The sequence below is a fragment of the Larus michahellis genome, chromosome 18, assembly GCF_964199755.1.
Source record: "Larus michahellis chromosome 18, bLarMic1.1, whole genome shotgun sequence".
In the NCBI taxonomy this organism is placed as follows: Eukaryota; Metazoa; Chordata; class Aves; order Charadriiformes; family Laridae; genus Larus; species Larus michahellis.
In genome coordinates, this window is record NC_133913.1 from 6,936,526 (window position 1) to 7,006,610 (window position 70,085).

General features: G+C 51.7%; 4 protein-coding genes, 1 pseudogene and 1 gene segment (V, D, J or C); 1 reads left to right on the forward strand and 5 right to left on the reverse strand.

The window, feature by feature from the left end:
* Positions 1–2,303: 2,303 nt before the first annotated feature.
* Positions 2,304–2,606, reverse strand: LOC141732600 (feather keratin Cos1-1/Cos1-3/Cos2-1-like). Its single transcript, XM_074561871.1, has one exon. It carries the CDS (start codon positions 2,604–2,606, stop codon positions 2,304–2,306), a length of 303 nt encoding a protein of 100 aa, XP_074417972.1.
* Positions 2,607–14,021: 11,415 nt separating this feature from the next.
* Positions 14,022–14,324, reverse strand: LOC141732601 (feather keratin Cos1-1/Cos1-3/Cos2-1-like). Its single transcript, XM_074561872.1, has one exon. The coding sequence runs from the start codon at positions 14,322–14,324 to the stop codon at positions 14,022–14,024; it is 303 nt and encodes a 100-aa protein (XP_074417973.1).
* Positions 14,325–27,982: 13,658 nt separating this feature from the next.
* Positions 27,983–28,963, reverse strand: LOC141732582 (olfactory receptor 6F1-like; annotated as a pseudogene).
* A 5,644-nt stretch (positions 28,964–34,607) lies between these two features.
* Positions 34,608–49,914, forward strand: LOC141732602 (T cell receptor alpha variable 26-2-like). The segment is given in 6 exon segments: positions 34,608–34,659; positions 35,097–35,384; positions 37,004–37,072; positions 47,798–47,903; positions 48,906–48,970; positions 49,901–49,914. Coding segments are annotated over 6 exon segments (594 nt in total).
* Positions 49,915–51,928: 2,014 nt separating this feature from the next.
* On the reverse strand, positions 51,929–52,234 carry LOC141732677 (feather keratin Cos2-3-like). The gene has a single exon (XM_074561965.1). The coding sequence runs from the start codon at positions 52,232–52,234 to the stop codon at positions 51,929–51,931; it is 306 nt and encodes a 101-aa protein (XP_074418066.1).
* Positions 52,235–63,661: 11,427 nt separating this feature from the next.
* On the reverse strand, positions 63,662–63,967 carry LOC141732858 (feather keratin Cos2-3-like). Its single transcript, XM_074562300.1, has one exon. It carries the CDS (start codon positions 63,965–63,967, stop codon positions 63,662–63,664), a length of 306 nt encoding a protein of 101 aa, XP_074418401.1.
* Positions 63,968–70,085: the final 6,118 nt, after the last annotated feature.

Genomic DNA, 70,085 nt, shown 5'->3' on the forward strand with positions numbered 1-70,085 from the left:
CAAGGAGGGGATTGGGAGCAGCTGACAAGGTTTTACTGGGGACAAATGATGCCTCACCAACCTCATTGCTTTCCATGAGGAGTTGACAGGCACTGTGGGAAGGGGAGGGGCACCGCGTGGGGTGTGCCGTGACTTTAGCAAGACCTTTGACATAGCCTCATGGGTGCACACACATGCACACCCATAGGCAGACGAAGCTATGCACACTCACAGGCATGGACACGCACAAATATGTGTGCCGTTGGGGAATTTTTATTGTACCATTTGAGGCAAGTTAAACACTTGCCTATGCTTAGAGTTAAAAAAAAAAAAAAAAAAGAAAAAAAACCCCCAACAAACGACCACCAAATGATCAGTCTATTGGCCAGAGTCCTATCACCATAAGCAGTTCTACAAGGAATCTGCAAAGATGAGTCAGAAGCCAATTCCTTATATACACTGGCAGAAGCACAGGTGCCAACTGTCATAAGTGATCTCCCTAAGGGTGCCGTGGGGGTGTGGGACCAGTCCCAGCTCTGTAAAGGGAATGGTGCCTCAGTGATCAGTATTCACAGGGCAGCAGAGTGTGGCACACCTGGGACAAGCCAGACTCCCCACAGGCTGCAAACACTGAGGCTGGAACACCTGAAATTATAATAACTGATCCCAGTAAGAAAGGCACTCTGCCTCTTCAAAGCATTCCTTAAAAATGTCATTTGTTAGTGCCAGGACTAGAAAGAAAGAGATGATAATATAGGTAACCTTACATCCCTCGAGATGCTGGGAACACTGAGCAGATCCCATTCACAGAAGCGTTGCTCCATTTTGGTCCGTTGAGTTTTAGAGCATTTTCTTCAAAGGAAACAGTTCCATTCATCATTTCAACTGTCAAATGCTACAACTCTGCCAGTTGTTTATTGCATGTGAAAAACTACGAGCAGCTTTCCCATCCTTGTTTCTTAGGGTGGAAACCAAGGGGTTGAGCAGGGGAGTAAGAATGATGCAAAGAAGAGCCACTGCTCTGCCTAGCGACCCTTTGAAGGGGGCTCCCATGTACGTGGAGACACACGTGCCATAGAAACTGGCCACAGCAGTGAAATGGGAAGCACGGGTTGAGTCAGCTCAGTGCCTGCCTTCTGCACAGCAGAGCCACAGGACGATTCTTGCTCTGCACCTGTAGAGAAGTGAGGATGAAGTGGAAGCAGCAGAGGGTCACATCACAAATACCAAACATGATGACATCCTTGTTGGCAGAAGTGCCAGCACAAGCCATGTCCAGGAGGAGGGGTGGCAGATGACTGAACTGGTGCATGTGCCTGGGTGCGCAGTAAACCAAGTGGGACGTGATCTTCTCATTCCCCTGCATGCTCTTTATGAGAGCAATTTGATCTCCCTCAGAAATACACCGTTTCACTGTCCTCATTTCTGTGCTGACTGCCCACAGTTCCCACAGGTTTAGCTTCAGTTTCCAGCCTCAATTCATTCAGCAGAATGAGTGACTTTTCCCTGCTGATGCCTCCAGGCCATGGCCCGAGATTTGGTGATGGAGGAAAGAGGTCACCCCAAAGCCTGTTCCCTGCATTACCACTCCTGCTATTCTGAGGAGCCAATCATCTTCTGGAACTCCACACCCACTACCCAAACACCCCAGCACAGCTCCGGCCATAGCAAGAGGAACACCCTTCCTCAAAAGCTCGTAGGGCTGCTGCCCCCTCAGGGCCTCCTGCCTTTCTGGGCATCCATGAGCAGAGGCAGAGCAGGGCAAGGCCTGATGCTCATTGGCAGCAGAACAGCCAGGGATGCCTTCCTCAGCTCCAAGGGATGGTTCCCAAAAGAGAAGCCCCTGCAAGCCGTCCCAACCTCCCACTCCTCTGAGAATGGAGACAGGTCTCCTTGTGCTCTCAGTCCCTTCCATCCCTTCTCCTTTGGAAGCCAGGCAGTGTCCCTAGAGGGAAGGACCACGTGGACGCCAGGCTTGAATGCAACAGAACTTTAATGATTCAAAAGAGGGAAACAAAGTCACTCCACATGGAGGCCACCAATGCGTGGGGCCCCAAGGGCAGCTGTGAGTCTGCTGTCCTTGGCTATGGAGAAGTTCCCACCTCATGTCTGTCATCCTGGCCCACAGAAGGAGATGAGACAGACAGTCCCTAGCAGTCTGGCATTAGGGGGACAAGGGGATCCAAAGCAAACAAGGAAAAGGGAGAGAAAGGCAAAGCCATTCCGCTGTGTTGAAAACAACACTCAAAAGATCAATCCGCTGCCCAGCACCGTGTTCTGAGTTCCTCAGGGAGCCTCTTCTTGGGGCTTTCCTATAATCTTTATCAGAGGAGGGACCTTCTTCCATAGTAGCGGCTGGAAATGCCAGAGAGGTCACAGCACCCAGAGGTGATGGGCACTCCATCACAGCTGAGGATGCTGCCAACGGCAGCGGAGGTGGAGGATCCCACAACGGTGTTCTGTGGGAAGGAGCTGAGGATGGGGCCAGGCAGGGTCACCACCACGGGAGAGGGCTCGATGACAACGGTGGAGTTCTGGCACTGCCTGACACAGGGCTCATTGCAGCTGTTGGCCAGAGGTGTTGGGCCACAGGGCCGGCAGGGCAGGCACTGGTTGTAGCAAGACATGTCTCTAAGGGTAGAGGTGCACCTGGGAGAGAAGCAGGGAGGAAAGAGAGCACAAGGGTGTGTGAGAAGCAGCCTGGTTACCCTGTCACAAAGGATCTAAGGCCACTACTGAGTGGAGAGATGGAAGCTGTGTTAAGGAGCCACATTGTTATCAATGGTCTACAAATTGGAGCCTGGCCCATGGAGGGTCTCGTAATTTGTAAACCAGGGCCACCACAGCTACATCCCAGCTACTCTCTTTGCAGAACTTCCCCACACTTCCCTCTAGCATGACAGGGAGCTCCAGGACACAGAAAAGAAGAGAGGCAATACCAGCTGAGAGGTCCATCGAGGAGACATATCACTTTGGAAGAGGAGGAGAAGGAGCTTCAGACTCACCTGGTTCCCAAGGAGAAGGAGGCCAGAGAAGTGCAGGAGAGAGCAGGGACTTGGGCTGGCTTTTATACCTGCCCTTCATTGCCGCAGCACCAGAGGCATCCTTTGCGGAGGTAACAATTTTTGCACAAGCTCATCTTGAATGCAAACCATCACAGCTAATGATATGGGCTGTGCTTTGGTCTCCTGCACTGCTGCCTTTTAATTTCCAGAGTTGTACCATACCCATTCCTCAATCAAAGTTTCCTGTGATCACTGGGATGAAAGGCCCCAGGATTTCCTGGGCAGGAACGCAGCAGTGTAGGCAGAAGACTCAGTTCAAGTGCTGAGTGGGTCCAGAGGAGGCAAGTGACACCAGACTGGGTCACTTCAGTGGGGCTGTTTGGTGTCGTTCTCTGGAAGAAGCTCCAGCCGTCCTCCGCTGGCAGCCCAAGTGCTCCCGCACATGAGGAAGTGACACTTCCATCTCTTTCGTTCCCTCCTCAGCTCACCCCGGTGGTCACTTGTTGTTGCCTCCCCAGGTGTGTGCGTTGTGCTGTTAGGTTTTTGACCCCATCCTGCCTAACACTGTCTTCAGGAAAAAACTGTGGCCTGTTTTGACTCGTCCCCACTCTGTGCAGTCTGTGAGTACACAAGTAAAGACATAGGAATGCCTGGGGCCTTGTCCTTTCCCAAATGCTCTAACCCTGCCACAGTTGTCCCCAGGTGTTGTCAGCAGGATCCGCACCTGGGTGTGTTCCTGCATCTGTTCTTCTCATCTGTGCTTTATGAGCAGCTGTGTTAGTGTGGATGAATGTGGAATCACAAATTAGTGTATAATTTCATGGTGGCCTGCATGAGACCGTGTGTGCATGTGTGTCCTTGTGTGTCCCTCCTCAAGAAGCAATATGCTGCTCATGACAGGGACATTCTCTGTTGCTCTCTCCATGAGCACCAGAGAGCAGCAGATTCCCAGATTCAGAAGGCACCTGAGTGCAGCTGAGTGGTGATGGCACCAGCCTGCTGGAGATGTGTCCAGGGAAGAGGCACTGAAATGCAGCCCCTGCCTCCTGACACCTCCTTCTCCTGCCCCTCCAAAGCTTCTGCCAATTTCAGGCCACAAGAACAGTTTCACTCCTGTTTGACTCCTTAGTTTAATTCATATTAGCAATATTGGGAGCTCCTCAGCAGGGTTGGCAGTCCCCGCTCCCTGCCTCTCCAGGCCAGGACACAGTTCCTTTCCCCAGTATTAGAGAGATCAAAAGGATGGGGATTGCTTTCTGGGCAAGGAGAAAGGATGAGGGATCTTGTCCACCATGTGCTGGCCATCCCTGAGTGGATCTGCTTCCAAAGCACTATTGACTGTGTCTGGGATGGGACATAGCCCTCTCTCATGCCCAAGCCAATGCCAAACGTACTTGTGCTCTTCACAGGCGTGGTGCTGTGCCCGGCAGGGGCTGAGACCTTTTCCCAAACAGGTCCTGAATGAAAGGAACACAGAGTCTGATATCACTGCGCTGTGATTGGAAGAACAGACTCTGTGGATTTCACAGGAGAAGCCAAAGAACTGATGACAGCTTTGATGTTCATGCCCATAATGAACACTAGTGTCGGTGGTGTCTGGGGTGGGACACGGTCTTCTCTCATGTCACATGTCTCATGTCACATTGACCTGATGCCATGTCAGGCAGGGGCTGAGACCTTGGATCAAACAGGTCCTGAATGAAAGGAACCTGAAGCCTGACATCGCTGTGCTGTGAGTGGAAGGACAGACCCTGTGGCTTGCACAGGGAAAGCCAAAGGGCTGACAACTGCTTTGGTCTTACAGCCTACAAGGACCTTCATGTCCCACACTGGAATCTCAGTCTGAGTGCCCAGCAACTGCCGCAGGAGGGTACAGACATTAGATTTGAGGCCACATCCACCGAAGCCTAGTGCTGTCCCACAGGCGTTTCCAAAAGGGACCCTCTTTCTGACAGGGTGTCAAGGGTGTATGGAGTTCCTGAGCCCATCTCCCCTCCTGAATGTTTGTCTTCCTGGACTCAGGCCCAACCAGGAGACAGTGCAGACAAGGCTTCCCCCTTCCCTTTCATGTACTTTGGTGAGCTCATTGCCAGGGAGCTCTGCTGGGACAGCTCAGCCAGGGATGACTTCCCTCTCTGTGGAGCTGCTTCTGAGTCGAGACTCTAGTGTAGTTGAGGGCAAAGCTCATTGCTTTCTCAGGAGGTGATGGGCACTGTGGACAAGAAAAGGCAGTGGAGATGAGTATCTAGAGTATAGCAGGACCTCTGACAGCCTCTCCTGTCCTTTTTATGACCTAACTGGAGGTAATTGGGCTCAATAAGAGGATGGTAAGGTAAGAGTGGAATGTCGGTCAGAAAGAGCTGTGAGCAGTGGTGCAAAGCCCAGCTGGCAGACACGACCTTGTGGGGTCCCGCAGGGATCAGCAGTAGCACCAACACTTCCTAATGTTTTCATGTACAGTAGTGGGAAGGTCAGCACTTCCTGCAAGTTTGGGGATGATGCCCAAGTACAGGGAAGAGGCAGGACACTGATCTCTGTAAGCCAAATTGTTCCCAGCAGGTCCATGAAGTACCTGTTTCAAGGAAACCGAGAAGGTGGCCTAGACTCTGGAAGCACCCAATGGCAGGAGTAGAGGCAATGGACAGCAGCTGGAGCATGTCGAGCTCAAATTCAGTAATGGGCTAAAAGAATTGAGGACAGGAATAGATTTCCCTGGGGGTTTCTGCAATCTCCATCCTGGAGTGGCCTGATATAATGGGAATCAATAATGGGAACTGTTCAATGCAGGTGTTGGTCTAGATGACCTCTGAAGATCTCTTCTCACCTACATTCTGACACTGGGATTCCCCACCACCCCTGCTCTCCCTGACCCCTGCCCACCCATGGAGGACAGGGAGAGTCCATTTCCCAGTTGGGCAAAGTGCTCCCCGTGCCGGGGAGAGCCCCTGAGCGCTCTGAGCCCAGGTGAGCCCCCGAGCGGCGCCGGCACAGAGCTGAGCTCCGGGGCGGAGCTGGCGGCGGCGGAGACGAGAGGAGGCGGTGGAGAGGAGGCGGAGCGGCCGGAGCAGAGAGCCGGGGCTGGCGGGGGGCAGCGAGGTGTGGGCGGCGGAGCGGCGGGATGCGGCGGTGCCGGGGCGCAGGGCTGTCGGGGCTGGCCGCGCTGCTGCTGGGTGCGTGGGGCTGGCGGTAGTGGATGGGTCCAGGGCTGTGCCCGGCGTGTTCCCCGGGGAGCCCAGCGCCAACTCTTCCCTCTCCTTCTTCAGCCTCTCTTTCCCGCTCCTGGCTCTCTGCCATCTTTTATGCCTCCGAGCCTCCTCTTGCTATTTTCCCCATGTCCTCACCGTTTCGATCGGTAGACCTGCTTTGCATTCACCTTTGCATGTCTATTTTTGCATGCACCCTCTCCTTCCCCTGTGCATTCTGCAGTTCTTATTGCCCTGAAGATTGTCCTCTATCCTTTGCTGTAACACACACTTCCCCTCCTGGTCCTCTCTCGCCATCCATCCACCCACCCACCCACCTGACTTTTATCTAATCTCCGCATGCATAAATTTCAACTTCACTCCCTGCCTTCTCTCATGCCTTCAGACACCCACACCCGGGTCACTCTCCATTTGTGTTGATAGGCCCATACTGCCATCTCTTCCTGTCCTGTGTCCCTGCCACTGTTCCTGACAATTCCTCTGCTAGAAGAGCCATCACAGCTGGACCACCTTTAACAGCTGTCGTCCTTTCCTTCTCCTTTCTCAGCAGCAGCTGCAGGAGGAGCCCAGGTACAGCAGCAGCAGACGGTAGAGACCCCCGAGGGCACTGGCATCAACATAAATTGCTCGCACCCCAATATAAACTCTTACGACTTCAAACACTGGTACACTCGGCTGCCAGGACGAGGCCCTGCATTGCTCATGCGCACACTTGAAGATTCGAAAGAGCTGCGGGACCCGCCGGGGCGGCTGTGGGTGTCGGCAGACCGCCGCTCCAGCGCCCTGTGGCTCGCCCGGCCCCGGCGCGGGGGCCGCGCTCGGGTATTACTGCGCCCTGGGAGACACGGGGAGAGGAGCCGGGGCTGCGGCCGGGCAGGAACCGGCGCGGGCGGGGCCGGGCGTGTGTGTCGGGGTCGGGAGGACAGCCCCGGGCGGGCCCGCCAGGGGGCGATGCCGCCTCGCCCCAACCGGCTCCAGCTGGCCCCGAGCCCCGGGCCGCTTCCCCCGCCCGACTGGGTCCGGCCCCGGCAGCGGCAACCCCGCACGCCCAGAGGGACGCACAGAGAAATCCCCCGCCACACTACCGCCGCCGCCAGGGCAGGAATGGCGCCCGGAGCGCTGGCCGTGTCCGGCGGGGACCGGCAAGGAGCGATGGCAGCCGCCGGCCCCACTGGCGCCCGGCCAGGAGCCGCGCCTTCCTGCACCGCACAGGGCGGCAGGCGGCAGAGATCCTCCTGCCCACGGGCAGCCGCCCAGCCCTCGCTGCTGCCGCACGGACCGCCCACTGCTGCTGCTCCATGGGCAGGTGCTGGGGATCTCTTTCCACCCCACTCAACGTTGCCAGGCACTCTTAGAAGAGAAAGACCCAACTGCTACAGTGCCCTCTCAAGCCCTTGCTCTGAAACCACAACCACAAGTGGTTTCTTGCTGGGAACTTTGTCAATCCGCTCAGCTACACAATTACATCCTGTACCCTCCAGCTTCACACTGCTTCTAGTGTTGCAAAGGCATCCTGTGGAGCTTGCAGTTCTACTCCGGCACCAACTTGAGAAAGAGATACTCATTGTCACAGACACCTTCAAGTGTCTCCTGCAGTGCCTGGTGATCGGAACATAGAGCTTGGGGCACCAGATTCCCCTTAACCTCAGATTGAGAGCCTTTGGTGTTGAAGGGAAGTCCAGGAGACAGGAGAGAAGCCAGAGCTGGGCACTAGCTGAAAGACACATCTGAGACTCAAGGTCAGACTCAGGAGGGAGCCCCAAAAGAGATGTGCTAAGTTACCCCATGGGGCTGAAGGTCTGTGGGGAGAGCTGAAAGGGGGCTTCTGGGCATGGGGTCCTGGGCCCAGCTAGTCCCCGGTGAGGCCTGTGTGGCTGTAGGAGCTGAGAGAGCTGGGACAATCCGTGTTCAGAGGCTTCAGGGGCAGAGAGGAAAGGCTCAGGTCTCTTCCCTGCCTCAGCTGGGGCCTGTAGTGGCAGCCATAATTGTATTCCAAGGGAACTCCTGGCAGTTTTGCAGTCATTGGAGAGAAGAGGGGAGCCCACTGTCCTTCTGAAATGGCCTCGACTGAACAACAGGACAGTAAAGGCCTTGTGGGAGCGTGGCTGTGAATGGGGGCTGGTGTGCGAATAACGTGCTTCCTGCAGTCCCTGCCAACTGTGTGAGAAAGGCCCTGGGTGAGAAGAGGCAGAGGAGCCCTGCTCCAGGCAGCAGACACCAGAAGACATGAAAATCAAGTAGGCCTTTTACTTGCCTGGGTATTGAGGTTCTGGGGCCCAGGGTGGGAGAAGCATGTGGAGGCTGTGTGTAATGTGGGTAAGTGAAGGGACACAGAAGGACTGCCTGCACAACAGAGAGCTGTGTTGCCATGCCAGAGTGAGGCAGTGTGTCTGTCCCTGTGCAGCTGGTTTCTGGAGCAGATGCTCTTCACAGAGATGTTTCTCTTCAGGTTCCTCCTCTATGGGCAGAGGAGAAGGGAAAGAGTGTGTGACACCTGGGTCCAAGGCACTTCAGTGTGTGCCTGGTCCTCTCTCCATCCAGACAGTCCAGGGACAGTAGTTGCAAGGATAGATGAGAAGATTAATAGGAAATGCCAGCTGTTCAATGCCTGGCTCAGAGACTGGTGTCATCGGCAGGACTTGGGGTTCTTTGATTATGGGCTGCTTTTCAGGATGCCAGGCCTGCTGGCAACAGACGGCAAAAGCCTGTCTCAGAGGGGGAAAAGGGTTTTAGGGCAAGAGTTGGCGGGGCTCATTGACAGGGCTTTAAACTAGATTTGAAGGGGGATGGGGATAGATCCATGCTTGCTAGCAAAAAGCCTGAAGGTGGCATGCTGGCACTAGACTTGGAAAAGATAGGGGGCATAACCAGGCTCCTTAGGAATAAGTCTGGGGGTGGCAGAATTTCGGCTCCCGCCAGTAAAAAGGAGAAAGGACCTGTAGCCCAGCTGAAGTGCTTATACACTAATGCATGTAGCATGGGTAACAAACAGGAGGAGCTGGAAGCCATTGTGCAGCAGGATAATTATGATGTAGTCGCCATCACAGAAACGTGGTGGGATGACTCACATAGCTATAGTGCTGCCATGGATGCCTATAGGCTCTTCAGGAAGGATAGGCAAGCAAGGAGAGGCGGGGGTGTGGCCCTGTATGTTAAGGAGTGTTACGAATGCTTTGAACTAAATGATGGTGATAATGAGACTGAATGTTTATGGGTAAGAATCAGGGGCAGGGCTAACAAGGCAGATATCGTAGTAGGAGTCTGTTATAGACCGCCCAATCAGGATGAGGAGGCAGATGAAATATTCTATAAACGGCTGGGAGAAGTCTCAAGATCGCGAGCTCTTGTCCTCGTGGGGGACTTCAATTTGCCGGACATCTGCTGGGAATACAATACAGCAGGGAGGGAACAGTCTAGAAGGTTCCTGGAATGTGCTGGGGATAACTTCCTGACACAGCTAGTGAGAGAGCCAACTAGGGAAGGTGCCCTGCTGGATCTGTTGTTTGTAAACAGGGAAGGTCTTGTGGGGGATGTGAAGGTTGGAGGCTGTCTTGGGAACAGTGACCATGAAATGATAGAGTTTTCAATTCTGCGAGAAGCAAGGAGAGGGGTCAGCAGAACTGCTACCTTGGACTTCCGGAGGGCGGACTTTGGGCTTTTCAGGAGCCTGTTTGACAAAGTCCCCTGGGAGGCAGTCCTCCAGAGCAAAGGAGCCCAGGAAGCCTGGATGATTTTCAAGAAGGAAGTCTTAAAGGCGCAGGAGCAGGCTGTCCCCATGTGCCAGAAGACAAGCCGTCGGGGAAAAAGGCCGGCCTGGCTAAACAGGGAGCTAGTGTTGCAACTTCGGGAAAAAAAGAGGATCTATGGCCTCTGGAAGGAAGGGCAGGCCACTCAAGACGACTACAAAGAGGTAGTTAAGCTATGTAGGGAAAAAATCAGGAGGGCCAAAGCCCAGCTGGAGCTAAACCTGGCTTCTGTTGTCAAGGACAACAAAAAAAGCTTCTATAAATATATTAGCAATAGGAAGAGGACTAAGGATTATCTCTGTCCTCTAGTAGATGGGGCCGGCAACATAGTGACCAAGGATGAGGAAAAGGCTGAGGTACTTAATGAAGTCTTTGCCTCAGTCTTCAGCAGTAGGACCAGTTGTTCCCTGAGCACCCAGACCCCTGAACTAGAAGACAGGGATGGGGAGCAGAATGAAGCCCCCGTAATCCAAAGGGAAACGGTGAGGGACCTGCTTCAGCACCTGGAGGTGCACAAATCTATGGGGCCGGATGGGATCCACCCAAGGGTATTGAAAGAGCTGGCGGAGGTGCTCGCCAGGCCACTTGGTATCATTTATGAGCAGTCCTGGACAACCGGGGAGGTCCCAGCTGACTGGAGGTTAGCAAATGTGACACCCATCCACAAGAAGGGCCGGAAGGAGGATCCGGGGAACTACAGGCCAGTCAGTCTGACCTCGGTGCCTGGGAAGGTCATGGAACAGATCCTCCTCAGTACCATTACACGGCACATGCAGGAGAACAGGGTGATCAGGCCCAGTCAGCATGGGTTTGTGAAGGGCAGGTCATGCCTATCAAACCTAATATCCTTCTATGATAAGGTGACCCACTTAGTGGATGAGGGAAAAGCTGTGGATGTTATCTACTTGGATTTTTGCAAAGCTTTTGACACTGTTTCCCACAGCATTCTCCTGGAGAAACTGGCTGCTCATGGCCTGGACAGGTGTACTCTTCGCTGGGTAAAAAACTGGCTGGATGGCCGTGCCCAGAGAGTGGTGGTAAATGGAGTTAAATCCAGTTGGTGTCCAGTCACAAGTGGTGTCCCCCAGGGTTCGGTGCTGGGGCCGGTTCTCTTTAATATCTTTATCAATGATCTGGATGAAGGGATCGAATGCACCCTCAGTAAGTTCGCAGATGACACTAAGCTGGGCAGGTGTGTTGATCTGCTTGAGGGTAGGTTGGCTCTGCAGAGGGATCTGGACAGGCTGGACCGATGGGCTGAGACCAATGGTATGAGGTTCAACAAGGCCAAATGCCGGGTCCTGCACTTGGGACACAACAACCCCATGCAGCGCTACAGGATTGGGGCAGAGTGGCTTGAAAGCAGCTCGACAGAAAAGGACTTGGGAGTGTTGGTTGACTGCCGGCTGAATATGAGCCAGCAGTGTGCCCAGGTGGCCAAGAAGGCCAACAGCATCCTAGCCTGTATCAGGAATAGTGTGGTGAGCCGGACTAGGGAAGTGATCATCCCCCTGTACTCGGCACTGGTGAGGCCCCACCTCGAGTACTGCATTCAGTTTTGGGCCCCTCGCTACAAGAGGGACATTGAGGTGTTGGAGCGTGTCCAGAGAAGGGCTACAAAGCTGGTGAGGGGTCTGGAGGACAAACCTTATGAAGAACGACTGAGGGAGCTGGGGTTGTTTAGCCTGGAGAAGAGGAGGCTGAGGGGAGACCTTAGCACCCTCTACAACTACCTGAAAGGAGGTTGTAGAGAGATGGGGGCTGACCTCTTCTCCCTGGTGACAAGTGATACGACAAGGGGAAACGGGTTCAAGTTATGTCAGGGGAGGTTTAGATTAGATATTAGGAGACATTTGTTCACTGAAAGGGTTATTAAACATTGGAATAGGCTGCCCAGGGAGGTGGTGGATTCACCATCCCTGGAGGTGTTTAAAAATAGGGTAGATGGGGCACTTAGGGACATGGTTTAGAAGTGGCTCTTGTCAGGGTAGGCTAAAGGTTGGACTCGATGATCTTAAAGGTCCCTTCCAACCTCAACAATTCTATGATTCTAAGTTAAACACTTGCCTATGCTTAGAGTTAAAAAAAAAAAACAAAACAAAACCAAAAAAAATCCCCAACAAACGACCACCAAATGATCAATCTATTGGCCAGAGTCCTATCACCATAAGCAGTTCTACAAGGAATCTGCAAAGATGAGTCAGAAGCTAATTCCTTATATACACTGGCAGAAGCACAGGTGCCAACTGTCATAAGTGATCTCCCTAAGGGTGCCGTGGGGGTGTGGGACCAGTCCCAGCTCTGTAAAGGGAATGGTGCCTCAGTGATCAGTATTCACAGGGCAGCAGAGTGTGGCACACCTGGGACAAGCCAGACTCCCCACAGGCTGCAAACACTGAGGCTGGAACACCTGAAATTATAATAACTGATCCCAGTAAGAAAGGCACTCTGCCTCTTCAAAGCATTCCTTAAAAATGTCATTTGTTAGTGCCAGGACTAGAAAGAAAGAGATGATAATATAGGTAACCTTACATCCCTCGAGACGCTGGGAACACTGAGCAGATCCCATTCACAGAAAAGTTGCTCCATTTTGGTCCGTTGAGTTTTAGAGCATTTTCTTCAAAGGAAACAGTTCCATTCATCATTTCAACTGTCAAACGCTACAACTCTGCCAGTTGTTTATTGCATGTGAAAAACTACGAGCAGCTTTCCCATCCTTGTTTCTTAGGGTGGAAACCAAGGGGTTGAGCAGGGGAGTAAGAATGATGCAAAGAAGAGCCACTGCTCTGCCTAGCGACCCTTTGGAGGGGGCTCCCATGTACGTGGAGACACACGTGCCATAGAAACTGGCCACAGCAGTGAAATGGGAAGCACGGGTTGAGTCAGCTCAGTGCCTGCCTTCTGCACAGCAGAGCCACAGGACGATTCTTGCTCTGCACCTGTAGAGAAGTGAGGATGAAGTGGAAGCAGCAGAGGGTCACATCACAAATACCAAACATGATGACATCCTTGTTGGCAGAAGTGCCAGCACAAGCCATGTCCAGGAGGAGGGGTGGCAGATGACTGAACTGGTGCATGTGCCTGGGTGCGCAGTAAACCAAGTGGGACGTGATCTTCTCATTCCCCTGCATGCTCTTTATGAGAGCAATTTGATCTCCCTCAGAAATACACCGTTTCACTGTCCTCATTTCTGTGCTGACTGCCCACAGTTCCCACAGGTTTAGCTTCAGTTTCCAGCCTCAATTCATTCAGCAGAATGAGTGACTTTTCCCTGCTGATGCCTCCAGGCCATGGCCCGAGATTTGGTGATGGAGGAAAGAGGTCACCCCAAAGCCTGTTCCCTGCATTACCACTCCTGCTATTCTGAGGAGCCAATCATCTTCTGGAACTCCACACCCACTACCCAAACACCCCAGCACAGCTCCGGCCATAGCAAGAGGAACACCCTTCCTCAAAAGCTCGTAGGGCTGCTGCCCCCTCAGGGCCTCCTGCCTCTCTGGGCATCCATGAGCAGAGACAGAGCAGGGCAAGGCCTGATGCTCATTGGCAGCAGAACAGCCAGGGATGCCTTCCTCAGCTCCAAGGGATGGTTCCCAAAAGAGAAGCCCCTGCAAGCCGTCCCAACCTCCCACTCCTCTGAGAATGGAGACGGGTCTCCTTGTGCTCTCAGTCCCTTCCATCCCTTCTCCTTTGGAAGCCAGGCAGTGTCCCTAGAGGGAAGGACCACGTGGACGCCAGGCTTGAATGCAACAGAACTTTAATGATTCAAAAGAGGGAAACAAAGTCACTCCACATGGAGGCCACCAATGCGTGGGGCCCCAAGGGCAGCTGTGAGTCTGCTGTCCTTGGCTATGGAGAAGTTCCCACCTCATGTCTGTCATCCTGGCCCACAGAAGGAGATGAGACAGACAGTCCCTAGCAGTCTGGCATTAGGGGGACAAGGGGATCCAAAGCAAACAAGGAAAAGGGAGAGAAAGGCAAAGCCATTCAGCTGTGTTGAAAACAACACTCAAAAGATCAATCCGCTGCCCAGCACCATGTTCTGAGTTCCTCAGGGAGCCTCTTCTTGGGGCTTTCCTATATTCTTATCAGAGGAGGGACCTTCTTCCACAGTAGCGGCTGGAAATGCCAGAGAGGTCACAGCACCCAGAGGTGATGGGCACTCCATCACAGCTGAGGATGCTGCCAACGGCAGCGGAGGTAGATGATCCCACAACGGTGTTCTGTGGGAAGGAGCTGAGGATGGGGCCAGGCAGGGTCACCACCACGGGAGAGGGCTCGATGACAACGGTGGAGTTCTGGCACTGCCTGACACAGGGCTCATTGCAGCTGTTGGCCAGAGGTGTTGGGCCACAGGGCCGGCAGGGCAGGCACTGGTTGTAGCAGGACATGTCTCTAAGGGTAGAGGTGCACCTGGGAGAGAAGCAGGGAGGAAAGAGAGCACAAGGGTGGGTGAGGAGCAGCCTGGTTACCCTGTCACAAAGGATCTAAGGCCACTACTGAGTGGAGAGATGGAAGCTGTGTTAAGGAGCCATATTGTTATCAATGGTCTACAAATTGGAGCCTGGCCCATGGAGTGTATCGTAATCTGTAAACCAGGGCCACCACAGCTACATCCCAGCTACTCTCTTTGCAGAACTTCCCCACACTTCCCTCTAGCATGACAGGGAGCTCCAGGACACAGAAAAGAAGAGAGGCAATACCAGCTGAGAGGTCCATCGAGGAGAGATCTCACTTTGGAAGAGGAGGAGAAGGAGCTGCAGACTCACCTGGTTCCCAAGGAGAAGGAGGCCAGAGAAGTGCAGGAGAGAGCAGGGACTTGGGCTGGCTTTTATACCTGCCCTTCATTGCCGCAGCACCAGAGGCATCCTTTGCGGAGGTAACAATTTTTGCACAAGCTCATCTTGAATGCAAACCATCACAGCTAATGATATGGGCTGTGCTTTGGTCTCCTGCACTGCTGCCTTTTAATTTCCAGAGTTGTACCATACCCATTCCTCAATCAAAGTTTCCTGTGATCACTGGGATGAAAGGCCCCAGGATTTCCTGGGCAGGAACGCAGCAGTGTAGGCAGAAGACTCAGTTCAAGTGCTGAGTGGGTCCAGAGGAGGCAAGTGACACCAGACTGGGTCACTTCAGTGGGGCTGTTTGGTGTCGTTCTCTGGAAGAAGCTCCAGCCGTCCTCCGCTGGCAGCCCAAGTGCTCCCGCACATGAGGAAGTGACACTTCCATCTCTTTCGTTCCCTCCTCAGCTCACCCCGGTGGTCACTTGTTGTTGCCTCCCCAGGTGTGTGCGTTGTGCTGTTAGGTTTTTGACCCCATCCTGCCTAACACTGTCTTCAGGAAAAAACTGTGGCCTGTTTTGACTCGTCCCCACTCTGTGCAGTCTGTGAGTACACAAGTAAAGACATAGGAATGCCTGGGGCCTTGTCCTTTCCCAAATGCTCTAACCCTGCCACAGTTGTCCCCAGGTGTTGTCAGCAGGATCCGCACCTGGGTGTGTTCCTGCATCTGTTCTTCTCATCTGTGCTTTATGAGCAGCTGTGTTAGTGTGGATGAATGTGGAATCACAAATTAGTGTATAATTTCATGGTGGCCTGCATGAGACCGTGTGTGCATGTGTGTCCTTGTGTGTCCCTCCTCAAGAAGCAATATGCTGCTCATGACAGGGACATTCTCTGTTGCTCTCTCCATGAGCACCAGAGAGCAGCAGATTCAGAAGGCACCTGAGTGCAGCTGAGTGGTGATGGCACCAGCCTGCTGGAGATGTGTCCAGGGAAGAGGCACTGAAATGCAGCCCCTGCCTCCTGACACCTCCTTCTCCTGCCCCTCCAAAGCTTCTGCCAATTTCAGGCCACAAGAACAGTTTCACTCCTGTTTGACTCCTTAGTTTAATTCATATTAGCAATATTGGGAGCTCCTCAGCAGGGTTGGCAGTCCCCGCTCCCTGCCTCTCCAGGCCAGGACACAGTTCCTTTCCCCAGTATTAGAGAGATCAAAAGGATGGGGATTGCTTTCTGGGCAAGGAGAAAGGATGAGGGATCTTGTCCACCATGTGCTGGCCATCCCTGAGTGGATCTGCTTCCAAAGCACTATTGACTGTGTCTGGGATGGGACATAGCCCTCTCTCATGCCCAAGCCAATGCCAAACGTACTTGTGCTCTTCACAGGCGTGGTGCTGTGCCCGGCAGGGGCTGAGACCTTTTCCCAAACAGGTCCTGAATGAAAGGAACACAGAGTCTGATATCACTGCACTGTGATTGGAAGAACAGACTCTGTGGATTTCATAGGAGAAGCCAAAGAACTGATGACAGCTTTGATGTTCATGCCCATAATGAACACTAGTGTCGGTGGTGTCTGGGGTGGGACACGGTCCTCTCTCATGTCCATGTCAATGCCAAATGGGCTTGTTCAGCACATTGACCTGATGCCATGTCAGGCAGGGGCTGAGACCTTGGATCAAACAGGTCCTGAATGAAAGGAACTTGAAGCCTGACATCGCTGTGCTGTGAGTGGAAGGACAGACCCTGTGGCTTGCACAGGGAAAGCCAAAGAGCTGACAACTGCTTTGGTCTTACAGCCTACAAGGACCTTCATGTCCCACACTGGAATCTCAGTCTGAGTGCCCAGCAACTGCCGCAGGAGGGTACAGACATTAGATTTGAGGCCACATCCACCAAAGCCTAGTGCTGTCCCACAGGCGTTTCCAAAAGGGACCCTCTTTCCAACACGGGGTGTCAAGGGTGTATGGAGTTCCTGAGCCCATCTCCCCTCCTGAATGTTTGTCTTCCTGGACTCAGGCCCAACCAGGAGACAGTGTAGCCAAGGCTTCCCCCTTCCCTTTCATGTACTTTGGTGAGCTCATTGCCAGGGAGCTCTGCTGGGACAGCTCAGCCAGGGATGACTTCCCTCTCTGTGGAGCTACTTTTGAGCCAAGTTTCTAGTGTAGTTGAGGGCAAAGCTCATTGCTTTCTTATTACTTTTTCAGGAGGTAACTGAGGCACTGTGGCCGAGAAAAGGCAGTGGAGATGAGTATCTAGAGTATAGCAGGACCTTTGACAGCCTCTCCTGTCCTTTTTATGACCTAATTGGAGGTAATTTGGCTCCATAAGAGGATGGTAAGGTGAGAGTGGAATGTTGTCGCGGGCGGAGTGAATAACTTCACTTGTAGGAGAGTAGTGAAATGTTTATTAACATAAACCCGTGATTTAACAAAGTTAGTAGTGAACGCGACAGTGTTTTACGAGATTCGATGCCAAGGTACACTTGATTATTTACTGCATAGAGGACAGGGTCAGACAAGCTGTCAGGGAGACCCTCCCATTGAGTCACGAGGTTCAGAAAGGACCCCCTTGCTTTCTAAACTCCTTCTCAGAGAGGAGTCTAGGTGCGGCTGGATCCAATCCTAGTCCCAGACTTGGTCAACGGTTTATGTCTAAAGGATTATATATGTTCAATCAATCCTTATATCACTTAGCTAAGATTTCAAAGTTTAGCATGCTATTAGTCACTTACTGAGAATCTGTTGCGGCAAGGAACCTCTCAGCCTCGAGGAGAAGAACCTTAAGCAAGCGTCCCCACTCAAGGGGAGGTCCTGTCGTGCAGCCCGCTGCCGTGCAGGAGAGCTCAAAGGGCTCTTGGCTGTCCACTATTCATGGAGTAAGATAATTGACCTATAGTCGTATTCTCATGGGAACAAGATATCTAGGTTCCCACTCCAGACAGTGTTTTGGTTATGTTGCCAGCCATCTCCCACAGTTTAAGTGCAACTCATAACAACTCCTGCTGATGGACATGGCTTGAGCAGGAGCTGGGGGGGGGGGAAGGGGAGAGCACACCGCCACACTCCAGCCCGTGACTATAGTCAATTCATCTTACCTTCACAGAGTGGTGGTGCTGTCACCTCTTGCCTCTGTGCCATAAATAGTATGCTAATAGGTTTTGCCTTTAGAGATTCATGGTAAGTAGACAGTGAAGCACTGCTATTTGTTATTTGTTAATTTGTATGTTTTGGGTGGTTGAAGTTGGGTATTTGTTTGGTCAAGTACCAAACTTTTATATACAACATAACTATAAGCAACAAACATATTAAAATTAGAACTAGCAAGATCACAACTGGGTGAAGCATACAATTAAAGAGTCCCATTGCTGTTGGTGACCATCCAAGGAGAATTTCCCACCAATAGTGTTCTCCCTCCTTTTTCACTCTTTCAAAGACACGGTGTATCTCCTCTGTATCATGCTGAACAGTGATTAAAGTTTTGTGTCCATTATTTCGAATTCGTTCTAGCAGCTGACACAGGTCATCATGCTGTAGCAGTTTCTTCACCAATGTAAGATTCATTCCGATAGGTGTAGTCAACAAATCTTGAATCAATGTATAATTAGATTGTAGCAACTGATAAGACATAACAGGAGCTAAATAATTGAAATCACATCCCATAATTTTAGTGAAATTACAAATACAAACATTTGAATGATTACTTGTATCTACAGTAACATTATCTACGAATATAGTATTACAAAGGGTTCTTATACAAACACATCCTTTTCTAACATATATAAGTACAGTTTCAGGATTTTCATCAAGGTGTATCTAAAAATGACAAACATTCTGTTCAGTGTCAAGACAAACATCTTGGGCTTTGATGGTGTTACTCTCACAAATAAATCCTTGTTGTTCTCATACAACGCAGACATTAACACCAACGGTCTGCCATTTGTTCCCATTCCATTGGGCCCACACTCTATGTTCTAATGGATAGAGTATAGTTCCATTGTGATTTAATCCTAGTGCAATGATTGGGTATATACCATACCACAGGTTAAAAGCAGCATTGCTGAGGTTTGGAATATTAACACAAACACAGCACTTCCTTTTGCCATCCTGCAAGCTGCTGTAAGAGAAAACAAAGACTTGTTTCGGTGGGGAGAGTCTGAACAGGTTACCCCATTAACAAGAAGGAAAAATCCACTGTGCACTAATTCTGTTTTACACCACTGCTATCGGTATCTTCCCAGGCACGTGGGCCACGAGGTTTAGTTAAGGTCATAGGCACAATACCTAAAATCCAGGCACATACTTCCTCCAATATCCTAAAGTTCCCATTAATTGTTGTAACTCCTTCCTTGCTTGGGGCATTTGCAGCTCTTCAATTTTTCTTAAGGTATCCGGAAGAATCATAGCACTGCCTGCTATCCAGCAAGTACCTAAAATTTTTACTTCTTTACTTGGTCCCTGACATCTTCCAGGTGGAACCTCAATTTCTGCTTTATTTAGTGCTTCCCCCACTGCTGCTGCTGCTTCCCCCACTGTCCTAGGAGAAGTTCCTCCAATCAGAATATTAACTATATATTGGGACAGTTTTACACCTTGGGGGAGTGAGACTGTCTGCAAAAGTTTGGCAAGCGCAGCATGAGCAATTGTGGGTGAATGTTTATACCCCTGTGGGAGTCTGTTAAAGGTATATTGTATTCCCTCCCAAGTGAAAGCAAACTTCCTTTTATCCTCCTCCTTCAAGGGAACCATAAAGAACATATCCTTTACATCTAATGCCGCCATCCATGGGTGGGCAGCTGCTTGCAGAGTAGCTGTTAAAGTTGCAATGTTCGGTACAGCAGCCGTTAGCGCGGCTGTATTAGCATTTAGACGGCGGTAATCGACTGTTAAATGCCACCTCCCATCAGGTTTCCGAACTGGCCAGACAGGTGAGTTATACGGGGAGTGGGTTCTGAAAATAATTTGTCTTTTCTCTAAATCAGCTATGACTTCAGAAGTGCCCTTTCGTGCCTCAGCAGAGATCGGGTACTGCGGTACATTTGTAATCTTTGACTCGGGGAGCGCAGGGGCTGAGCGGAGCACCCGCACTGCGGCTTCCTGGTTTCTGCACGAGTTAAGGTCAGTGCTTGAGCCGAAAGACCACACGCTGCCGTCCGGCAGACACCAGGTTCGGCCGTTTAAAATATCAAAACCTAAAATATTTTCATCATGAACTTTAATTGCAAAGCGAGTAGACGATATGCACTTCTCGCCTGGGAGCCATAAACTAACCTTCGCAGTTTGACATACATCAGCTCCCCCGTTCACATCTGTAATTGTAACTCTTTGCCGTCCGGATCGCACGCCCAGCTTCTCAGCATCTTGTTGTGTTAGTATCGAAATTTGTGCCCCTGTATCTCTTAAAAACTTTACTAATTGTCTTCGAGGACCAACTGGAATTAATATGTATGGGCCATCATCACTTATCCACTGATAAGCCTCCACTTTCCGGACAGGCAGGCACAATTGCCTTCGGGACATTACTCGTTTTTTGACTTGGTGTCCTGCAATTCCTCCTTAAAAGGGAGAAAGGGATTATCCTCCTTTAGAGAAGTTGAAATACAGTCTCTGTTTCCACCGCTATCTCGTTTCAGAAATGCTTCAATCAGACTCAAGATAATATCAGTAGGCTGACCTTGCATCGTGGCTCTGGGAATGCCTAGTGCTAATGCTTTCCTCCACAATTCATTCCTCTTTTCTCGAGACTCTGTTTGCAAGTTTTTATTTCCCTTTGATTTAATTCCTGTTCCCTGTTTCACGGGTCATATAGTCATATTCTCATGGGAACAAGATATCTAGGTTCCCACTCCAGACAGTGTTTTGGTTATGTTGCCAGCCACCTCCCACAGTTCAAGTGCAACTCATAACAACTCCTGCTGATGGCCATGGCTTGACCAGGAGCCGGGGGGGGGTGGGGGTGGGTGTGCCGGGAGGGGAGAGGACACCACCACAAATGCAAATGTCAGTTAGAAAGAGTTGTGAGCAGTGGTGCAAAGCCCAGCTGGCAGACACGACCTTGTGGGGCCCCTCAGGGATCAGCAGTAGCACCAACACTTCCTAATGTTTTCATGAACAGTAGTGGGAAGGTCAGCACTTCCTGCAAGTTTGGGGATGATGCCCAAGTACAGGGAAGAGGCAGGACACTGATCTCTGTAAGCCAAATTGTTCCCAGCAGGTCCATGAAGTACCTGTTTCAAGGAAACCGAGAAGGTGGCCTAGACTCTGGAAGCACCCAATGACAGGAGTAGAGGCAATGGACAGCAGCTGGAGCATGTCGAGCTCAAATTCAGTAATGGGCTAAAAGAATTGAGGACAGGAATAGATTTCCCTGGGGGTTTCTGCAATCTCCATCCTGGAGTGGCCTGATATAATGGGAATCAATAATGGGAACTGTTCAATGCAGGTGTTGGTCTAGATGACCTCTGAAGGTCCCTTCTCACCTACATTCTGACACTGGGATTCCCCACCACCCCTGCCCTCCCTGACCCCTGCCCACCCATGGGCACATTAGTCTTCACACTCCCTCTGCCCTAACACAACTCCTAGGCATTGTGCTGGGGCTGCAGAGCAGCAGCTGAAGGGAGGCTCTCAGCCTCCTCACTCCCAGCTGCAGGAAACGAGTGGCTGCTGGTTCCAGCCCCTGGGCTCAGAGAGAGCTCTGGGAAGCTGGTCCATGCGCTGGTCCAAGGCCCTGCTGCTGTGCCAGGCTGCAGCTGGCGCTGTGCAGGCTTCTTCTTGCTGGAGGACAGGGAGAGTCCATTTCCCAGTTGGGCAAAGTGCTCCCCGTGCCGGGGAGAGCCCCTGAGCGCTCTGAGCCCAGGTGAGCCCCCGAGCGGCGCCGGCACAGAGCTGAGCTCCGGGGCGGAGCTGGCGGCGGCGGAGACGAGAGGAGGCGGTGGAGAGGAGGCGGAGCGGCCGGAGCAGAGAGCCGGGGCTGGCGGGGGGCAGCGAGGTGTGGGCGGCGGAGCGGCGGGATGCGGCGGTGCCGGGGCGCAGGGCTGTCGGGGCTGGCCGCGCTGCTGCTGGGTGCGTGGGGCTGGCGGTAGTGGATGGGTCCAGGGCTGTGCCCGGCGTGTTCCCCGGGGAACCCAGCACCAATTCTTCCCTCTCCTTCTTCAACGTGTCTTTCCCCCTCCTGCCTCTCTGCCATCTTGTGTGCCTCCGAGTCTCCTCTTGCTGTTTTCCCGATGTCTTCACTATTTCTATCAGTAGACCTGCTTTGCATTCAGCTTTGCATGTCTATTTTTGCATGCACCCTCTCCTTCCCGTATGCATTCTGCAGTTCTTATTGCCCTGAAGATTGTCCTCTATCCTTTGCTGTAATACCCACTTCCCCTCCTGGTCCTCTCTTGCCATCCATCCACCCACCTGACTTCTATCTAATCTCTGCATGCATAAATTTCAACTTCACTCCCTGCCTTCTCTCATGCCTTCAGTCACCCACACCCGGGTCACTCTCCATTTGTGTTGATAGGCCCATACTGCCACCTCTTCCTGTCCTGTGTCACTACCATTGTTCCTGACAGCTCCTCTGCTAGAAGAGCCATCACAGCTGGACCACCTTTAACAGCTGTCGTCCTTTCCTTCTCCTTTCTCAGCAGCAGCTGCAGGAGGAGCCCAGGTACAGCAGCAGCAGACGGTAGAGACCCCCGAGGGCACTGGCATCAACATAAATTGCTCGCACCCCAATATAAACTCTTACGACTTCAAACACTGGTACACTCAGCTGCCAGGACGAGGCCCTGCATTGCTCATGCGCACACTTGAAGATTCGAAAGAGCTGTGGGACCCGCCGGGGCGGCTGTGGGTGTCGGCAGACCGCCGCTCCAGCGCCCTGTGGCTCGCCTGGCCCCAGCGCGGGGCCGCGCTCGGGTATTACTGCGCCCTGGGAGACACGGGGAGAGGAGCCGGGTCTGCGGCCGGGCAGGAACCGGCGCGGGCGGGGCCGGGCGTGTGTGTCGGGGCCGGGGGGACAGCCCCGCGCGGGCCCGCCAGGGGGCGCTGCCGCTCCGCCCGCCGGGGCCGCCTCGCCCCACCCGGCCCCAACCGGCCTCTCGCCCCGCGCCGCTTCGCCCGCCCGCCTGGTCCCGGCCCCGGCCGCGGCAACCAGCTGGACACACGCAGAAATCCCCCGCCACACTGCCGTCGCCGCCGGGGCAGGAATGGCGCCCGGAGCGCTGGCCGTGTCCGGCGGGGCCCGGCAAGGAGTGATGGCAGCCGCCGGCCCCGCTGGCTCCCGGCCAGGAGCCGCACCTTTCTACTCCGCAAAGGGCGGCGGGCGGCAGAGATCCTCCTGCCCACGGGCAGCCGCCCAGCCCTCGCTGCTGCCGCACGGACCGCCCACTGCTGCTGCTCCATGGGCAGGTGCTGGGGATCTCTTTCCACCCCACTCAACGTTGCCAGGCACTCTTAGAAGAGAAAGACCCAACTGCTACAGTGCCCTCTCAAGCCCTTGCTCTGAAACCACAACCACAAGTGGTTTCTTGCTGGGAACTTTGTCAATCCGCTCAGCTACACAATTACAACCTGTACCCTCCAGCTTCACACTGCTTCTAGTGTTGCAAAGGCATCCTGTGGAGTTTGCAGTTCTACTTTGGCACCAATTTAAGAAGGAGATACTCATTGTCACAGACACCTTCAAGTGTCTCCTGCAGTGCCTGGTGATCAGAACATATGGCTTGTGGCACCATATTCCCCTTAACCTCAGATTTGGTGTTGAAGGGAAGTCCAGGAGACAGGAGAGAAGCCAGAGCTGGGCACTAGCTGAAAGACACATCTGAGACTCAAGGTCAGACTCAGGAGGGAGCCCCAAAAGAGATGTGCTAAGTTACCCCATGGGGCTGAAGGTCTGTGGGGAGAGCTGAAAAGGGGCTTCTGGGCATGGGGTCCTGGGCCCAGCTAGTCCCCGGTGAGGCCTGTGTGGCTGTAGGAGCTGAGAGAGCTGGGACAATCCGTGTTCAGAGGCTTCAGGGGCAGAGAGGAAAGGCTCAGGTCTCTTCCCTGCCTCAGCTGGGGCCTGTTGTGGCAGCCATAATTGTATTCCAAGGGAACTCCTGGCAGTTTTGCAGTCATTGGAGAGCAGAGGGCAGCCCACTGTCCTTCTGCCATGGCCTCGACTGAACAACAGGACAGTAAAGGCCTTGTGGGAGCGTGGCTGTGAATGGGGGCTGGTGTGCCAATAACATGCTTCCTGCAGTCCCTGCCAACTGTGTGAGAAAGGCCCTGGGTGAGAAGAGGCAGAGGAGCCCTGCTCCAGGCAGCAGACACCAGAAGACATGAAAATCAAGTAGGCCTTTTGCTTGCCTGGGTATTGAGGTTCTGGGGCCCAGGGTGGGAGAAGCATGTGGAGGCTGTGGGTAATGTGGGTAAGTGAAGGGACACAGAAGGACTGCCTGCACAACAGAGAGCTGCGTTGCCATGTCCTCCCCCTGCCAGAGTGAGGCAGTGTGTCTGTCCCTGTGCAGCTGGTTTCTGGAGCAGATGCTCTTCACAGAGATGTTTCTCTTCAGGTTCCTCCTCTATGGGCAGAGGAGAAGGGAAAGAGTGTGTGACACCTGGGTCCAAGGCACTTCACTGTGTGCCTGGTCCTCTCTCCATCCAGACAGTCCCAGGGACAGGGTGGACATGGGTGGGTGCAGGGGTGCTTTCTCCCTCTCCTGCAGAGCTGGGTGCAGGCCTGTGCAGCTGGCTAGGTGGTGGGTGTCAGGAGAAGTTCTCAAGGGATCTTTGTTCTTTAGATGGCCACTACTTAAACCATGATTCTTTTATGTCTCTAGAGGGCTGCCTTGTGGTAGAGGTTGGGGGGACAGGCCCAAAGAGGCCTGGCTGGAGCAGCAGGGAGACAGTTTTGCTCCACCCTCTGGGCTGTGGTTTGGAGGCCTCTTTGATCAGGCAGAGGAGTAGAAGAGGTGAAGGTGCAAGCCTCAGGTCCCTCCTGCTCGTAGGTCCCTGGGCACCCCCTGAAGAGAGAGCGTGACATGATCCTGATTTTCCTGTCAGCCCTGGTGGGACTGGCTGACTTTGGTGAGATGTGACTTTCAGGCTGGGGAGATTGAGGCAAGAGTTTGTGCATCTGTTGGTGGAAGGGAGGAGATGTGAGTGCTGACTGCCGAGGACACCCGGGAGTGTATCCGTAGGGAGATCAGGGTCTGCATATGGGTACAGCAAATAATCTGGGAGATGTCAGGAGTAATGGGCGTCAAAGGAGGAATAAGACCTCACCTGAACTTTGCAGCTGCTCAGCATTCCTGAATGTGCTGCTAATACATATTAAGCCTGAGAAGAGGGAAAGGTGCTGGGGAATGGACCAACATGGCATAGAGCAGCTTCTCTGCTGTATGTATTGGATACAATGCTACCAATCTCTGTAGGAATGGTCATAAACAAGAAGCTGCAGAACAAACAAGGGCAAACAACTCGTCATTTCTGGGGCAAGGAAAAGTGAGATGGACAGTGGGGACAGTGAGCAAACTGATGAAGTGGTAGATGGACAGGTCCATTGGCAAGCAAAGCTGAAAGCTCTTCCTGGCTTTACAGGTCATGCCCAAAAGGACTCTGTGCTCCAGTTCCTAGCAGAAATGACCATCCAGGCGGGACACAAGGCAACGCGGCATTGCAATTTCTCCACCAGCGATTCCAATCCCTACATCTTCTGGTACCAGCAGCACCAGACCCAGTCCCTTCAGATGCTGCTACGAGTAAGCAAGTACAGAGCTCGCAAGGCATCAGGGAGGTTCTCCTCCACACTGTCTGCAAAGGACTCCCAGGTGCTTCTGCATGTGCGAGACACCGAGCTCCAGGACAGCGCTGCCTATTTCTGTGCACTGAGCCCACACTGGTGCCCACAGCTGGCAGCAGTGCACAGAAACGTGGGAGTGCTCTGAGGAGCAGTTCCCTCCCTGCCACTGCTTGCATGGAGCTCTGAGCTCAGCCTGCCCAGCAGTGGCACCTGGGGCTGTGGTGAAGGTGGGCTTCTGCCTCCCCAGCCTGTGCTGCTGTGAAGCACCTGCCAATGTGACTTTTACAGCTGTGTCTAGATCCAGGGTCTTTGCTGGTGAATAGAACCCAAGAAACCTGACTTGGGCAAGCCCATTGGAGGCTAAACCATAAAGAAGCCAAACCAGGCTTGTAAATGCCCTCTGCTTAAAATAGCTGGTATACTGGAGTGTAACTACCTCAGGACAAGTAACCTATCAGCTTGTGTGCTTCTTCCCTTTCCCTGTGGCTCCACTGATGGACACAGCTGGAGAATGAAGCTTGTGGTAGGAGGCACAACTGCTTTTATGGTTTTGCCACAAGGCCATAGGAGCTCCGGAAGGGAAGTAGCTCCTTGCCCCATATGTAGGTGTCATCAAGTGTAAAAGACCCATCAGCCAGATGCTGAACAAGATTCTCTGGTTAAACCCTTCCTGCACCCATCCACTGCCAGAGAGTGGTCCCACTCTTTTTCATGTCTCTTCTCCTTCTCAGGAAAACCACCAGTGCTCAACTGGGAGGAACCCCTATGTCCCTGAGTCCGTGCTGGTTTCTCTGTCCAACAACTGGTAACCACATCCCAGTGATCTCATTTGCTTCCATAGGGAACACAATGGTTGCTCATGAAGCATCATCCACTTCACCTGAGAAAGCCTAGGCTAGATTGTAGTTGTCCTAGTGCTGCTGCAGGATGGCCTGCCTCTCCCAAGTGATGTGGGTCTGCTCTGACAGCCCTGTTGCAGGCTTTGAATGCCCCTGTTTATCTCAGAGGGCTTTAGGAAGCGGTGATGGGAAATTGACAGCAGCCTTCAGTGTCTCGCACACTTTTGTGTCTCAGGTCCCTTGGACACTTCAGGTCCTGCTTTTGATTGCTCTCCAGGGCTGCAGAGTGCTTCAACACTCCACAGAGACAGTTCTCCCCCAAAAGCAAGGAATGACAAACAGTGATGGCTACTTGAGGACACATCCAGCCTCAGGTTCTTTCTCCAGCCTCAGTGGTCTGTCGCAGGGATTTTCCCAAGTGCCCCTGAGAAAGAGAGCACAGCTGACAAGGGCGGGCATCAGCCTGTCCTTGGCACTGGTGCCTGGGCCTGGCTGCAGGTCTAAGAGCCAAGTGCCCAAGACAGGTGGACACGGGAAAATCACCTCCAGAAACATCACTGCTTCCAGAAGGGAGGAGAGGATGTTCAGTATGGATTCAATCATCTCAATGGAGAGCTCTACACTCAGGTGAAATCAGTCCCACACTGATCTTAAAGGTGTGTCTGCCATCTTGATGCCTCCTCCTTCTTTAGTGGTCACATGGACGCCCTTCAGTGTCCTTGTGCAGAAAGAAGAGCTTTGAGAACATGATGCCTCAAATGAAAATTGGAAGGGGGAAAAGCAAGTGCCCTTTGGAAGTGCTGACGTCCTCCCAAGGAGTGAGAGGAGAGAGTTGCTGCCCAGCCAGCCTTTCACAGCTCTGCAGTTTGGGGACTTTGCCAATTGAAGTGTTTCCACAACAAAGCCCAAAATGACTGGCACGACGGACTGTTAAAAGCTGATGTGGAGTTTCAGATGTGGAAATGTCCTGACACATCTAGCATGAAGCATAGTGATTTGCATATTTTTAATTAGAAAGAACAAAGTACCTCCAGATACTGGATAGTGGGAAGGAAGAGGAGTGTGAATTTTGTTGACTGCCTTCTGTTAGAAGTAATGGCTTTTGAGATACCAGACATTGCCAAATTTTCTGTTGAACCAGAGCATGACTCTCTGAAACAGCCCCAAGAGTGGGACATAAATCCTTCCAGAAAATGTCAAACTAAACATAGAAATACATGCCCCTTTCCTAAAGCAGTGAGCCAGCTGCTAAAAATTATTTAGGGGGCACAGGTGAATCCCTGACAAAATGAGGCACTTGGCAACCTGGGATACAAACCTGTGGGAGGACCACTCCTCCAGTGTTCTGTTGGAGAGCTGCTTCTGGATGGTATTTGTGAGCCTTTCCAAGTGGTGGTCTTTAGAGCACTGGGAGGCATTCTGAGTTTACCCAGGAGGGAACAGAGGGAGGTGGGAGCATTAGAATTGAGGTGCAGCCCAGCCTAAGGTGGCTGTGAGGTGAATGAAATGGGCTCAGTGGGGAACTGGTGGCTTCTCACTACCTGTGATGCCCAGGTGCAGTTACACTTTGGTGAGGACCTTCTGCAGGGTGGAAACCATGGGAGGGAGGGGATGAACCTCTTTGGTCCCACTGAGACCCTTTGAAAAGCCACTTCACTTGTTCTGAAAGGCCCACCACAGAGCTTGCTTCACATCTTTGTTCCTGAGTGTGTAAATGAAGGGGTTCAACACAGGAGTTACAGCTGTGTGAAAGGTGTTCATGAGTTTGTTCAGATCCAGGGAGTTCTGGGCCGATGGCTTGACGCACAGGAACATGGTGGAGCCATACCAGATTGTGACAACACTGAGGTGGGCGGAGGAAGTGGAAAATGCCTTTTTTTGATAATGAGCTGACATGATTCTGAGCATGGAAGAGGTGATGTACACGTAGGAGAGCTGGGTAACCACATAGGGGGCCACCAGAACAGTTTAGGAGGCAAGGAATGTCACTAGCTCCATGGGCCACATGTCACTGCAGGAGAGGGCGAGGCAGGAATCTATATCACAGAGGAAATGATTGATGACATGTGGCCCACAGAACATCAGCCTGGATGTCAGAAAGGCCAGCAGCGAGACGGACAGAAAGCCTCCCAGCCAGGAGCTGAGCGCCAGCCGAGCAGAGAGGACACTGCTGATGAGGGAGCTGTATCTCAAGGGGTAGCGTGTGGCTAAGTAGCGGTCATAGGCCATGACAGACAGGAGAAAACACTGAGTGGAGCCTAGGGAGAGAAGAAAGAACAACTGGAGGATGCAGACGTTGAAGGAGATGGTCTGGCTACTCCCCAGCATGACTCCTATGGCTTTGGGAACAACACGAGTAGTGTGCCAGATCTCCAGAAAGGGGAGATTACGGAGGAGAAAGTACATTGGGGTACAGACGTTGCTGTTCATCCACATGAGAGCCATGATGGATGCATTGCATGTTACTCTCAGGGAGCACGTCAGTGCAAATACCACCACAAGGGAGACCCAGAAATGCCACGTGCCTGGCAAGCCAAGAAAAATGAATTCTTCCACAGTTGTCCCATTTGCAGTGTGCTCCCCAGAGTTGAGGTTCATTTGCAAAGACAGGAAAGTTTCTGTGAGTGTCTGCATGCCTGTGCTGGTCCTTCAGATGCCACTAGGAGTGAAACTAGAGCAAATGATGCCTCATCAACCTCATTGCTTTCTATGTGGACATGAGAGGCACTGTGGGAAGGGGAGGGGTACTGCCTGGGGTGTACCTTGATTTCGTCAAGACCTTTGACCTACCTTCATGGGTGCACACACATGCACACCCATGCGCACACAGAGGTATGCAGACTCACAGGCATGCACATGCACAATTACGAATATACAGACCAGTCACACACATTTATACCCTCCTCCATGTGTGTATGTGTATGGCGGTGTGCTCTCCCCCTTTCCCCACCTCGGCTGCTGCTCAAGCCATAACCATCAGTGGGAGTTGTGATGAGTTGCACCTGGACTTTGAGGGATGGCTGGCAACACAGTCAAAACACTGTCTGGAGTGGGGACCTAGCTATTTTGTTCCCATGCGAATATGACTATAGGACAACTCTCTTACTCTATAAATAGTGGACTGCGTGCCAGGATCTCCCCTCGAGTGGGGACACCCACTTAAGGTTCTTCTCCTCGAGGCCGAGAGGTTCCTTGCCGCAACAGATTCTTGGTAAGTGACTAATAGCATGCTAAACTTTGAAATCTTAGCTAAGTGATATAAAGGATTGATTGCACATATATAATCCTTTAGACATAAACTGTTGAGCAGTCTGGGACTAGGGCTGCATCCAGCCACGCCCAGACTCCTCTCTGAGATGGAATTTAGAAAGCAAGGGAGTTGTCTCTGAACCTCGTGACTCAATGGGAGGGTTTCCCTGACAGCTTGTCTGACCTTGTCCTCTATGCAGTAAATAAACAAGTGTACCCTTCTACTGAAGCTCGTAAAACACTGTTGCATTCACTACTAACTTTGTTAAATTACTGTTTCATATAAATAAATATTTCACTATTTCTCTCTTACGAGTGAAGTTAATCACTCCCCCCATGACAGTCTGCCAAAGCACATACACATGGATACAATTGCCAGAACACATACCCATAGAGAACACTGCTGCACGCTCACATTTGTGACAGTGCACCTCACACAGGCACACACATGTATGTGTGAATGTGTTGTCCCAAATCTGGGTTCTTTACCCGGTGTGCAAGCCAATAACACACATAGCAGAGATATTTCCAAGTTTATTCCATTACTGCGCAGAAACGGAGTGCTCGTTCCAAGGGAGCACATCTTAGTTTCAAAAATTTCCCTTTTCATACACTGATTATTACATATTCTAATAATTGATACATATTCATTGTTATTCTCTTTAATGATTGGTCAAGGTTTCTTTGCTTCCTTTATGTATTGGTATGCAGACTCTGTCCTCTTCGTCTGTGCTTCTCTTTTAAATAGGTGGTATCAATGGGTCGGTGGTCACGGTCTCCCCCTACCAAAATTACCTTTTAACTACTTCTCCTCTAATCTTAGATTAATCATGTCAAATTACTATTTCTCTATAATTAATGAAACATGGTTGGCGCTGTATAGATGGCTTCTAGCAGCAGCGGCAGGTTCCCTTGGTTGCTTCAGATACATGCTATATTTCACTTTTCAAGTTAATATCAATTTTACTACAAGTGCACACATGAGTACAGCGAGAGGAACATGTACACAACCACGATCATGCACACACACCACTGAGAACCAGGACTCCTGACACCAGCTCTCAGCCCCTCTAGAGGAATCTAGGCCAGTCCTTCAGACCCTACAGGTAAGGAAGGAATCAGCCCTGCATGCTCTGTATCAGAGCAATATGATCTCCCTCAGAAATATACCATTTCACTGTCCCCGTTTCTGTGATGACTACCCTCAGCTCCCACAGGCTTAGCTCCGGTTTCCAGCCTCAACACATTCGGCAACATGGATGACAATTCCCTGCTACTCCTCCCGATGCCTACTGGCCATGGCCCCTGGATTGGGCGATGGAGGGGAGAGGAAGGTGGAATGGCAGCTATGGGCCATCCCAAGGGCTGTTTCCTGCTTAACCGCTCCTGCCATTCTGCAGAACAAATCATCTTCTGTAGCCCCACACTGACCCTCTGACAGCCCAGAGCAGCTCTGGCCATAGCAAGAGGAAGGCCCTTCCTCAAGAGCTCATGGGGCTGCTGACACCTCAGGGACTCCTGCCTTTCTGGACATTTGTGGGCAGAGATAACAGCAAGGCAAGGCCTGATGGTCACTGGCAGGAGAGCAGACCAGGATATCTTCCTCAGCTTCAAGGGTTGGTGCCCAAAACAGGAGCCACTACAGGCTGTCCCAGCCTCCCACTCCTCTGAGAATGGAGACGTGTCTCCTTGTGCTCTAACCCCCTTCCACCCCAGAGCAACACCTTTCTCCTTTGGTAGCTTGGGGAGTGTCCACAGAGGGAAGGACCACATGGAGGCCAGGCTTGAATGCAGCAGAAGTTTAATGAGTCCAAAGAGGGAGACAAAGTCACTCCAGGTGGGGGCTGCCAGTTCATGGAGCCCCACGGGCAGCAGCAGAGGCTCTGTTGTCCTTGGCCGTGCAGAAGTTCTTGCATGCTGTCTGTCTGCCTGCCCCATAGAGGGAGAGGAGACAGCAGGTCCCTACCAGGCTGGCATTAGTAGCACCTTACTGCCAAGGGGAACTGAAGCAGTCAAAGAAAAGGGAGAGAAAAGCAAAGCTCTTCAGCTACACCAAAAACACATCCTAAATCTCGATCCCTTGCCCAGCATCATGTTCTGCATTGCTCGAGATGTCTCCCTGGGGCTTTCCCAGCATCTTTATCAGAGGAGGGACCTTCTGCCACAGTAGCGGCTGGAAATGCCAGAGAGGTCACAGCACCCAGAGGTGATGGGCACTCCATCACAGCTGAGGATGCTGCCAACAGCAGCGGAGGTGGAGGATCCCACAACGGTGTTCTGTGGGAAGGAGCTGAGGATGGGGCCGGGCAGGGTGACCACCACAGGAGGAGGCTCAATGACAACACTGGAGTTCTGGCACTGCCTGATGCAGGGCTCATTGCAGCTGTTGGCCAGTGGGGTGGGGCCACAGGGCCGGCAGGGCTGGCACTGGTTGTAGCAGGACATGTCTCAAGGGCCTGGAGGTGCACCTGCAGAGGATCAAGGAGGAAACAGAGCACAAGGGTGGGTGAGGAGCAGCCTTGTTACCCCCTCAGAAAGGAGCCAAGGCCACTACTGATTGGGGAGCTGGAATCTTGGCCAGGAGACACACAGTCTTCATCACCCTACAAAGAGTAGCCTGGCCCATGGAAGGTGTCTCCTAGAGCATAAACCAAAAGCCCTGTCCGCCACCACTCAGCTTGTCTCTAAGCAGACCTTCTCCCTGCTTTCCCCTAGCATGACAAGAAGACGCAAACCGAAGGATGGAGAGAGACAATATCAGCTGAGAGGTCCATCGAGGAGAGATCTCACTTTGGAAGAGGAGGAGAAGGAGCTTCAGACTCACCTGGTCCCCAAGGAGAAGAAGGCCAGAGAAGTGGAGGAGAGAGCAGGGACTTGGGCTGGCTTTTATACCTGCCCTTCATTGACGCAGCACCAGAGGCATCCTTTGCAGAGGTAACAATTTTTGCACAAGCTCATCTTGAGTGCAAACCATTGCAGCTAATGATATGGGCTGTGCTTTGGTTTCCTGCACTGCTGCCTTTTCATTTCCAGAGTTGTTCCATGCCCATTCCCCATTCCCCATTCCCCAGTGAAGGCTGTCATCAGTGGGATGAAAGGCCCCAGGATTTCCAGGGCAGGAATGCAGCAGTGTGGGCAGAAGACTCAGATCAAGTGCTGGACAGGTTCAGAGCAGATGACAATAGCCTGGGTCACTCTGCTCATCTCGCCTCATCTCACCCCAATGGTCACTTACTGTTGCTTCCCCAGATGTATGTGTTGCACTGCCAGGTTTTCACCCCACCCTGCCTAATACTGCCCGGTTCCCAGGGGTCCTCAGAAGAATCCATGGTTCATGGTGTTCCTATGTGTGTTCTTGTCTTTTGTGTACTTGTAAGCAGCCAGGTTTTTGTGAATGCACATGGGAACACAAATTTTTGCATGATTCCATGCCAGCGTGCCTGAGCCTGTGTGTATGTGTCGTTGTGTGTCACTCATCAAGAGGGCATGTGCTGGTTATGGCAGGGATACTGTCCGCTGCTCTATCCATGAGCACCACAGAGCAGCATGTTCCCCGGGGCAAAAGGAGCCCGAGTGCAGCTGAGCGGTGATGGCACCAGCCTGCTGGAGGTGTATCCAGGGAAGAGGCACTGAAATGTAGCCCCTGCCTCCTGACACCTCCTTCTCCTGCCCCTGCAGAGCTCACACTCTGCTGCTGCCTATTTCAGGCCACAACGAGGATGGTTTCACTCCATTTTGGATCCTTAGTTGAATTCAGTGTGACACTATTTAGAGTTCCTCAGCACGGCCTCTCCAGGCCAGGGCACAGCTGCTCTCCCCAATGCTAGAGAGTTCAAAGGATGCGGATTGCATTCTGGGCAAGGAGAAAGGCTGAGCAATCCTGCCCACCTTGTGCTGGCTGCCCCTGAGTGCACTTCTTTCCAATGCAGTGTCGGTGGTGTCGGGGGTGGGACATGGCTCTCTCTCATGTCCATGTCAATGCCAAACGTATTTATGTAGCTTATCAACCTGGTGCGGGGACAGGCAGGGGCTGAGACCTTGGATCAAACAGGTCCTGAATGAAAGGAACATGAAGCCTGACATTGCTGTGCTGTGAGTGGAAGGACAGACCCTGCGGCTTGCACAGGAAAGCCAAAGAACTAATGACCACTTTGGACTTCAGCCAATAAGGTCCATCATGTCCCACATTGGAATCTCAGTCTGAGCCCAGCAACTGTCCCTGGGAGGGAAGGGACAGTGGATTCAAGACCACATCCCCCAAAGCCAGCTACTGTCCCACAGGGCTGTCCAGTATAGACCCTCTTTCTGACAAGGGCTGTGCCCAGTGGGGAAATTTTCTAAGGCCATCTCCCCTCCTGAATATCGGTCGCCCTGTGCTCACATCAAGCTTGGAGACAGTACAGCCAAGGGCTTTCCCCCTTGCCTTTGAGAGACCTTAGTGAGATCAGAGGCAGGGAGCTCTGCTGGGAGAGCTCAGCCAGGGCAGGTTCCCCTCTCCGTGGAGCTGCTGTTTCTGAGCTGAGGCTCTAGTGTAGCCACGATAGCTGACTGTTCCTTTTCTATTGCTACCTGAGAGCATCCAGCAGAACCCCGTGCCCTTCCCTTCCACATCTGGTTTTAAATGTCCAAGTTTTGTCCAAGAATGTCCGAGACATATTCGAGAAAATAAGAGTACTGTTAAAATAGCAAGCACTTGACCTCCAAACCTTCCTGCCATGCCCTGCTGCTGTGCCATTTGCCCTCCCCTTGGCTCCTTCCAGGCCACCAGCGTCCCCGTGGCTGAGGTGCCCGTGCCGGGGACAGCCCGTGCCCGCCCTCCCTCACAGCCGGTGTAGCTGCGGGCAGCTCCGCTCCGGCCGGTCTCTGCCCCGGTGCCGCCTTCCTGCTCAGGGCGCAGGGCTGAGCCCCGGGGCGGAACTGGCGGAGGCGGAGAGGAGAGTAGAGGAGGCGGCGGAGAGAAGGGGGCGTGGCAGGAGCAGAAAGCCGAGGCTGGCGGCGGGCAGCGAGGCACGGGCGGCGGAGCGGCGGGATGCAGCGGTACCGGCGCGCAGGGCTGTCGGGGCTGGCCGTGCTGCTGCTGGGTGTGTGGGGCTGGTGGCGGCAGGCAGTGGGCTGTGTGTTACCAGCGCTGGAGCCGGGGCTCTCCTGCTCCTTCTCGAACCTTATTCCCCCTCTGTTCTCCTTTCTACAGACATCCCTTCTGCCCTCAATGAGGACATTCCCTCCCAGATGACCTGTCTCACTCTGTTACTCCATCCATCCATCCATCCATCCATCCATCCATCCATCCATTCCTCCCAGTCCATATCTTTTCCTTATTCCTTTCTCCTCGTCTTTATTCTGTTCTTCCAAACATCCCTCCTACATTCTTGTCTCCAACCAAGCACTCTCAGAGAAATTTTCTCTCCATACTTTGTTCTCTGAACATATCCCCATCATCAGTGACCTGTCTTCTCCCCTCTCCTGGTGCATGACATTTCCTGCTGAAGCAAAGTGATTCTTCTTTTCTTCTTGGCAGTGGCTGCAGGCAGAACCCAGGTGCAGCAAGAGCCGTTGGCAGAGACCACCGAGGGCGCCGGCATCAGCATCAACTGCTCCCACCCCAACATAAAGATCACCTACTTCATCCACTGGTACCGTCAGCTCCTGGGCCGAGGCCCTGCATACCTCGTGAGCAGCCTAAAAGACTCCAAAGAGCTGCGGGACCCGCCGGGGCGGCTGTGGGTGTCGGCAGACCACCGCTCCAGTGCCCTGTGGCTCGCCCGGCCCCGGCGCGGCGACGCGGCGGTGTATTACTGTGCCGTGGGTCTCCCACGGGGAGAGGAGCCGGGGCTGCGGCCGGGCAGGAACCGTCGCGGGCGGGGCCGGGCGTGTGTGTTGTGGGCGGAGGAACAGCCCTGGGCGGGCCCGCCAGGGGGCGCTGCGCTCCGCCCGCCGGGTCCCCTCCGGACAACCGGAAGGGGTTTCACAGTTCGTTCCCCTGGAAAAGCTCAGATATACAATGGAAAACTGAGTCCGCCAGCTACAGAATTTCAGACACCTGCCCAAATGTTCCTGCTAGTGTTACAAAGTCATTGCATGGGGTCAGAAGTTGAAGCTCCCCAGCGGCAGGAGAAGGGCATGTCGAGGTCAGAGGCACCTTCAAACGCTCCCCACAGGGGCTCAGTGGTGAGACCAGGAGCTTCTTTGACAGGATTCAGCACCTTGGCAGCTGGGGCCCAGGAGACAGGGTAAACCGCTTGGCAGCCTCAAGGCATGCCAGGTTTCTCCTTGAGGGATGAGTCAGAAAGGGATTTGCTGAGTTGCCCTCAGGGGCTGGAGGTCTGAAGGGAATGAGAGCTGGCAGGAGGCCTCTGGTAAGAGGCTGTGGGCTCCAGCCAGGCCCCGGGGAACTCTGTGTGACTCAAGCAGCTGACAGAGGTGGTCAAACCCATGGGCAGAGGCTTCCAAGGCACAGAGTGAAGGATCTGTCTTGCTCCCTGTCCCCGTCCCCTGCGCCATGGGGCTTCCCCCACCTGACCGGAACCGGCATCAGCACCAGCACTGGGCGTGGCATCAGCATCCACCATGGCCCCAGCACCGGCATCACCGGGTCCTCCTTGGAGTCAGTGCCTGGGCTCAGCCCCATTTCTCATCAATGGCTCCTGTGGATCTGTGCTCCTGAAGGCAGCGGACAGCCCCTTGGTCAGCAGACACATGGAGACTGAGATGCTCAGTGCAAGGCAGGGAGGGGAGTGTGGTGTTTCCTACAAGATTCTCTTGCTTCCCCATAAAGTGCTCCCAGTGTTCTGGGTAACGTGGCATCCTCTGGCCTGTCCGTAAAGGCCTGATAGCTTTGTCTCAGAAATGCCTCACAGACGTAGAATAAGTTGCAATGGCAGTCATCCCTTACACAGCAAGGATCCACCCCAGCGAACCATAAATGTTTGTAAGAGCTCCTTCAAGTTCTCTTTACTGTGGCCTACCACCTGCTCCTCAGCCCTGTCAGGGCCAGACGTTCACCTGGGCTGTAGTGGTTCCCTTGCTTTGCAGCAGTGCTTGATTTTATTCCTCTGACACCAATGGAGACAAAGAATTCACCCCAGAACACCTTTGGATCCTCCCTCTTGCCTAGGTAGCTGATTCCTTCTGGACATGACAAAGCTGTTTCAAACAGGGCAGTACGTTGCCCCAAAGGAAACACCAATATAGTCAAACAGGGGGACCTCCCCAGGGGGCACATGCTTCTGCTTGTCTTTGTCTTCTCCGTGCATCTCCTAATCATAGTGGGAATAGCCTCATGGTTGTCACCGCAGGATCCTGAGGTAGCTCTTCCTTGGCTGGTTTTCCTTCTTGGAGATCTGCTGTGCCACCACCGTTGTCCCCAGATGCTGGAGGCATTCCATCATTTGTGTTTCCTGCTTTCCTTTTCCCACTTCTTCCTAGGTATGACTGAGTTCCTGATCCTCTCAGCCACGTCCTTTGATCATTCTGTCACCATATGCAAGCTGCTCGGTGAAAAATGCTGTCACGACAAAGAAAGTCTGCTTCCTGCCAGCACTGGGAGCACGCACAGTCGGCTTTATGGTCATCTTTGCCCAGGTGGCTCTGCTGCTGCAGTGCCCTTTCTGCACCAAGAAGGTTGTTGACCAGTTCTACCGAGATGCTGGGCCAGCAGGATCATGGCCTGTTTGGGTTGGGTTGACCTTGGCTGGCTGCCAGGTGCCCACCAAGCTGCTCTGTCACCCCCACTCCTCAGGAGGACGGGGGGAGAAAAGAAGACGAAACAAGAGAGAACAAGCTCATGTGTTGAGAGAAGGACAAGGAGATCACTCAGCCATTACTGTCACGGGCAATACAGGCTTGACTTGGGGAAATCAGTTTAATGTATTGACAATCAAATCCGAGTAGGATAACAGAAAATAACAAATCTAACAGCACCTTCCCCCCACCCCTCTCTTCTTCACAAGCTCAACTTCACTCCTGACTTCTCTACTTCCTCCTCCCAAGCATCTCAGGGGGAAGGGGAACGGGGGGTGCAGTCCGTTCATAACGCTTCTTCTCTGCCACTCCTTCCTTCTCGTGCTCTTCCTCTGCTCCAATGTGGAGTCCTTCCCATGGGAGACTTTGTGAACCGCTCCAACACAGGCCCTTCCCATGGATTGCAGTTCTTCATGAACTGCTCCAGCATGGGCCCTTTCCATGGTCTGCAGTCCTTCAGGCACAGATTGTTGCAGTGTGGGTCCCCCGCAGGGCCACAGGTTCCGCCAGAAAACCTGCTGCAGTGTGGGGTCCTCTCCATGGGGCCACAGGTCCTGCCAGCAGCCTGGTCCAGCGTGGGGTCTCCATGGAGTCACAGCTTCCTTCAGGGCACATCTACCTGCTGTGGTGTGGGGTCCTCCATGGGCTGCAAGTGGATATCTGCTCCACCTCTAACCTCCATGGGCTGCAGGGGGACAGCCTGCGTCCCCATGGTCTTCACCATGAACTACAGGGGAATCTCTGCTCTGCGCCTGGAGCACCTCTTCCCACTCCTTCTTCACTGACATTGGTGTCTGCAGGGCTGTTTCTCTCACCTATTCTCACTCCTCTCTTCCAGCTGCTCTTGCGCAACTGTTTTTTCCCTTCTTAAATATGTTAGCATAGAGGTCCTACCACTATCGCTGGATGGCTCCGATTTAGTCAGTGGCGGACCTGTCTTGGAGCTGGCTGGAGCTGGTTCTGTTCAACATGGGACAGATGCAACTTCTGTCATCTTCTCACAGAAGCCACCCCTGCAGCCTCCCTGATACCAAACCCTTGTCCAATAAACCAGATACAGTCCACCCCTCGCCTCTGTGAATCGCATATTTGAGAATTGTCCTTAATAGATGCATTCATCACACAATCTACAATGTTCACAAACTTCTCTTACATCAACAAAAAAGAATTCCTCACACCAAAATTGAAATAACACCATCACAACACCCACTAAGGTGGGCAATTTACACACACTCCACGCCCCGTCCCTCCACAACAATGACATCAGCAGCAATTCCCCACAATTATTCCACTCTCTGGTCTCTAGCAATGTTTAGTCCATGTTCCAGGGTTCCCCAGGGCTCAATTTCAGGGCCAGTCCTCTTTAATGGTTTCATAAATGATCTGGAGGCAGGAATCAAATGTACCTTGAGTAAGTTTGCCAACGATACTAAACCAGGAGGAGCTGTGGACTCCCTTGAGGGTAGAGAGGCCTTGTAGAGAGATCCGGGTAAACCAGAGCACTGGGCAATCACCAGCCATATGAAAAGCAACAAGATCAAGTGACAGATTCCTCACCTGGGATGAGGTAATCCTGGTTACACATGCAAACCGGGGGATGAGAGGCTGGAGAGCAGCCCCGTGGAAAGAGGTCAGAGGGTTTGGGTCGATGGCAAGTTGAATATGAGTCACCAGTGTGCCCTGGCAGCCAAAAGGGCCAACAGTGTGCTGGGGTGCATCAAGCCCAGCGTAGCTAGCTGTTTTTGGGAGATGATTGTCCCACTCTACACTGCACTAGTGTGGCCCCACCTCGAGTCCTGTGTGCAGTTATGGGCGCCTCAACTTAAGAAGGACAGCAAACTATTGGAGTGTGTCCAGGAGAACGGTGATCAAGATGGTGAAAGGTCTCGAGGGCAAGACTTAGGAGGAGTGGCTGAGGTCACTTGGTAGGTTCAGCTTGGAGAAGAGAAGGCTGCGGGGTGACCTCATTGCAGTCCACAATTTCCTCAAGGAGGGGCAGTGGAAGGGCAGGTGCTGATCTCCTCTTTCTGGTGACCAGTGACAGGACACATAGAAATGGTATGAAGCTGCATCAGAGAAGCTCAGATTGAACATTAGGAAAAGGTTCTTCACTGAAAGGGAGATCGGTCACTGGAACAATCTCCCCAGGGAAGTAGTCACAGCACCAAGCTTGTTAGAGTTGAAGGAACGTATGGATAATGCTCTTAGTCATATGGTTTAGTTTTAGGTAGAATCATAGAATCATAGAATCATTTAGGTTGGAAAAGACCCTTAGGATCATTGAGTCCAACCATCAACTCCACCCTATGAAGTTCTCCCTTACACTATATCCCTTAACACCACATCTAAACAAGTCTTAAACACATTCAGGGATGGTGAATCCACCACCTCCCCGGGCAGCCTATTCCAGTGTCTAACCACTCTTTCTCTGAAGAATTTTTTCCTAATGTCCAGCCTAACCCTACCCTGCTGCAGCTTGAACCCATTCCTTCTTGTTCTATCACTAATTACCTGTGAGAAGAGACCAGCAGCAACCTCTCGACAATGTCCTTTCAAGTAGTTGTAGAGAGTGATGAGGTCTCCCCTCAGCCTCCTTTTCCTCAAACTAAACAGTCACAGCTCCTTCAATCGCTCCTCATCAAATTTATTCTCCAGGCCCTTCACCAGCATTGTTGCCCTCCTCTGCACTCGCTCCAGCACCTCGATATCTCTCTCATATTGAGGTGCCCAAAACTGGCCACAATACTCAAGGTGTGGCCTCACCAGTGCTGAGTACAGGGCGACAATTACCTCCCTACTTCTGCTGGTCACACTATTTCTAATACAAGCCAGGATGCCATTGGCTTCTTGGCCACCTGGGCACACTGCTGGCTCATATTCAGCCGCTTGTCAATTAGAACCCCCAGGTCCTTTTCTGCCGGGCAGCTCTCCAGCCACACTTCCCCAAGCCTGTAGCAACGCATGGGCTTGGGGAAGTGTGGCTGGAGAGCTGCCCGGCAGAAAAGGTAGTCCTGCAAGAAGCAGGGAGTTGGACGCAATGATCCTTATGGGTCCCTTCCAACTTGGGATATTCTAAGATTCTATGACATGCCAGCACACATAAAAATACATGTGCATATACATTCAGTTACATGGGAACCCCTGCGCAGGCGCACACACACACACGTTCACCCCTGAGACTTGTCACTACATAAGTGTTCACATATGCTTATACACACTTGCACCTAGATATATATGCAAGCTCCTGTACTGAGGAGAAATAACTGGACTCCAGAAGATCCAATGTGAATCAACAGAAGCCGTTTATTAAGCACAGATCATCATCTTTTATACCCTGTGTTGTAGCCATACATGCCACTTGCTTATTTCTGATTAGCTGGTTACACTGTCCACGCGCTGTCCATGCAGTTCATTCACACATCAGATTGGTTACAAGAATTCTTATAGTAAATTGCTTAGTCATTAGCACAACATGTTTTCTACCTTCTCAGTTCCCGTTTTTCCCATGTACTAATTCCATCTTCTACCACCTGTTTTGCTCTTAATCTAATCTCTCATAGTAGGGAGGCTGGCTCACATGACCATTTTCTCTCAGATGCATTCCTACAATACCCCCTTTTCTTCTTCTCTGCCAGCCAGACCTTATGCATGGCATTTTCTATCATGTCAGTCACTTTGTGGAGAACACACAAGGCTGCCATAATCAATAATATTATAACCAACAATAGCATGAGCCCTTGCTTTAGTAAATCTGATAACCATCCCGTTATACCCCATGAGCTTAACCAATCATCAAAACCGTTTTTAACCACTTTTAATTTGGACATGTTATCCTTCAGCTCCCGTAACTGCTTATGAATGGATGATAAGTGGTCAGAAAGGTTCATACAACACATACCTTCAAAATCTTCACATCCATGACCCTGAGCCAACAGCAAAAATCAATCATCACCCCTATGGTGTCTCCACAAAAGTTCACTAGGGTCATGTTAAATGTTGGGTAAACTGAATTGAATCCTGCTGTATTAAAAGAAGCCGAAATACCAAGGGTTCTCAATTTTGTGTTCAGCTGCAACTTCCAATCACAAGGATAAGCCCGACACAAATTCTCAATGGCATCTTCAAATATCAGTACCCTTGCCCTTCTTTCTGCGCTGTAGATGACCGAACCTGTTGCTACAGTGACGTACTATCTGTTCCCACTAGTCCTCTGGAACCGACCAAACCTCTGGCAGTAGCACTGCGTAACAGCACTGTATGCCACACCTTGACCAATCCTTGTGAATGGTAGACTTCCCTAATCTCCTGTCGCTCAGCCAGCTCGTGTTGAGGTGAACCTGACTCTATGTACTCTATTGCAATAGCTAAACGAATTAAACCCGTCACTTTACTTAGTTCTTTATTAAAACACACAGCACACCGGATTTAAAACACACAGCACACTGGATTTAAAACACACAGCACACCCTGTCACCTTACTTAACTCCTTATTAAAACACACAGCACACCGGAATTAAAATACACAGCACACCGGATTAAAAACAGACAGCATACCCTGTCACTTTACCTAATTCCTTATTAAAATACACAGCACACTAAAATTAAAATACACAGCACACCGGATTTAAAACACACAGCACACCGGGTGGCAGCACGTGGTCTTTCAAACCACCACCGGCCTCAACAATCCTCACAAGGCACAAGGATCTATGGGTCACAGTTCCACACCTAGGGCACTGCACTTCTTCAGCCCTCATTGTCGTTGTTGGTATTGTGGGGTAACTCATTTGAATCCGTCTGCTCAAACCAGGGCTTTATCCGCTTGGCTGGTACCCATCTGGTTCCGGCATCTGTAGCGACACAGGCATATCCTCGACCCCAGGTTAATAGTCTACACGGTCCTTCCCACTTCCCTGTCACACTGTTTTTAACTGCTACCATGCCATTTTCCTGCCTAAAATCTCCCAGATCTCTCTGCAGGCCTGCGCCGTGCCGCACGATTGGAGGTACACGGCAGTGTTGAGGAAGGCGTAGGAAGTTCAGGACGTAAACGGCTTTGTTCAGTCGATCTACAGGACTCAGCCCTTGCTCTCCCCCTTTTTGTTTTTGAAGTAAATTTTTTAAAGACTGGTTCATGCGTTCCACTATGGCTTGACCCGTCGGAGAATGTGGTGTGCCAGTCACATGTGTAATGCCTCACAGCTGTAGAAATACCTCTGTTGAACAGGCTACATACCCTGGGCCATTATCAGTCTTTATCACACGCGGTACACCTAAGGCTGCAAACGCGCGTTACAAATGCTTTCGTACATGTTTACTAGATTCACCAGTCTGCACAGTTGCCCAAATTGCAGTTGAATAACAGTCTACACTCAGGTGTATAAATTTCAGTTTTCCAAATTCTGACACATGGGTTATATCAGTCTGCCGGAACTCCAAAGGTCCATGCCCTCGGGGACAGATGCCGGGGTTGAAGTTAGGTATAAATGGTTGACAATCAGCACAAGTTCACACAATATCATGTGCTTGTTGTTGTGTTAAAGAAAATTCCTTCCTCAATGCCTTCGCATTTTGATGAAAAAAAAAAATCACGCGACATTTCAGCTTGCTGCATAATGTTCCAAGTTGTTACCAACAGTGTGATAATCCGCAACTGTGTTTCCCTCAGTTAAAGGACCAAGTAAACAGCTATGAGAGCGTTATGTGGACAATAAAATAACGAAACTGTCTTTTTCATAAAAGCAACATTAATTGCAGTAAGAGACTAAATAACAATTGGTTCTCTACTTGTTTTATAAATGCTCCTTCAAGTCCTTGAACAATACCAGTAGCATATTGAGATTCTGCCTACATTTAACAGTTCCTATTGAAATAAGTCAAAGGCCTTTACTGTGTCCCTGAACCATCTACAAACACCGAACAGGTGCCATCAAGAGGCTTTGGTGCTAGCAGGATGCGTGGCTGTAAAGGAATTTGTGAAAGTGACTGTAATAATCTGTGCTAGGGGAAAGAATAATTTATTTGCCCAATATAATGTACTAAGAAGGTTAAGACTTTGTGATAACCAAGGGTCAAGGTCATCCTTTTTGATGGGGACATGTATGTGGCTTGGATCCATTCCAGAAAGCTGGTGACAGCACAAACGACCCTGGAAAAACAATCGTGGTAACATTTCAATCATCATAGTTACTGGTTTTGAAAAGGTATGTGGCAAAAATACCCCCTCTAATGAAGTCAGGCTCTTTGTGAGTGCACTGTCCTATCAGGGCATAAAGTTGAAATTCTTGTAGGAAGGTGTTCAATGTGTCTTGCAGCAGTAGGAGACTATATCTTATCTTGCAACATGCTGTAATGCCTTCGGAGCTGTTGGGGTTAATGAACATAGAACTTATGGGGGGAGGGGCGGGGGCAGACACAGTGCTTCAGGGCATCCCCTGTATCTTCAAAGTGTGCTCATGTCTCTCTCCCCCTCTCTGACCCGAGACAGCCCCCCTATATCCTACACTGCATTGAGTGGAGAAGTACAGGCTAGAGTCACTTCATGCATGGCCAGTGCACGCAGCGAGTCCCACCAGACTCTCCTGCACTGGATCAAGTAGAAAAGTACAGGCTAGAGTCTCTGCACACGTGGCCAGCGTATGCAGCGAGTCTCACCAAACTCATGATCCAGCTTTGCTAACAGCAGCTGTCTGATACGTGACTACATTGTTGTAATCCCTTCTTGTTATCTTCTTCTGTGAAGGTCAGGTTCTCATGGATACACACATAGTTTTTAGAGAACATATTCTACAACTCGTACAAGGGTACGATGCAAAGCGGCATTTACAGCTGATCGTATAATGCTTATTAAACACAGCAAACAGCATACTAAACATAACAGACAAATTCCTTCCACATAGGCAATGAGTATAATTTGCTTCAACCAACCCCACCCCCGAGTCCATCCAGCAAAAAGATTTTCAAAAGTGGTCTCCACAAGTTGCTGGTTCGGTCGGTGCAGTTCCTGCAGCTGGGCATGGATGGATTTGGAGTGGTCACTTAGATTCATACAATACAGTCCTTTAAAATCTTGACAACCATGTCTGTGAGCTGAAAGCAAAAAATCAGTAGCAGTTCTGTTTTGCAACATCGCATATCGAATACTATCTACATCTAGCAATAACTCAGAAATAGCGGTACTAGTAGCATTGTTAAACTTATCCTTGGCAGCAAGAGAGTCCTTGTTATCACGAATCCTTGGCAGCAAAAAAGTCCTTGTTAGCAAGAGCGCATGCGGACTCCCTGTTCTCACTGGTACTGTGCTTTGATCTTCTTCCACAACAGGCCAAGATTCTCAAGCAGCTAGATAAGGTGTCTGTGAGTCCATTACAGGCTTATGTCATCCAAATGTTTTTCTTGCCAGCACCCGAGACTGAATAACGATTGGTGTGATATATGTGTTTTCCAGCACCCAGGTGCGAGTCCCTTGAGTGTATTTACAATCCTCCTCGCCGATCTTCCGTTGCTTTCCCATATTCCACCCCCTTGCTCAAGAGACCGCTTCTGCTGGGGTTCATTTTAGTCTCACAGGGTATAACACAGAGCAATCTACTAAGGCATGCAATAACATATACACATATAGGAAAAAACCCAAAAACATATCTCTATGGTACTGCTTTGAATCAGGTGTCCTATTTCTCTTTTTCTCATGCTTTCTTGTAATGCGTATGGCATACTTTTGTGCTAATGTGGCACATTTCCCATCTAATTGTTCCTGTTTGGTTTCTTTTTTTTTTCTCTTTTTTTTTCTCTTTTTTTTTCTCTTTTTCATTTTTTTCTTTTTTTTTCTTTTCTCTTTTTTTTCTTTTCTCTCTTTTTTTCTTTTTTTCCATCACTTACGACTGACATAAAAGTCTGCCTTTGCAACAAGAGATCAGTTTCTCATTTTTCCTTAAGTTTCTCATTTTCATACAGAGCATCCTATAGACTTTGTCTCAACTCCTTTTCCCAATCAACCATGATCTTATAGACAAACAACAAACAACCAGCGATACGCCCTGCATGGGCAAGCCGTTCCCGAGAGTGTAAACGTGTCGGCTCGTGAAAACTCCCCCAATATTTCAGGACTTCCATCGGTTCTACAGCCCATCCTGGTGTATCTGCCTGGGGCGCGCTCACCTTACGTCTAAACATTGTGTATATACAAACTTCTTCACTTAACAGAGTGTCAGCCCTAGATGCATACGAGAACAGTACCACACTGGGCAGAACACCTGCTCAAGTGGAGTCACCTAACGACACTGCACACAACAAAAAGCAAACAGTAGCACAGATGCTGATCAGCAGGTATAAGCTGGTGCCCACACACACTTACACAGCAGACATACAAAACCAGCACTTTTATCTCAGGGAGACGACTGGGGAGGGGAGGGGGTGAGGCGGGCAATGGCAGGAGCAAACGCTCCGGCTCTGTCCTTCTCTGCTGACATTCTGCCTCCTCCATCGGCCTCAGGTGGAGCAGAGGGGATCAGCAGGGGATCGTCCCAGACCTTCGGACCTGGCCAGTTTGATCCCCCTCCCGTGGGTTCTAATGCTGCAAAAGCCCCGGCTGCCATGGCTCGCTCTGCCTTCATATCTTGTAAGGTCGATAACACCAACCACCATGTCGTCGCTAATGGTGATGCCTCTTTGTCGCCTTTACTTATCACTTCCCACAGTTTTTTCCCAACAGCCTCCTGTATTTCTGGTTTAAAAGCTGTCTGGGGCTCTGGTGCGAATCCGTTCTCTCTGCACCAGGTTAACAACCTTCGGAGCATACGCTCGTCTTATTTCACCCCTCTCTTAGAGGGGATATGCAGGAGAAGTCTTAGTATAGCCCCTTCTTCTTTTGTTACTTGTTGCCCCATCTCCTGCCCCGGCTGCTCACCTCTCTCTGGGTGTCCATGGCCACGTCATCTGCTTCCTCTATTCCGGGTTGCCGCCCAATCCGCCCGGTCTCAGTCCAGCTGAGCCGTCCTCCAGCTGGTGGATCTCCTTCTGGGTCTTCCGCCCCTTGCATTCCGTTGCTCAAGACAAGTGCCAATCGGTATCACATCGGGGTCACCATCTGAGGAGAAATAACTGGACTCCAGACGATCCAATGTGAGTCAACAGAAGCCGTTTATTAAGCACAGATCATCATCTTTTATACCCTGTGTTGTAGCCGTACATGCCACTTCCTTATTTCTGATTAGCTGGTTACACTGTCCACGCGCTGTCCATGCAATTCATTCACGCATCAGATTGGTTACAAGAATTCTCATAGTAAATTGCTCAGTCATTAGCACAACATGTTTTCTGCCTTCTCAGTTCCCGTTTTTCCCATGTACTAATTCCATCTTCTACCACCTGTTTTGCTCTTAATCTAATCTCTCATAGTAGGGAGGCTGGCTCACATGACCATTTTCTCTCAGATGCATTCCTACACTGTACAAACACAGACATGTGTTCGTCTGCTCACATGTGTGCCCACAGACATACAAACACACACACACTGACAACACACAAACACTTACCTCCACACCTGCAAAAATGTGTGTGGACACAAACACATGCACAGACATAAACAGAAATGTCCTTGTTCACACACACGCTGGCAGACACTCACTCTCACGTGTGCATTTGCAAATGCCCACACAAATGCAAATACAGAGGCACAAATATGCCCCCAGGTGCAGACAGATGCATATGCACATGAGGAAGCCCAGCCTCTCCCCACACTCTGAGAAGCAGGACTCCACGGGCAGCTCTCTGCCCCTGTGCCCCTGACAACTTCAGGCAAGTCCTCGAAAGCCTACTGCTAAGAAGAAGACACATGAGGCGCCAGCCACTGTTGGTGGATTTAGTGACAGCAGAGGGCTTTTGGGCTTTTGTGCGTTGGCCAGAAGTAGTTCAACTGATTGTGTTCTCAATTACAGGAAAGAGAGAAGGTGTATTGAGGTCCAAGCAGCGGGGTCTTTTTTTGAAATTCAACCATGTTCACATACCAATTCAGTCCATGAGAGACAAAGTCAAAGCTCAAGACCATCCCTATTGCTGCAGCTCCAGGCATTCTCCACTTTACAAGTCAAAATGATCCCGACGTTTTGCAAGCTCCGGCCCATCCCTGGTGATTGCCATAAGGCAGTTGTGGAGGTCTGGGACCAGTTCCAGGTTCAGTGCAGGGAGAGGTGCTGCCCTGACACGCTCACATGGCAGCAAAGGGTTGTGTGCGGGGGGTGAGCCCCATGGCCTGCAGCTGCAAATGCTGGGGCTGGGCCACCAGAGAGGAAGCTGGCCTGATGAAGTTGCCTTAAGATAAATACCATCTCTTCAAAAGACAAACTAATATTAATTAGCAGGTGGCATCAGGAGGAGATTTCAAGCTGCCTGAGCCAAGCCCCAACATCTGTCAGTGAACGTGGCTCATTTGAGCTCAGGGAGCTGCTCTGCTGAGGTGACCATCTCCTCATCTGCTTTTAGCACTGGAGCAGCCGGGAGAGTCAGAGGAGTGGTGGCAGAAGGCTGTGCCCAGCACTGCACAGGCACCGGGAGGACAAGCCTTGTGCCCTGAGAACCTCCCAGAAAGGTTGGCATTTTCCAAGGGTCCTCACCTGGCCTGGAAGGCTCCCATTCAGGTCCCCCCAGCTGGGACCTGCCTCCCATGGAAGGAGTCCCTCTCCCAGCTGTGCTCTGCAAGTGCAGCATCAGGAAGCAAGGTGCCAGACAAACGGTTTTTCCGGCTTTGACAAACATGCAGGTATGGCCTGCTCTGAGCAAGCTCTTGAAATTGGTGACCTGCAGAGGTGCTGTCCAACCTAAACTATGCTATGGAAAGAGTAAAGACAGTTGGGTTAGTTGGTTTGTTAAATGCTAAAAGTAAGGAGAGGACAAATGGAGATCCTACCTGTGTTGAGGAAAGTGAGAATGGAAGGGCTATGGTCAAGTGGAAGGACCGTCTCTTTGGGTTTGAGTGTGTTTTTTTCCCCAATGAGCTTGAGATGGGAACGATTTATGAGATGGGATGGGAAGTGTGGCAGGAAACTTGATTTGTTGGTTCCTGAGACATCTTCTTTTGGACAGAGGAAGAAAGTGCCCAGTGCCTCGTTGGGCTGAGTAGGGCAGCTGGTGTCTGCAGGGTGTGGGGGTGTTGACCGTTGTGTTTCTGAGACCTGCGGGTTTGGGTATGCTGAAAGGAGCTTGGGACTAGACACCATGCAGGAGCCAGGAGAGGCTGACCCAGCCAAGGGCTTGAGGATGGAGAGAGAGAGGACACAGGCATCAGGGAAGGAGACACTCCCAACACGTTGCAGAGGGGGATGTGTCAGAGAGGTGGGTCACCAGGTGCAGGTCTATCCCCCTTTAACCCCTCACCTTGCAAAGGCAGAAGCTGTTGACTGCAGAAGCAACATGCGCCAGTACTGGGGAAGAGAAAACCGCAGCACAGGCGTTTGAGATGTGCTAAGAACAAGCATTTTCTCCTCCCCATTTCATTCTTTGTTCCCCTTGCAGAGCCATTTCCGGCAGCTCTGCTCTCTCGGGGCTCTTGGTGGGGACATGTGGGTTTTCTGAATCTCTCTCACACATGCAGGAGGATCGGTCTCAGCATGCACCTCAGGTATCTCGTCCTCTCTGCCTTCCTGAGGCAACCACTGGGTAAGGATTGTCTTTGACTGGAGGCATGATTCCTCTTCTTCCCAGGAGACCCACACCCCCTCAACACGTCTCTGCGGGGAGCTGCTCTTGAATTATGGGCAAATGCAACTGCTTTCTCAAGATACTGCTACATAGAGAAAAGATGAGACCAAGAAGAAAGAGCTCCTCTCCTGACCATCATAGACCCCTTGCTTTCCTTTTCTCTTGCCACCCATCCACCTCTCTTTGCCTCTCTCTTCTGATCTCTCTGGGCCCAGTGTTTCACAGACATACCATTGCAGAAGCTCTTTTCTATCTTGGTAGTACACCTTTTCTGACCTTGGCTTGTGTTTTCACACAAGGGTTTTTTGAAAGCTGATGCAGGGACATGAAAGCTCTCTCATGCCACTCACGCTCTTAGGGTGTCCCAGTCTCTCTCCAGGCTGGTGCATGTCATGCAGCTTGCCTGGACTGTCCATTCCTCCTGCAAGTCCTCAGTGCCTGGGCTTTCTTTTCCCTCCCTACCTTGACTTCGGAGCCTCCTGAGAGGACAGGGAATGGGGAGCAGCATGAAAGTGCTCACAGGTGTTCCCATGATCTCTCACCATGCTGGAGGTGACCTGGAGCCCGCACAGGAGGGCCAGGCACCACAGGCTCTTCCCTGGACACTCCAGGCAGCAGGAGAGTGGAAATTAAAAGTGTGGGTGAAAGCACAGCTCTCCTCTGGGGGTATCCCTGTGTGAGGTAGTTGGCATTACTGTGTTGTGAGATCCACGCTGAGCTGAGGTGTGAGGCTGCCTGCTCAAAGATACCGCCTTGCTGTACCCATCCATGGGGCTAGTGCTGCAGAGAAAGGAAAAGGGAGCCTGCTCCTCTGACATTTTGCATCTCCTCTTGTTTTGCATTTCAGAGTCTTTCCCTGCACAGTCACTGACCCTCTTTTTCTTCCAGGCACCATGGGATAGACCACTGTCACCCAGCAAGAAGCACAAGTCACAGTGAAGCAGGGAGACACCTTTGAAACCACCTGCACCTACCAAACCTCCAGCTTTGATGCCTTGCTCTGGTACAAACACAGAAAAGGACAAGCCCCACAGTGTATCTCTTATCAGGCAGCAGCTGGCTACAAGCCCAGTGGCCGTCTCACCACCGTGCTGAACACCACCGAGAAATACAGCCTCCTACAGCTGGAGAAAGTCGAGCTCTCTGACAGTGCCTTGTACCTCTGTGTTTTGCATGACACCCCGGTGCAGGGAGCTTCCTTGGCTGTGCAAGAGCCCAGGGGATGGAGGGGATGTGTCTCAGAGTTGGGGAAGGGGTCGTCAGGTGTCCCTTGGCAGAGCTGCTTCCCCTGTACACTGAGGGATTTGCAGGACAAGATCTTCTTCCAGGAGGGGACAGTGCCAGTGGCCTGAGAGGAAATAGAAGGGTGGTGAAAGACTCTCAGGTTCCCTTGTTTTCACCAGGGGTTATGTGGCTATTCTGCCCAATGGCACTAGTGAGCTGATGGGCAATGCAGGAGGTTGTGGGGGTTTGTGCAATGGTTCCTCGTTTGCTGCTCTTTGCTTTCTGGAGAAAGCATCTGAAAGATGGAAAACCTGCCCTCTGGCAATGCTCCTTCCTGGAATTACATGATTGCAATAATTTTCAAAAATACTCAGAACCACCATGCGGACCCTCCAATTGCTGCATGGCCGTGTGCTGAGATCTGGAGGACCTGCTCTCCCCATTGCACTCCCCCCATCCTTGGAGCCCTTCTCATGCAGTACCTCATAGGTTTCCCGCAGCCCTGCCCCATTTCTTCTGCAGTGTGACCAGGCTGTACATCTCTATGCAAGATCTCGGTAGGGGAGCAGACCACCAAGCAGAGGTGGACATGCCCTGCCAGGAGAAGAGCTGGCCTAGGGGAAAGATACTTTGTGATTCCAACATCAACCTGGGAGTCCCCTTAGCCCTGCACATCTGTGCAACTGCTGGGCTGTGCAGGGGACTCTTTGGGGGCAGAAGGTGTATGGGTGGCCTGCCCTTACTATCCTTGCCCTCAGGTTCAGGCCATGCTCCCTCATTCAGGGGAGAAGTTGGAGGATTAGGATGAGAAGGTCAGGGCTTGTTCTGAAGGCTTTTTCTCACACCATCTTCGCTCCTGCATCCTTGGCGGCTATCTTCTGACTGAGCTTCTTTTCCCACCACAGGGCTATCCAGAGCAGGAGGAATTCCCTTCTGCACAGGCTTGTGAGCTTCTGACCTCTCAGAGCCTCCAGCAGCACTGGGGAGCACTCTCTAAGGGAAAGCAATGGTCAGTCTCCTTGTTGCAGGACGTGTTCTGATGCCAAGAGATTCCATGTGAGCAGAGATGCTGGAATACAGGGCCTGATACCCACTGGCTGTGGAGGAGATGAGTATATCTTCCTCAGCACCAAGGGACAGTGAATGGAAGGGACCCATTACCCCATATCCCACTCTCCCCTTCTACTTCTGCTTGTGCCCTCAACTTATCCCCCACCACCCAAGACAATGCCTTTCTCCCTTGGCATACAAGACAAGGTCCACCATGAAAAGGATGACATGGAAGCAGAGGTCAGCATGCAGAAAACTTTAATGACTCTGAGGTGGAAAGAAGTTCACTTGTAGAGGAGGTGGCCAGAGCAGGGAGAGGACCAGCAGATGCCAAAATTCTGCTGCCATTGCCCACAGTTGAAATCCCACAGGCCTATCCCACAGAGGGTGAGGGGCCAGCAGATGCCCCATGGTGGCTTTGCAGGTCTTATGGCCTAGAAGAACAAAAAATACCAGAAGAAATGGGAGAGAGAATAAGGCACGGAAGTTAGACTTTGGCCAGATTTTCAGCGAACCCCAGCAGCTCTCCTTTGGAAGGGCAGCAATGGCTGCTCAGCCTCCCTAAAATCAATGGCCAGGAGCTTTGTCTTCAATCCAGCATCAGGTTCCTGGGGGTCCTTGTCAGGGCTGTCACCAGCGCATTTAGCAGGGGGGGCACCTTCTGCCACAGTAGCGGCTGGAAATACCAGAGAGGTCACAGCACCCAGAGTTGATGGGCACTCCATCACAGCTGAGGATGCTGCCAACAGCAGCAGAGGTGGAGGATCCCACAACGGTGTTCTGTGGGAAGGAGCTGAGGATGGGGCCAGGCAGGGTCACCACCACAGCAGGAGGCTCAATGACAACGGTGGAGTTCTGGCACTGCCTGACACAGGGCTCATTGCAGCTGTTGGCCAGTGGGGTGGGGCCACAGGGCCGGCAGGGCTGGCACTGGTCATAGCAGGACATGTCTCTGGGCTGCAGGAGCACCTGGGAGAGAGGGCAGAGAGGCAGTAGAGCACATACATATTTGAGGAACAGTCTGCCAGGAGTCTGTCACTCCACCACAAGCATGTCAAAGGCACCTGCTGAGCCAGGAGCTAGAAACTGTGCAGTGAGGCAAAAGGGTTACCAGACACAGTACTGTGAGGATCACCCAGGCCCAACCAGGCTGCTGCCAATCTTTGCAGTGAAGGGCAACCTCAGCCAAGTGCCAAGTCCTCTTTCAAGATAATGCAAAGTGTCTCCAGGCCCAAGGAGGCTGCTGCCTATCTCTTAAGAGAACAGCTCCCTCAACCAAGTCCCAGACACTCTCTACTCAGACCTTCACCCTTCTTCCCCTTCTCATGGAGAGCAGCACCACAGCCCACTATAGGAGGGAGGAGTACACACCTGCATGAGCAGAAAACAACACAGGGAAAGGGCTTCAGACTGACCTGGTTCCCAAGGAGGAGGAGGAGAGAGAAGTGGATGGGAGAGCGAGGAGTTAGGCTGGCTTTTATGGTGGCCCTGACCTGCCCTGGGCCGAGAGGTAGCTTCTACGGAAGTGGAATTGTCTAAGCTGCTCATGATGAACAGAAAACATCCCAGCTAATGACATGGGCTGGGTGGTTGTTTTCTCAATGCCACCTTCGCATTTCCTGGCTTATGCTGTCCACCTTCCCTCACGGAGGCTTCTTCTGAGTGCTGGGATTGTGAGACGCCATGATTTCCAAGGCAGGAATGTGTCAGTGAGTCAGTCTGGTGAGTGGTCTGTGGCTGCAATTACAGGAAGGGGCCAAACTACTCCCCACCCTTTAATCCATGGTTCGTCTCCCAAGGACGTGCCTTGTCTTTCTCTCCCTCCCAACTCACTCCAGTAGACTCTTTTAATCTTTTACCGAGGAAAATAAGCAGCCTTCCCCTAGCTATGGGTATTGAGGGCTGCAAAATTATTTCCAATGTTATTTCAATGCTGCTGAAAACCAAAGTTATGTGTTTCCTCTACCACCACCGGGATGTTACTCTGCCTTGGCGAGGCCACATCTGGAGGAGGAACTTCGTTAATTTGAGGGTGGCAGAACACTGGAACAGGCTGCCCAGAGAGGTGGTGGAGTCTCTGTCTCTGGAGACAGTCAAAACCCATCTGGATGCGTTCCTGTGCAACCTGCTCTAGGTGAATCTGCTCTGACAGGGGGGTTGGACTAGATGATCTCCAGAGGTCCCTTCCAACCCCCATCATTCTGTGATTCTGTGATGACCTCCCTCGACCTGCTGACCACACCCTTCTTAATGCACCCAGGAGACCACTGGCCCTCTTGGCCACAAGGACACATTGCTGCCTCACAGTCAACTTGCTGTCCACCAGGACTCCCAGGTCTCTCTCTACAGAGCCACTTTCCAGCAGATCAGATCCTATCCTGTTATTCCTCCCTTGGTGTAGGACCCTACACTTGCCCTTGTTGAACTTTATTAGGTTCCTCTCCACCCAAGTCTCCAGCCGGTCTACGTCTTGCTGTATGGCACCACAGCCTTCTGCTGTGTCAGCCACTCCTCCCAGTGTTGTACCATCACCAAACTTGCTGAGGGTACACTCTGTCCCCTTATCCAGGTTGTTGATGGGTACATTGAACAAGACTGGGCCCAGCACTGACCCCTGAGGAACATCTGCTAGTTACAGGCCTCCAACTGGACTCTGTGCCAGTGCTCCTGGTCTCAAGGACATAGGATTCCTCAAGACTGGTCTTGGCTTGTAAAGACTGAGGCAAAGAAGGCATTCCGCACCTCAGCCTTTCCATGTCCTGTGTTGCCAAGCTGTGCAACATCAGAGAAGGCCCACTCATTCAGCAGGGGGACTACAGTTCCTCTAGCCTTCCTTTTGTCACCTGTGTCCTTAGAGAAGGCCTTCTTGTTGCCTTTGACATCTGTTGCCAGAGTCAGTTCCACCTGCCCTTTGCCTTTTCTAACCTCATCCCTGCATGCTTGGACAGTGTCCCTGGAGTCCTCCCCAGTTTCCTCTGCTCACTTCCTTCTTGTGTTTTAGTTTGGCCAGGAGCTCCTTGTTCATCCATGCAGGCCTCCTGGCATGCTTTCCTGACTTTCTGCTCATTGGGATGGCCTGCTCTTGAGCTTGGAGGAAGTGGTCCAGATGTCTTAAGCCTCTGTTGCCTCCAGGGCTATACCCCACAGGAAATTTCCAAGCAGGTCTTTAAAGACACCAAAGCCTGCTGTCCTAAAGGCCCAGGTTATGAGCTTGCTATTTACCCTCCTCAGTCCCCTTGGGATCATGAACTCCACCATTTCACGGTCACTGCAACCCAGGCTGCCTTTGATCTTCACATCCACAACAAGCTCTTCCTTCTTGATACCTATGAGGTCCAGCAGAACACCTGTCCTCATGGGATCCTCTATCACTTGGGGGATGAAGTTGTCATCCATGCACTTGAGGAAACGTGCTTATGTCCTGCTGTGCTGTTGTTCCAGCAGATATTGGGGTGGTTGAATTTTCCCATGAAGGCCAGTGAATATCAGACTGCTCCTACCTGCCTGTAGAGGGTCTCCTCTGCTGGTTCTTTCTGATCAGGTGTCCTATAGGGGACACCCACTACAGTGTGTCTTTATCTGTCTTCTCTTTAATGCTTACCCACAAGCTCTCGGTTGGCACATCACCCATCGCCAGGCAGAGCTCCATGCACTCCAGCTGCTCTCTCACAGAAAGAGAAAGTCCCCCTCCTCATCTTTTCAGTCTGTCTTCTGAAAGAGCCTGTATCCCTCACTGAAACATGCCAGTCATGGGAGCCATCCCACCCTGTCTCCATGATCCCAACATGATCGTAGCCCTGCAACTGCTCACTCATCTCTAACTCCTCACGTTTATTCTCTTTGAAGGCAATGAAGCTATTTTGTAGTTGTAAACCCGTAGGTGGGGCAGAAGCCTTCCGCTTGGTGCCAGAAGTCACCAGCATCCATCCTGGGATTGTGCCTTTAGAATCTGCTTTTAGGAGTCTGCAAGCGGTATCCAGTTTTTAAGAACCATCTTTTAAAAGCACAGGAACAGGCAATTCCATTGTGTCTCAAGCTAAGCAAGAGGGGCAGAAGACCTCATGGAACTCAACAGGCAAAAGAAATTGTACAATGTCTGGAAGGAAGGTCAGGCTTCACAGGAAGGTTACAGAGCTGTGGTTCACATATGCAGGGAAAAGGCAGGAAAGGCCAAGGCTCAATGAGAGTTGAGAGTTGGCCCATCTTGGTTCAGTCAACAAGAAAGGATTTTTAAGTACGTAGACAGCAAGAGGAGGTCTAAAGGAAACACTGAACGAATACCTGTTGAAGATGGTCACTTGACTAAACTCCTGTCGAATTAATAAGATATCCTTCAAAGTGAGGTCACCCACCGAGTGGATGAAGGGAAGGCGGTGGATGGAGTTTTTCTGAATTTTACTAAGGCTTTTAATAGTGTCCCTATCCTTCTGGAAAAGTTGGAAAGTCAAGTGAGTTCTGGAGAGTCAACTGTGGGATGAGCAGGAATATGGTGTGCTGGGTGAAAAACTGGCTGAAAGGCAGGACTCAAAGGGTTGTAGTGAATGGGGCTACATCTGGCTGATGACCAGTCAGCACTGGTGCTCCTCAGGGCTCAATTCTAGGGATGGTTCTGTTCAATATTTTGATCAGTGATCTGGATGCAAGAGTTGAGTGTGCCATGAGCAATTTTGCTGATGATACCAAACTGGGAGGTGTTGACGCGTCTCTGGAGGGACAGGAGGCCCTGCAGAGGGATCTAGGTAAATCGGAGCATTGGGCGATCATTAATGGCATGAAATTTAACTAGTCCAAATAACAGATTCTGCATCTGGGATGGAGTAACTCCAGACACAGGTATAAATTTGGAGAGGAGTGGCTGGAGCTGCCCTGCAGAAAGGGATCTGGGGGTGCTGGTTGTCAGCAGGCTCAACAGGAGTCAGCAGTGTGCCCTGGAGGCCAGAGGGCAAACCACAGCCTGGGGTGCATTAACACAGTCCAACCAGCTGGTCAAGAGAGGGGATTATCCCACTGCATCAAGCACTGGGGCGGCCTCCCCTTGAGTACCGTGTGTATTTCGGGGCCCCACAAGTTAAGAAGGAAGTGAAGGTGCTTGAATGCATCCAGAGGAGGACAACAAAGCCTGTGAAAAGGCTGGAAGGAATGTCCCATGAGGAGTGGCTAAGAACTTTGGGCTTGTCTAGTTTGGAGAAAAGGAGTCTGAGAGGTGACGTCATGGCTCTCTATAGCTTCCTGAGGAGGGGAAGTGGAGAGGGAAGTGCTGATGTCTTCTCCCTGGGATCCAGTGGCAGGACACATGACAATGGTTCAAAGCTGCATCAGGAGAGGTTCAAACTTGACATTAAGAAACAGTTCTTCACCAAGAGAGTGGTCATACACGGGGACAGGCTTCCTAGAGAGGTGGTCGATGCCTGTCAGTAGTTAAGAGGCATTTTTGGACAATGCCCTTTATAACATGCTTTAACTTTTTTAACTTGCAACTGCTTGACGACTGACGAATGCCCACTGCTTGCCTTGCATTTGTTATGCCTGAGAATATTCTGTGGTCTTACAGTTGCTGGCACAAGGAAGTGCTCTGGAAAGATCCTTTTACCAAATTTGTGGAGGACGTAAGGTTTGCTCTTCTGCTCATTTACAGAGCTTTAGGCAAAGCAGGGATGGACTATGTGGGGAAAAAGAAGCACCTAGTCCATGCAAATTAGCACAAGCAACTATGGGGGCTGTAATTACCTTGGGAAGACATGAGGACTGACACAGTCCTCTCTTTGGATGCTGAAATGAGGGACATTCTCCAGACACCAGGTTTGCTGGCCTATGAGAAAGCTTAGGTGTATACAAACGCTCTGCAAAAGTACTTCTCCCACAAGAAGGAAAGCAATCAGAAAAGGCAGACAATAACTCCTGCTTTTCCAGAGGAAAACCAGACAGAGGTGGATAAGCCCCTGGAGACTCCTGAGGACTCCAGCCCTGTTGTTCAGGAAGTGCTTGATAATATGCATCCACGGTATTGGAAGAATGCGCAAGTGCTCCTAGGTGAACTAGGGCAGCACAAGCATATCTCTTCTTGGGAAAACCAGGGAAGTGTTGTGTACAAAAGAGATGTCATTAAGGGGTCCCACCTGCATGATTTAATCCGACGTGTCCTTCAGACTTGTGTCCCATCTGAGAATACCTAAAGGCTGGAATGCTTTTAGGAAAGCCATGGCTGCAGTGAATGTCCCATCATGCATCACGGGTCATACAACAACCACGGTCTCTGGAAAACTAGAAGTGACTGAAGATGTCCAAGAAGCATCACAGACATCTTGTAATATGAGGATGATACCTAAAAATCAGTGGTGCGTGCTGTAAAGTTTACTGTTGAAATAAAAATATTCATGAAACCATGGAATCACAGGATGGCTTTACTAGGAAAGGACCTTTAAAAGGCCATCTAGTCCAACTCCCCCTGCCACGGAGGTTTTATATTCATAAAATCTTGAAACTTTGCTGTCTGTAGTGTCCATTCAAAAAACATGTTGGGTTTGGTTGAGATTAAAAAGCACATGGTCAGCTGTGCAGTTGGGTTGTAAGCTTTATTTATGGAACACAGTTACGAAAATTACTGCAAGAAATGCTGGTCTGGGTCTTCTGAAAATTATTTTGAGTAGGTGTGGCCATGAGGAGAGCTCCATCTTCATATTTTACAAAATGCATCAGTATCTGATCATTTTCTACTGGATTGTGAGAATACAAATTTGAAAACTGTTTGGAAGGTAATCCCTTGTTATGGTGATGTAGGAAAAGACGCAGTGGTATCCACAGGCCATGAGGGGGAGATGCTGCAGTTGCTTCCTCTGGAAAGCACTTTCTGTAGCATTGTGATTTTCAAAGGTCATGATGCTTTCAGGAAAGAGAGCACTCTTTGACTGGGGGCTAACCACATGAGTCAAAAAACTCTGTGTGGTTCTGATGTGCCAAGAAAATTGCTAGCCAGTGCTCTCTGGGCTGGTTATGAGGGTGTGTGGTCACCACCACACTCACTGGTCTTGGGGGAACATGGGCCCTAGGGAGCTAGTTCCTCGGCTAAGCACCCAGAAATGTTTCCCTGGTGTAGGGCTCTGCTAAGAAAAAAGGAGAAGGAGGCAAGAGAAGTGGATGAGAGAGTGAGGAGCTGGGCTGGCTTTTATCATGCACCTTAACTGCCCCAGGCTGCCAGAGGCATCACTTGCAGAGGTGATTCTTTGCTGACAAGCTCATCTTGAATGCAAAACATCCCAACCGATGTTACAGGCTGTGTTTTGACTTCCTGAATTGCTGTCTTTCCATTTCCTGCTTTATGCCAGGCACATTCTCCAGTGGAGGCATCTTTTGCATGACAGGATGAGAGCCCCAAGCACTTCTGGTGCAATACACGTTGGCGTGGGCAGACGACTCATCTCACATGCTGGAAGAGTCCAGGAAGGGTCACTCAAGACACACTAAACAGATGCTTTGACAACACACACACACACACATACACACTAATCTAGACCTCCAGGCATCTAGAGTGAAATGAGGAGACTCAAGACACCCAATGAGAGGCTGCCTACACCGTCCAGGGCACAGGGCATGGACCTGACAGAGTCATCTTCTGCAAATCCTGTTTGAAAGAGTTCATTGTAGCTGAGGGAAGACTGATGTGCACTCAGGGAGAGCCAGAGATGCAGCTGAGGAGAGTGACATACCCAGCTTGATGCCATTCACCCACACAAAAGCCCTTTCCCTGCTACCCATCTGCGACTGAGTACCAGGGACATGGATATGGGGTTTAGCGTGGGATAGAGGTGTCTGTAGGCTCTGGTGGAAGAGCCTGTGGGTTCACTTCTGACCGTGTGATGAAGCAAGCCATGTGCAGGTGACCAGGTAGACAGGCCCTGCTGTGAGCTTATGCTAGCTGAGGAGTTCAGAGGCAACCATTGGTCATTTGCAGGATCGGTGTCTCCAGAAAGATGATTCATTCCATTTCCTGTGGACATCTGCTTAGGATGGGACAAGTCCCCTGTGTGAGCTGATGTCTCTCTACTGACTGTGGGCAGAGTCTGTAGAGTCTGTTGGAGTGGGTCCAAAGAAAGGCTCCAAAATGATCCAAGGGTTGGAACACCTCTCCTGTGAAGAAAGGCTGAGAGAGGTGGGGTTGTTTAGCCTGGAGAGGAGGAGGCCCTAGGGAGACCTTCTTGTGGTTTTGCAATTTTTGAAGGTGGCTTATAAGAAAGAAAGAGAAAGACATTTTACCAGGACCTGTAGTGAAAGGACAAAGGTCAATGGCTTAAAACTGAAAGAGGGTAGATTTAGATTTAATATATAAGGAAGAAATTATTGTATGATGAGGGTGGTGACACACTAGAAGAGTTTGGCCAGAGATGTTATGGAAGCCCTGTCATTGGAAGTTAGTTTCAAGGTCAGGTTGGATGGGGCTCTGAGCAACCTGATCTAGTGAGAGATGCCACTGGCCATGGCAGGGGGTTGGACTAGATGGTCTTTCAAGGTGTCTTCCCATGTGTGCAAATGCATACATGAGCACAGCAAGAGGAACATGTACGTGAGCATGAACATGCCCACACACTGCTGAGTACTAGGGCACCCAATGCCAGCTCTCAGCCTCTTGGGATGACTCTAGGCAAGTCCTTCAGGTGCCACAGTCAAGGCAATGAATCAGGCAGCATCAGCTTTAATGAGCTCAAGAGCTTGACGCTGGTTCAGTCAATTCTTTTCTCGCCAGAAAAGAGAGAGAAAGCACAGTGGAGTCGAAGCTGCCATGACCTTTCCAGATATTGAGCTTCTCCATGCCCCAGCTCTGCGGGTCAGGCACAACATAAAATCTAGAGAACATCCATATTGCTGCAACTACAAAGAATCTCCACATTACAACGGAAAAAACTCCTCCAGCCCTCAGATCATCCCAGATGTCCTAAGTGATCTCTTTAAGGACGATTTGGGGTGTGGGACTTGGCCCAGCACTGTAAAGGGTACAGTGCCTCAGTGGTGAGCCTGGGACAAGCCCGACTCCCCACAGGCTGCAAAAACAGGCTGGAGCACCAGAAATGACATGGACTGATCCCACTAATAAAGTCACTCAGCATCGTCAACGCATTCCTTAAAATGCTATTTACTAGCGCTAAGACTAGAAAGAGAGGATAGGAGGGATTGAAGGAGCTGGGACTGTTTAGTTTGAGGAAGAGGAGGCTGAGGGGAGACCTCATCGCTCTCTACAACTACTTGAAAGGACATTGTCGAGAGGTTGGTGCTGGTCTCTTCTCACAGGTAATTAGCGATAGAACAAGAGGGAATGGCTTCAAGCTGCAACAGGGTAGGTTTAGACTGGACATTAGGAAAAAAATTCTTCACAGAAAGAGTGGTCAGACACTGGAATAGGCTGCCCAGGGAGGTGGTGGAATCACCATCCCTGAATGTGTTTAAGAGTCGTTTAGATGTGGTGTTAGGGCATATGGTGTAGAGGAGAACTTTGTAGAGTGGGGTTGATGGTTGGACTCGATGATCCCAAGGGTCTTTTCCAACCTAAATGATTCTATGATTCTATAGATAACCTTATATCCCGTCAGAGGGTGGGAACTCAGAGCTGCTCTATATCAGCTGCTCTCAGAGAAAGAAAGAATCACAGAATGGCTGAGGTTGGAAGGGACTCCTGGAGGTCATCTTGTCCACCCTCCCTGCACAAGCAGAACCACGAAGAGCCAGTTGCCCAGGACCGTGTCCAGGTAGTTTTTGAACATCTCTAAAGAGGGAGACTTGGTAAACTCCTTGGAATACCTATGCCAGTGCCCAGTCACTCCCACAGCACAGTACAATGTGCTTCCCCCTCTCCAGGGCACAGGTCACTGGACTGATCCCATCCACAGAGGATTACCCAGTTTCGGTCAGTCGAGTATTAGAGCATTGTCTTCAAAGGAAACAGTTCTATTCATCAGTTCTACCATCAAACACCACAACCCTGCCAGCTGTTTATTGGATGCGAACAAATACGAGCAGCTTTCCCATCCCCGTTTCTTAGGGTGCAAATCAAGGGGTTGAGCAGAGGAGTAAGAATCGTGTAAAGAACAGCTGCTGTTCTGTCCAGTGACCATTTGGAGGTCACTTCCCATGATGGTGGAGACACATGGGCCCTAGCAACAGACCATAGCAGTGAAATGGGAAGCACAGGTTGAGGTAGCTTCGTGCCTGTCTTCTGCACAGCAGAGTCACAGGGTGGTTCTTGCTCTGCACCTGTAGGAAGTGAGAATGAAGATGGGAGGTTCTCATCACCAATACTGAAGGTAATCACGGCCTTGTTGGCACAAGTGCCAGCACAAGCCATGTCCAGGGCAGCTTGTGAATCAGCTAAGAAGTGGAGGATGTGCTTGGGCCTGCAGGAAGCCAAATGGGAGGTGAGTATTGCATGCAGAGAAGGAGGCAGGGAACTGGCCAGCCTGTTCTGTGCCTGAACTGTGCCTGCCACCAGCCAGATGCACACAGCCTTATGCACGATGGCCTCATAGTGCAATGGGTTGCAGAGCGTCAAGCAGTGGCCGTAGGACATGAGATCGTAGAGGAAGCATTGAGCACTTCCCAGCAGATGGAAGAAGTACAGGTGGGCCATGCAGCTGTGGAAGGAGATGTGTATGTCCCCTGGCCTGAGAAGTCATCCAGCACCTTTGGAAGGAAGGCACCAGAGAAGAGAGACTGCAACTTTTGGTCTTCAGTCATTCTGAGCTACACTTCATCTGTCCTAATTCCCTCTCAGTGGAGGACATGGGTGGGGGGATTACCATCCTTGCATGTGTACTTTTTTTGCAAGGCAACTGAATTTTCATGGTGGGAAATAAGATATGAGACTGTAGTGGCTGCCAAGAGATAGTTCCACTGGTCATAAGGGGTAAGATTTACACGTGTCCTGGTTCCGGTGGGGATAGGGTTAATTCTCCCCAGGCTCAAGCAGGGACACAGGTATTCCATCCCATGTGAGCCATGCCCACAGGGAGCTGCTGGGGGAGGGGGCAGGAAGTCGAGCTTGGAGCAGGCTGGGGCATCCAGGGTCTGGTCGGTGAGCGGCGATTCTGTAATCGTGTTTGTATATTCCTCTATCCATGTTGTTGTTTTCTTATTCCCTTTGCTGTTCTGTTAAACTGCCTTGGTCTTAACCCACATGTTTTGCCTTTTTTCTTCTGATTCTTCTCCATATTGGGGAAGCCCGAGAGAGCAGCACATGGTTCTTTGTTGCCATATGAGGCCAAACCACATCAACATGTTAAAAAGTACTCTCCCCCTGAGAAGGGCAGCCAATTTCTGAGTACAAATTCTTTGGGGGGACCAATGAAGCAGTCAAGAGCTCTGTACCTGCCTTCAGCACTCATGGGAAGTGCACCCAGTACCCTCATCCTTGCTGATCTTCCCGTTCTCCTGCACGATCTCTATCACAGCAATTTGATCTCCTTCAGAAATAAACTGTCCCCGCTTCTGTCCTGACCACCCTCAGCTCCCACATGCTTAGCTCCAGTTTCGAGCCTTGATACCTTCAGTGGCATAGACAACTTTACCCTGCTGCTGCCTCCAGGCCATGGCCCCTAAACTACGTGGTGGAGGGGAGAGGTCATCCCAAAGGCTGTTCCCTGCATGACCACTCCTGCTATTCTGCCAGCAAATCATCTTCCAGAGCCCCAGACCCTTCACCCCACCACCCCAGAGCAGCTCCGTCCATAGCAAGAGGAACGCCCTTCCTCAAGAGCTCATGGGGCTGCTGAGTCCTCAGGATCTCCTGCCTTCTGGGCATTTGTGGGCAGAGATACCAGCAGGCCAAGGCCTGATGCTCACTGGCAGCAGAGCAGCCACAGATGTCTTCCTCAGCTCCAAGGGATGGTTCCCAAAAGAGGAGCCAATGTAGGATGTTTGAACTGCTCATTTGTCTGTGACTGGAGCAGGGTTTCCTTGTGCTCTCAACCCCTTCCACCCCTTGTGCTTTGTCAGGATGGGAAGTGTCCACAGAGGGAAGGACCACATGGAGACCAAGCTTGAATGCAACGGAACTTTAATGAGTCAAAAGAGGGAAAGAAAGTCATTCCAAGTGGGGGGTGCCAGTTCATGGATCCCCACGGGCAGCTGTGAGGGTGCGGTCCTTGGCCGTGGAGATGCTCCTGCATCATGTCTGTCTGCCTGCCCCATAGAGGATGAAGAAGACACATGGTTCCCACCAGGTGGGCCTTGAGGGAACCTTGCTGCTAAGGGGATATGAAGCAAACAAGGAAAAGGGAGAGAAAAGCAAAGTCGTTCAGCTATGCTGAAAGCAACATTGAAAACATTGAACCTTTGCCCAGCACCATGTTCTGCGTTCCTCAGGGTGTCTCCTTGGGGTTTCCCCCAGAGTCTTTAGCAGGGGAGGCACCTTCTGCCATAGTAGCGGCTGGAAATGCCAGAGAGGTCACAGCAGCCAGAGTTGATGGGCACTCCATCACAGCTGAGGATGCTGCCAACGGCAGCGGAGGTGGAGGATCCCACAACGGTGTTCTGTGGGAAGGAGCTGAGGATGGGGCCAGGCAGGGTCACCACCACGGGGGAGGGCTGGATGACAACAGAAGAGTTCTGGCACTGCCTGACACAGGGCTCATTGCAGCTGTTGGCCAGAGGTGTTGGGCCACAGGGCTGGCAGGGCTGGCACTGGTCGTAGCAGGACATGTCTCTAAGGGTAGAGGTGCACCTGGGAGAGAAGCAGGGAGGAAAGAGAGCACAAGGATGGGTGAGGAGCAGCCTGGTTACCCCACCACAATGGAGCCAAGGCCACTTCTGGGTGGGGAGCTGGAAGCTCGGCAGGGCCCACATGGTATATATTGCACTACAAAGAGCAGTCTGGCCCAGGGAAGGCCTTTCATTGGGCATAAACCAAAAGATCCCTCTGCCACGTCCCAGTCTCTCACTAAGCAGGCACTCACCCCTCTTCCTTCTGTCAAGAGAAGAAGTCAGAAAACCCAGGAGAGGACATAGCCAATATCAGCTGAGATGTCCATCAGGGAGAGATCTCACTTTGAAAGAAGAAAAGAGGCTCCAGACTCACCTGGTTCCCAAGGAGAAGGAGGCCAGAGAAGTGCAGGAGAGAGCAGGGACTTGGGCTGGCTTTTATACCTGCCCTTCATTGCCACAGCACCAGAGGCACCCTTTGCAGAGGTAACAATTTTTGGACACAGTCATCTTGAATGCAAACCATCACAGCTAATGATATGGGCTGTGCTTTGGTTTCCAACACTGCTGCCTTTTCATTTCCAGAGCTGTGCCATGCCCATTCCCAAATGAAAGCTTCTTGTTACTGCTAGAATGAAAGGCCCCAGGATTTCCAGGGCAGGAATGCAGCAGTGCAAGGCAGAAGAGTCAGCTCAAGTGCTGGAGTGGTCCAGGGCAGGAAAGACACCTCAGCTTGGGTCACTCCGGTGGGGCTGTTTGAAGTGTTTTCCTCAGGAAGACAATTCAGCCATCCTCAGCTCGACGCCCATGGGCTCCCGTGCATGAGGATGCTTTCCCTCCCTCCTCTACTCCCTCCAGTGGTCACTTGTTGTTGCCTCCCCAGGTATGTGCGTTGTGTTGCTAGGTTTTGAACCTGTCCTGACTACCACTGACCTCAGGAAAAAATTCTGGCTGCTTTGGAATGGTGCCCACTCCCTGGAGTCTGTGAGTACACAAACAATGGCATGGGCATGTCTGGGGCCTTGTGCTTCCGCACAGAGTTCTAACTCTGTAACAACCCCATCTGTCCTTGGCAGACTCCACGCTTGCTTGTGTCCCTACTTGTCTTCTTGTCTTATGTGCACTTGTGTGCAGCCATGTTTCTGTGGATGAAAGTGGGAGCACAAATTTGTGGATGACTTGATGCTGTTGTGCATTAACGTGTCTGTGTGTGTGTGTCCTCGTGTGTCCCTCATTACAAGGGAATGTGCTGCTTATGGTGGGGACAGTCAGAATAGTGTCGAAGTGCAGCAGGTTCCCAAGGTCAGAAGGAGCCCGACCTCAGCGGAGTGGTGATGGCACCAGCCTGCTGGAGATGCGTCCAGGGAAGAGGCACTGAAATGCAGCCCCTGCCTCCTGACACCTCCTTCTCCTGCCCCTGCAGAGCTCACACTCTGCTGCTGCCCATTTCAGGCCCCAACAAGGATTGTTCCACTCCAATTTGGATCCTTAGTTGAATTCAGTGTAATGATATTGGGAGTGCCTCAGTGTGGCTGGCAGTCCCCACTCCCTGCCTCTCCAGGCCAGAACACAGCTGCTCTCCCCAGTGTTAGAGAGTTCAAAGGATGGCGACTGCTTTCTGGAGAAGGAGAAAGGCTGAGGAATCCTGCCCACCATGTGCTGGCCATCCCTGAGTGGATCTCCTTCCAAAGCAGTGTCAGTGGTTTCTGGGATGCACTTGTGCTCTTCACAGGCCTGGTGCTGTGCCAGGCAGGGGCCAAGACCTTTTCGCAAACAGGTCCTTAATGAACGGAACACAGAGTCTGATATCACTGCGCTGTGATTGGAAAAACAGACTCTGAGGATTTCACAGGAGGAGCCAAAGAACTGATGACAGCTTTGATGTTCATGCTCAGAATGTTCATGTCCTATATTGGAATCTCAGTGTGAGCACCCAGCAACTGTCCCTGGGAGGGAAGGACATTGGATCCAAGGCCACACTGCCCCAAAGCCCACTGCTGTCCTGCAGGGCTGTCCAGAGATACCCTCATTCAAACAAGGGCTATGCACAGTACAGAAAGTTACTGAGCCCATATCCCTGCCTGAATGTTTGTTTTCCTGGACTCACATCCAGCTTGGAGATAAGGCAGCTGAGGGCTCCTCCACTTCCCTGTAGTGACCCCATAGAGATGAGTGCCAGGGAGCTCCTCCAGGGGAGCTCAGCCAGGGCTGGTTTCCCTCTCCATGGAGGTGCTTCCCAGCTGAGGAGCTGATGGCCAAGCTCATTGCTTTCTCAGGAGGTAACAGTCACTGTGGAGAAGGGAAAGGCAGGACATGAATGTACATAGAGTTTAGCAAGACCTTTGACAGCCTCTCTCCTACTTCCTTCAGAGCCAAATTGGGGATAAATGGGTTGGAGCATGATAAGGTGAGAGGAAAATTGGCTGGAGTGTTATGCAGAAAGGATTGTGAGCAGTGGTGCAAAGCCCAGCTGGCAGTCAGGTACTAGTGGGGTCTCTCAGGGATCAGCAGTAGGACCAACACTGTTTCTTGATTTCTTGAGCAACATGAGAGGTGGGAAGGAGAGCACTCCCGCCAAGGCCCGCGAACACTGACTCAGGGGGAACAGTTGCTACACTGAGCTGTGTATAGGTAAAGTGTTCTGAACGGGTCGAGGAACCACATATTCAGAGGAGACGGAGAAGACAGGCCTTGCCTCTGGAAGTGCCCAATGACAGGAGTAGAGGCAATGGACATCAGCTGGAACAGGGGAATTCTCATGAAGCAGTAGGCTAAAAGAAATAGTGAATCAAGGAAGGGGTTTCCCAGGGAGGCTGTGCAATCTCCATCCTGGGAGGTGTTCAAGGCTGGGCTGAATGTGACCTTGAACAACCTGATTTGTTCTGAGCAGGGGTTGTTACAGATGACCTCTGGAGATCCCTTCTCACCTACATTCTGACACTGTGATTCCCCACCACCCCTGTCCTCCCTGACCCCTGCCCGCCCATGGGCACATTTGTCCTCACACTCCCTCTGCCCCAACACAACTCCTAGGCATTGTGCTGGGGCTGCAAAGCAGCAGCTGAAGGGAGGCTCTCAGCCTCCTCACTCCCAGCTGCAGGAAACGAGTGGCTGCTGGTTCCAGTCCATGGGCTCGGAGAGAACCCTGGGAAGCTGGTCCATGCACTGGTCCAAGGCCCCGCTGCTGTGCCAGGCTGCAGCTGGCGCTGTGCAGGCTTCTTCCGGCTGGAGGACGGGGAGAGTCCATTTCCCAACTGGGAAAAGCAGCAAACCCTGAGCGGTCTGAGCAGGAGCGAGCCCCCGGGCGGTGCCGGCGCAGAGCTGAGCCCCAGGACGGAGCTGGCGGCAGATGGCAGGAGCGGAGAGGAGGCGGTGGAGAGGAGGCGGCCTTGCGGGGCTGGCCGCGCTGCTGCTGGGTGCATGGGGTGGCAGGGGTGGATGGGGCCGGGGCTGTGCCCAGTGGGTGCCCCAGGGAGCCCAGCGTCAACTCTTCCCTCTCCTTCTTCAGCCTCTCTTTACCACTCCTGACTCTCTGCCATCTTTTATGCCCCTTTCCAACCCCCCGAGTCCCCTCTTCCTGTTCTTCCTCTTTTTTCCCCACCTCTGTCGGTACTAGCCTCCTTGCATGTACACCTGATTTTTCATGCACCCTCTCCTTCCCTTGTGCATTCTGCAGTTCTTATTGCCCTCAATATAGACCTCTCTCCTTCACTGTAACAAGCCCTCTCCCTGTCTGCTCTTTATTCACTCACACACTCATATTCTGACTCATGTCTCCATGCATCTACCATCTCCGAAGCCTCTTCCTACTCCTCGAGACCCCTCTCTCATCTTTCTCTCTGCTTCCTTCATATCCATAACCACAAATTGTCTTTTCTGCACCGTGCCATTATTCCATATATCCTCTGATCCCCCTGCGCTTTCTGCATTTATTCTTCTTCTCAATTCAACCCTTCATCATTCACTGTAACACTTCCAACTTTCCTGTCTCCCCTTCTTCTCTCCACCCATGCATCCATCCACCCATGCATCCATGCATCCATCCCTCCACCTAGTTTTCATTCTAACTCTGTATGCATCCATTAAAAAGTCCCTTGCAGACTTGTCCCCTTGCTCCACAAACTCACAGCAGCATCACTCTTGATAGCCACATGGTCCCCATTTGTTACAGTCCAGCTCTATCCACATGCCACTCTTTCTGACGATTTTTCTGGCAAAACAGCCATCAGAGATGGTTGCTCTTAGGTGATCTTTGGCCTTTTCTTATACTTTCTCAGCAGTGGCTGCGGGCAGAGCCCAGGTGCAGCAGGAGCCGTCGGCAGAGACCACCGAGAGCACCGGCATCAGCATCAACTGCTCGAATCCCAACATAAAGCTTTCCTACTACATCTACTGGTACCGTCAGCTCCCGGGACGAGGCCCCGCACTGCTCCTGAGCACTCTCAAAGACTCCAAAGAGCTGCGGGACCCGCCGGGGCGGCTGTGGGTGTCGGCACACCGCCGCTCCAGCGCCCTGTGGCTCGCCCGGCCCCGGCGCGGGGACAGGGCGGTGTATTACTGCGCCCTGGGAGACACGGGGAGAGGAGCCGGGGCTGCAGCCGGGCAGGAACCGGCGCGGGCGGGGCCGGGCGTGTGTGTCGGGGCCGGAGGGACAGCCCCGGGCGGGCCCGCCAGGGGGCGCTGCCGCTCCGCCCGCCGGGGCCGCCTCGCCACAAACGGCCCCAGCCAGCCCCTGGCCCCGGGCCGCTTCTCGTGCCCGACCAGCCCCGGCAGCGGCAACTCCGCACTCCCAGCGGGACGCACACAGAAATCCCCCGCCACACTGCCGCCGCCGCGGGGGCAGGAATGGCGCCCGGAGCGCTAGCCGTGTCCGGCGGGGCCCGGCAAGGAGCGATGGCAGCCGCCGGCCCCGCTGGCGCCCGGCAGGGAGCCACGCCTTCCTGCACCGCACAGGGCGGTGGGCGGCAGAGATCCTCCTGCCCACGGGCAGCCGCCCAGCCCTCTCTCCTGCCGCACGGACCGCCCACTGCTGACATGGAACATACAGGGCCTATTCTGGGCCTTTTGACTTTCCCCACGAGGATGCCGAGGGAACCCTGAGCAGCTGCTTTTGTCTGCTCTGCAACCACGGGGACTCTAGGGCACAGTTGCCAATGCCAAACCTGCCTTAGAAAAGGACAACCAGAAAGGGTTTCTCATTTCATTGCTCTGTGAAAGCTCAGATATACAATGGAAAACTGAGTCCTCCAGCCCCACATTTTCGCAGAGCTTTCAAAATGTTCCTGCTGGCATTACAAAGTCGTTGCATGTGTTCAGGAGTTGAAGCTCCCCAGCAGCAGGAGAAGGGCATGTCGAGGTCAGAGGCACCTTCAAGCGCTCCCCAGAGGGGCTCAGTGGTGAGACCAGGAGCTTGTTTGACAGGATTCAGCACCTCTGGAGTTGAGGCCCAGGAGGCAGGGTAAACCGCTTGGCCTGGACACATTGAGCGCAGTCTCAAGGCATGCCAGGTTCCTCCTTGAGGAGTGAGTCAGAAAGGGATTTGCTGAGTTGCCCTCAGGGGCTTGGAGGTCTGAGGGGAGTGAGAGCTGGCAGGAGGCCTGTGGCAAAAGACTGTGGGCTCCAGCCAGTCCCCGGGGAACCCTGTGTGTCTCAAATAGCTGACAGAGGTAGTCAAACCCCATGGTCAGAGGCTTCCAAGGCACAGAGTGAAGGATCAGCCCTGCTCCTTATTTTCTTTCGACTTGATGGCTTTATTTCCAGGGAACTCCTGGCAGGTGACAAACAAGGCAGAGCAACAGGTATGGCCAGGCCAGCACTCACATTAGACACATGCTCACACACTTTAGCCCCTCTCATCGCTTTCTCCATCTGTCTTCCCACGCTTGCTCCTGTCCAAATGGCCTTGATCCCTCTCTTTCCCCATCTCTGCTGCTTCTCCTAAGCATCCCATGTCACACACAATCCCCAAATACTTTTTCACCCTATCCCATAAGGCGTTTGATCCCCTTGTAGGCAGAAACATCCCTGAGTTTTTGTGATGATCCTCTCTTCTCACACTTCTGGAGGGTGCCATCCCTAGAGAAAGTGGCTGATTGTGATACTTGAATGAAGAAGGATT

What these genes read in the sequence shown, in the direction of transcription:
- LOC141732600 (XM_074561871.1), bottom strand. Translation starts at nt 2,606, where the DNA reads ATGTCTTGCTACAACCAGTGCCTGCCCTGCCGGCCCTGTGGCCCAACA.
- LOC141732601 (XM_074561872.1), bottom strand. Translation starts at nt 14,324, where the DNA reads ATGTCCTGCTACAACCAGTGCCTGCCCTGCCGGCCCTGTGGCCCAACA.
- LOC141732677 (XM_074561965.1), bottom strand. Translation starts at nt 52,234, where the DNA reads ATGTCCTGCTATGACCAGTGCCAGCCCTGCCGGCCCTGTGGCCCCACC.
- LOC141732858 (XM_074562300.1), bottom strand. Translation starts at nt 63,967, where the DNA reads ATGTCCTGCTACGACCAGTGCCAGCCCTGCCAGCCCTGTGGCCCAACA.